Source organism: Callospermophilus lateralis, chromosome 6, assembly GCF_048772815.1.
Source record: "Callospermophilus lateralis isolate mCalLat2 chromosome 6, mCalLat2.hap1, whole genome shotgun sequence".
Classification (NCBI taxonomy): Eukaryota; Metazoa; Chordata; class Mammalia; order Rodentia; family Sciuridae; genus Callospermophilus; species Callospermophilus lateralis.
In genome coordinates, this window is record NC_135310.1 from 106059358 (window position 1) to 106120978 (window position 61621).

The 61621-nt window shown below is 36.0% G+C and overlaps 3 protein-coding genes across 5 annotated transcripts; 1 reads left to right on the top strand and 2 right to left on the bottom strand.

Annotated features, from left to right (window-relative positions):
- Window positions 1-826: 826 nt before the first annotated feature.
- Window positions 827-30303, top strand: LOC143401960 (cytochrome P450 2K1-like). Its single transcript, XM_076859499.2, has 10 exons — window positions 827-1012; window positions 5332-5494; window positions 9523-9672; window positions 10515-10675; window positions 12101-12274; window positions 13122-13263; window positions 13623-13807; window positions 16650-16791; window positions 20642-20823; window positions 29989-30303. The coding sequence occupies exons 1-10, from the start codon at window positions 827-829 to the stop codon at window positions 30301-30303; spliced, it is 1800 nt and encodes a 599-aa protein (XP_076715614.2).
- Window positions 19234-31335, bottom strand: C6H6orf141 (chromosome 6 C6orf141 homolog). 3 transcript variants are annotated; one of them, XR_013091632.2, is made up of 2 exons: window positions 29965-31335; window positions 19234-21513 (listed from the first exon to the last, which is right to left on the bottom strand). XR_013091632.2 is itself a non-coding variant. In XM_076858608.2 (1 exon), the coding sequence occupies exon 1, from the start codon at window positions 30922-30924 to the stop codon at window positions 30307-30309; it is 618 nt and encodes a 205-aa protein (XP_076714723.1). In that variant the 5' UTR covers window positions 30925-31335; the 3' UTR covers window positions 29261-30306. The 3 variants fall into 3 exon arrangements, 1 of the variants encoding a protein (XP_076714723.1); XR_013091631.2 differs by lacking the exon at window positions 19234-21513 and adding an exon at window positions 22972-27617; XM_076858608.2 differs by lacking the exon at window positions 19234-21513 and having other exon boundaries at window positions 29261-31335.
- A 16339-nt stretch (window positions 31336-47674) lies between these two features.
- Glyatl3 (glycine-N-acyltransferase like 3) lies at window positions 47675-58590 on the bottom strand. Its single transcript, XM_076860108.2, has 5 exons — window positions 58513-58590; window positions 54461-54568; window positions 52695-52821; window positions 51268-51394; window positions 47675-48101 (listed from the first exon to the last, which is right to left on the bottom strand). Exons 1-5 carry the CDS (start codon window positions 58588-58590, stop codon window positions 47675-47677), a joined length of 867 nt encoding a protein of 288 aa, XP_076716223.2.
- Between the last annotated feature and the right edge of the window lie 3031 nt (window positions 58591-61621).

The window sequence follows — 61621 nt, forward strand, 5'->3', positions numbered from 1 at the left end:
AGACTTGGGTCCCATTCCCCAAGATATTTCATAAGTATATGCAAATATTCCAAAATCCAAAGAATCTAAAATCTGAAAACACTTCTGCACCCAAACATTTCAGAAAGAGACTCTCAAGCTGAATGTACATACATGAGGATATTATAAATTTACCAATATAAATATATGTGATACAATTGGCAGATAATAAGCTACTCAGTGGTCCTTCGTGAAGACCCATACTGTTCATTGATTCTCAGAAAGGCTTTTGTTGATTTTTGTTAAACAATGGTTGCAATTTAATGATGGTTTGACAAATGGAGTTGTATCTCAATCTCTTTTCCAAGTATAGTTATTGTCACTATCTATGAGATCTATTTATAAACTAACTCTTATGTAGAAAAAAAAAAAAGGAACTTGAAATTCTTGATGGTGAGCTGTTGTTATTTAACCAACCACACACAGAATGGTGCGCCTTAGCAAACTACACAATCAATTGTATTATAAAACCATAGTTTCATATTGAGGATTAAATATGTACTATCCATCAGAAAACTTAAGACTAATCTTGGTTTTACAGGAAAATAAAATCCTTCCAGATTTTAGTTAATAAAGCAGATTGAACTGAAAAGTGAAAAAGGAGAAAGGCGGAAGGAGTTCAAAAAAGGCAACAAAACAGTGCAGGGCTTAATTCAGTTCTATTATAAAATAGATGAAAGACCATAATGTGGAGCAAACATTACCAACATCTTCAAAACTTTCATTTGTTTGGAAGCTGTTGGTTTTTGTCTGGTTGTGATTGTGACAAAATCTCTATTGTTTAAATAATTATTTCAACTAATTGAACATGAGTGGGTTTGATTCTTTTGCTATACTTTCAATTCTTGGCCTGATTCTTATTTTTATTTTAAATATTAAAATATTTATGACTAAAACATCCAAGCAACATTCTCCTCCAGGACCCAAACCCTGGCCAGTTATTGGAAATCTGCACATCCTCAATCTGAAGAGGCCATATCAAACCATGCAAGAGGTAAAAAAAAAAAAATATATATATATATATATATATATATATATATATATATATATTGTTAATTTGATTCTTATTTATAATTTATAAATCAGTCTTGCCCTAGTATGTTTATTAGTATGCATATTAACAATAGTTCCTATATGTATTGGGAGGGAATTTAGGTAGTATTCGAAATTAACAGATCTGCTTTAAATTGAACATATGTTAAAAATTAGCACAAATACTTCTTTTTTGAAAGCAGTATTTTAACACTAGAATATTTTAAACTTGTACTTGCATTTTCACATATAACCTGCTACAAAAGAATTGAATTTGTGGTAATAGTCTTACTCTAGAGTCTTCAATTTAACTCAAAACTTTGTACAAAAATTATAATCAAGATTGTTGTGTCCCCCAAAATTTAGTTCTGGATATGCCATTAATTTGCTGTGTGAATTAGCCAGTGTCTTTGTTTTCTCATCTGTAAATTTATAGGGCTAGACAAAGTACTAGACCAATTTCTCTAATTTTCCACTATGATTCTATAGCTATTGATTATGGAGCTACATAGGTAATACAAAGACTCAGAGTTGGCATTTAGTTATAAATTTTAAGTTCCAAAGAGCATGTAACTGCTGTATTCTATAACTTTTCAGTATAAAATCTTAAGGGGAATTTACTAAAAGAAAAATCATTATTTTATCTCAGTGGGTATAATAAAAATACCTATATTTGTGTTGCATTTTGTTTATTAAAGCACTGTAAGAATTACACTTAATCCTCACAATCATCCTAGAGGAAAAGAGGGGTGAAGTTTTCATCTTCATTTTACAGATATGTGTGGTTCTTTCTCCAACATCCAAAGGTCACAAAACAGGTTCATTCTTCAGAAAAACATGGCCTTCCTTCAATAAATCCTTCATCTAAGTCCCTGTGCTCCAACCTCATTTGTTGATTCCCACATCATTCCTGTCCTTCACTTACATATTCACCAGCCTAATTTATGATTTAGTCTTTCATTTTTACCTTTCTACATTATTCTGAATTAATTCCATCTGTAAAATATCCTTTCTTCCCTTTTCCCAACTTCTATAATTTTTTTTTTCGTAAAATGTCCCTCTCAGAATTGTTTTCTTTGCCTCACTCCTGCTACATCACCTTACATACGAAGGTTCCTAACAGACTGTCATCACCACATCAAATTCCCATTTCAATTTTCACTCCCTAGAATACTAATCTTAATTATATTAATTTCCTACATCACTGAACCCTTCTGCAATTTCTTTCGTAATTCTAATGGATTTTTTCTTTTTTCTTTTTTTTTTTTTAAGTTTTCTTTAAAATTTTCTGATACTGGGGATTCAACTTAGGGGCACTTAACCATTAATCTACACTCCAAGTTCTTTTTATTTTTTATGATTTTTTTCTTTTTTGATTTTACTTTAATGTTTTACTTTGGTTTTATTTTTTACTTTACCTAAGTTGCTGAGACTAGCATGGAACTTGCAATCTTCCTGCCTCAGCCTCCTGAATCACTAAGATTAGAAGTTGGCACTGTGGTGCCAACTTCTCTAATTGTCTTTTCATTGCTTGACCATTTTTCTGTATTTTATTGAAAAATTTTATTTAAAAAATTCTTCCCAATTACCACAGTGAACTGGGGACCATAATTACAGTTCAGACGGTGTCATAAAAAACAGCACACATTCCATCAAGATCACATCAAACCCTTTCATTCAAAAGTATCCAATGCACAAGTGTCAAATATAAACACTGTCTTTTTGTTATTTATTGGAAGGGGAGAAAATATTCATTTATTTTGGCAGTACTTTTACAGTTTCAGGAAATGGCTTTGATGTCACAAGTTACAGGAATAGGAAGCATAACAAACTTGGAGGGCATTTCTTTTTTTTCTTTCTCCCCCCCCCTCCCCACCCCCCACCCCCCCCGTTACTGGGGATTGAATTCAGTAGTGCTTTAACACTGAGCCATATCCCCACAGTCATTTTTATATTTTTATTTTGAGATAGGGTCTCAGTAAGTTGCTTAAGGCCTCTGTAAGTTGCTGAAGTTGGTTTTGATCTTGAATCCTCCTGACTCCTCAGCCTCCCCCCCGCCCCCACTCCTTAGCCTCCTTCAGGCATGTGCCACTTGCCCAGCTGAAGGGCATTTCTTTGAGAGGCACGGGATTCTGTGGTTGAAAAAAATTCTTCTTGTGCTGGCCACTGAGTCTTCCTGGGTGTTTAAAGATAAAATGGAATTTCCTACACAGACATTGTTAAGCACTCTTGTAGAGCAGAGTGTTTCCTGTATCTCCAACCCTCCACTCATGCTGAAGCAGAATCTCTCACTTTTCTGGAGCTTCTTGTGGTCATATGACCTTCTATTAGGCCACCCTTTGGCCAAAATGCACTTGCACTTGGCGCCAAGTTCCCTCTTACACTGCTTCTCTAGAGTTCAGGTGACAGCACAAAACATGACTTGTCCAAAAACAACAGATATTAAGAACATGAGCATTTATTTATGTTCATGAAAATAGCAAACACTTTGTAGGATATCTCACTCAATGGGGCATTATTTTGGCTTAATAAGGCCCTCTGGGGAGTTAGTGCAGGTTCATACACTTGAGAGACTTTTTCAAAGGATTGGTTAAAGTAAGTTGATTTGACAAGTAGGAATTGTCTCATGCCAATTAAAAAACTCATCGTCCAACAATTCAATGGTTCATAAAGCAATTAAATATCACCATTCTGTTCATACACGCACTCAAAAGAACTGCGGCAAAATGATTGACCAGATTAGTTTTGTGACTATGTTCTAAAAGGACAATGAAATTTCAAACTTGAAGTGTCATATTCAAGTATTTAAAAATGTCAAAAATCGTCTGATTACCCTTGATTTTAAGATCATAAGAATCATAGTCATGTAGCCTGGGCTTCTGGAGTCAGTGAAGTTAACTCCTAGGGCACAAAAAATTCTACAAGAATTAATTTGTTGTTTCTCAAAGTACAGCTATTTGTTTATTATTTAAAAAAAAAAATACATGGAGACCTTGTGTACTGTGTCATCCCAAAGTATAAGTGAGAGTGATATCGGCTGACCCTTCTGTCTGACACTGGTGGGAAATGGTTTTACACATTTTTCTGTCAATTCAAAGAGGAGACAGAAGGAATCTAATGTTTTTTCTAAGGGCAATTTTTATGAGGAAAGGATCATTTAAAGTTGTCTCATTCTCTGCCAATGTTAGTTGGGTTAATACCACAGGTTCCATAGCCAAGAAACTACAACAATGTGTGCCCCCAGCTCCACAGCTGAGCAGCACAATTTACTCTGTGATTTCTTACAGTTACAATTCCTTGCCTATACAATGGAGGTGATAAAATCTACTTTGCTGTTTTATAAAGTGCTGGGGTCCAGCCCCGGCGGTGGGGGGGGGGCGTGGGGGGAAGTGGGGATTCCAGGGGTCCTTAAGGAGGAGTGGTGTCAACAAAAGAAGAAGAGTTGAGATCACAGGGATAATATTTCTTGTTTTTAGGCTCGAGGAATAAGATTATTGTTTGTATCCTGAGAGATATTGAAACACACCTCATGGCATATCTCAATTATATCCTTAGTCTCATTCTGGGAATTTTCCTGCAATCTCAGGCAATATGTACTTTTATTACTGATTGACGTATGCCCTGTTATTCATGTCATGAGTATCATAAACAAAACACTTAACATTTCCAGTGGTTCCGGCTTCCAGATGGATTGGCCCTGCCACAGCATCCCCTACTCTGTGACCCTGTCAGACAGTGGGTATAGGAAGGCCTTCACCAATGAAGCACACTGAAGAACACTGAAGAAAATAATGGTGCTTGGAATACAGTCAGGAGGCAATAAATGTTGGCTCTTAGTACTTCCGATTATCAAAGAAAATGGATTTTTTTTTTCTGTAGTAAGCAATGTCACAGAGTAATAACATGGTTTACTAAGATCATAGCACCCCATAGGAATAGGGTGTAAATATAGTTTTCGGGTGTCAAGTGTGGTAGTAAGCAAATTTTTATCTCCTGAGAGTCCTGGCTGAGTATATTCTGATATCAAACAAAACTATAATGTCAGAGCATCGTTAGTACAAAATTTCAAACAAGGTAGAGTGTGTATACAATCAAATGATGATTATAAAAATGACCCTAAATTGTGTAATAACTGCAGTAAAACAATCCAAAATTCTGACTTTATCTGATCACAAAACTGGTTGGTTTTTTGAACTTAACCAGTTTCCCAAAGGTCAAGATCCAGTTCACTTTTTACCATAGAACAATGTTTTAATCACTTTTCTTTTTCTCACACCAAAGCTTTCCCAGAAGTATGGCTCCATTTACAGCATCCAAATGGGGCCCAAGAAGGTGGTGGTCCTCTCTAGCTATGAGACAGTGAAAGAGGCCCTCGTTGGTTATGGTAATCAATTTGGGGAACGATCTCAAGTGCCTATATTTGAAAGAATTTTTAATGGAAAAGGTAATGAACTCTAAATTTAAGATATATTCCTGTGGTTAAAATTATTAAATCAGTTGTCCTCTATTTTCTTACATAATTCCTTCCATTGTTTGATTTTGCTTCATCAATATATATTACACAAATAGGATTCTAATTCAAAAAATAGTAATTTGTGGGCTTCATTCTTATTTTACATGATAACTACTTCTGTTAAATAATTACCTACTAAATGGAAAGTCTGATGTTAGATGTCAGGAAAATAAAACAAAAAGGAGGCAGAGGCCATCAATATAAAGAGATCAAAAATGGTCTAATGCAGAAATAGATCCTGAAACAACATACTTAGTGTTATAAATATACAAAGCCCTGTTTTTACCTGGACAAAATTGTTGCATCTTTCTTGTGTCTTTGCTAAATGCCCTGATGCAACATAGATACTCTGCTTTTGTGGCTTTCCACTAATTAATAGCTATTATTACTATTATTACTATTTGGGTACTAGAGATTGAACCCAGGGGTACTTTACCACTGGGCTACATACCCAGTCCTTTTTATATTTTTTGAGATAGGGCCTTGTTTAGTTGACAGAGCTGGCCTCGAACTTGCAATTCTCCTGCCTCAGCCTCCTGAGTTGCTGGGACTACAGGTGTGGTCCACCGTGCCTGGCTACTAATTAATAACTCTTTAAAAATGGAAATAATTTCACTTTGACATTATTTATAGTAAACTCATATTGTCTCCTAATAAATACCACTGGGTTATTTTATTGCTTCAAAAACATTTCTAAAAAGTGTTTTCTGTAATATTGTCCACAAAACAGTAGTTTTGCAAGGTGTAAGTGGATGTTCCCTGAGGTAAATCAGTCACTCACGTGTCCGTTAGCATATTAAAACCTCAGGAAACATCAAAATCCTATTTAACTGTATTCAATTTTCCACACATAGCAGTCTTGGAGCATTTCTTTCCCTTCTAATCCCCACTAACACTTCATGAAATCAGCATTGAGGAGGTATTTTCCATTCAAGATCCCGTGTCTGGAATTTCCAGGAGTCATCTCAGTCATCATCATCATCATTTTTTTTTTTTTTTTTGAGAAAATTGGTACAATTTCTTACTTCTTGCCGCTAATCTTTTTCCACAAGAGCTCAAATTTGCTGATGAATGTAATGATCACACATGAAATTGTCTTGAACCCAGGGGTGATTAACCAGTGAGCACATTCCCAGCCCATTTTAATGATTTATTAGAGATAGAGTCACACTGAATTGCTTAGGGACTCCTGAAATTGCTGAGGCTGGCATTGAACTTGCTATCCTCCTGCCTCAGCCTCCCAAACTGGTGGAATTATACTATAGGCATGTGCCACCATGCTCGCTCGACTTAACTTTTATCTCTCGCAATCTAACAAGTGAGCCAAGAATTCATTTTAAGAATTTTTTTTTTGAGGGATTGGAGATTATAGCCAGGGACACACTGCCACAGAGCTACATCCCCAGCCCCATTTTAATTTTTTTTAATTTTGAGGCAAGGTCTTGCTAAATAGCCTAGCCTGGGCTCAAACTTGCAATTCTCCTGCCTCAGGTTCCTGAGTTGCTGGAAGTACAAGCATGTGACATCATGCCCAGCCAAAAATCAGTTTGTTTTTTTAAGTGTCTTAACTGGTCATAGAAAATCAAAAGATAATGACTATATTTCCCCTTCCTGTGTCTCGAAATCTAAAATCATTCAAATGAGTATAAGCATGTTATAGACCAATTTTGCATAACCAAAAGATAATTTTATGTTTGATACCCATTAAACCATTTGAGGATATTTATTACATCAACTTGTTGTATAATTTAAATATATTTAGGGCTAGAGTGTCCTATACTTAAAATTTATATTTATATATTTAATAGCACTTCAATCTTTCATGGTCCTAAACTAATGTGCTAAGGGGCTGAGAAACATAACTTTGTGGTAGAGTGCTTGCATAGCATGTGATAGGCCCTGGTTTTGATCCCAAATACAGCAACATAACAATAATAATGATAATGATATTCTTTACAATTACACGAATATTTTATTCTCTGAAATATACTGACTTCTGTGAGTCCTTAAGGGTCAAATACTGTATTCTGAAATGTGAAATGTAAAATTTCAAATATAAAATGGGATAGTCTGAAGAGCCACATATTTTATGAATGAGTTTTATGTAATACAGGAACCACAGGCAGAATATCATTGTATTAATCTGAGGATTTAGTGAGAAGAGAATCTAATCCTTCACTAGTATCCTTCCAAAGGAAGACCTAACCTGAAAGGAGGAGGCAACAGTAACTCTGAACATATCTATTCTTTATTTTAGATTTCATGTTAAGACTAGCAAGGCTGATACTCCCCATCTTCAATGTCTAGGCTGCCTTAGTATATTCTAGGTTTGTATTTATGATTATCAGTCAAACATAGAAATTCCCTCCAGTCTGTTTTGCCTTTATATAATATGGAAAATGCAAATGGAGGAAGGTTTTGGTGTAAAGAATTGAAACAGAAAGAAAAATACCACTATCACCAAAAGGCACCACTGGAAAGATGTGGGCAACCTTAGAAATCATCTTTTTCCTGATTTTTCTATGAAGTATGAGCATATGCTCTAAATCCTTTAGAAAACTTTTCTTGACTGATCATTATTATTTTGTGTAGTTATATAGAAATTTGCTTACCCAATCAATAAATTTATTGAGAACTTATGTGTTACAATATGTGCCTCTAGAATTACTAAGTATAACACTTAATTACTTGATTACAGTCATTGGTGATTATTTATTTCTAAATTTTTACTTGGGTGTTGTATGTACTAGACTCCCTGGCAAAGAAAAAAAGGGAAAAAACTTTATTTACTATTATTCATCAACTCCTTAACCACATCCAGCATGATATAAGTATAAACTAGTTACTCAATTTATCTGAGTAATTGCCTATTTAATTTGTTGAGGAGATATAATTTAAAATAAAACAAAATGTTTTCCCAATCTAGAAATCCCTTTCATGAAGCTGAGGAAAAGAAAACACTTTATTATTGAATAAGCATTAAACCAGAATAATGTGTATTACAATCTGGTAAAAAAACTACAAAAATAGAAAGGAACTTCAGCCTTTTACATAGTCCAGCAGAAGGAACTTCATTACATACCCATTCTCAGAATAAACAATAACTAGTCCTCAAGCAAGCGAACTTAACAGCACTATTTGTTGCACATAGTTTATCCTTGATTCACCTGGTAATTCAAATGGCCATCTGTGTTAATTGAGTTTCAAAGGAAAAAAATAATTCCCCAAATATTTATGACAGTTCTGCAATGTGGAGCAAGTGCCCCCTGAAATTAGACTTCTATCTTCACACAGAAACTAAGTGATAGGACACAATTTCCCCTGAGGTTTACATTTCAAAGAGATGACTCCTGGGTTCTTAAGAAAGACATTCCTGGGTCTCAAGGCTGACAAAAGGCCTATCTAGCTTTCAAAAAGACTTTATGGACAGAGAAAGTAGTTAAAAAGTTTTATACAGTAAATGCTCTAAGAAAAAAGAGGAAATTAGACATTTTTTCTCCCCCCACCCTGCCCTCTCCTCTTTTCTATTCTCCTCTCTTTACATGCTAGGGGCTTAACTCAAGACCTAGCTTATCTTAGGCAAGCATTCTACTACTGAGCTATATCCTATGTCCGTTTTTCCATTACTTTTGATAGGGAGAATTAAGACTTTTAATTTGAATTTTTATTTGTCTTCAAGATTTCAAATTTAAGCCAGATATGGTAGCATATGCCTGTAATCCCAGCAGCTACGGAGGCTGAGGCAGGAGGATCAGAAGCTCAAAGACAGCCTCAGCAACTTAGAGAGGTCCCAACCAACTCAGTGAGACACTGTCTATAAATAAAATATAAAACAAAAAGGGCTGAGAATGTGGATCAGTGGTTGAAATGCCCCTGGGTTCAACCCTGGTGCCCTACCCACGAAAAAAAAATTAAATTAAGAAACTTTAATCTGAAGACATTTTTTTTTTCATTATAAGGAATTGCCTTCTCTCATGGTGAAACCTGGAAAATCATGAGAAGATTCAGCTTGACCACCTTACGGAATTTTGGAATGGGCAAGCAGATCATAGAAGATATAATTATAGAGGAATGCCAGCATCTCATACATAACTTAGAGGCTCACAGAGGTGTGTAGAACAAATGAAATCTCTTTATTTTTCATGAGAAATAAGTCAACAAAAGTTACCTTTTAATTTCTTATTTTTGACACAATTTCAGACTCTTAGAAAAATTTAAAGAATATACAAATCATTCCCAGTACCTCCTACTCTTCTTGAAGATTGTCAACACTGTACATTTGCTTGTGCCCTCTCGCTCTGTATGCACGTGTATGCACATTATATATTTAAATTTATTTATACATAAAATATAAAATTATATTTTTTCTTGACTGAGAGTTTTTGCAGATATGCTGTCCCTTCATTTTTAAATTTTCAACCATAACACTGTCTTAACCAAAGTAAACATCAAAAATCGTGAAATTTACATAATGTGATAGTATCATCTAATCTTCAGACTTCAGGATGATTTTGTCGTTATCCCATAATGTTCTTCATAGCTAAGGAAAATCCTCCCTTGAGCCACACCCCCAGCCCTAGATGTTCTATTTTTTAACTTGAATGCAGCCTTAGGTTGCACGATTTTTTTCCCTAGATAGAATGCATTAACACATACACCCACAGCACACACCCACAGAGACAGACAAATATTTAAACACACCTGGCATATTTTTCTTTCTTCAATTGAGCCAAATTCAAATTTTCTTTTACATATAGTTTTCTAGGTAGCCACTGTTTAGACAAATTCTGGGCATTTGTTAAAGCTCATTCAAGTCTTATCTCTCCTTGATAGTTATGGTCACCAATAATCTCTATGAATTTTTTTCCTTCACGGACTGTCTCAATCAGAGGAACTTGCCTAACACTGGTTTTGTGAATATTCCTAATCTGATTAATGAATTGTCTTGTAGGAAATCCATTTGAGATCACAACAGTAATGAATGCTTCTGTTGCTAACATCATTGTGTCAGTGCTGTTTGGAAAACGGTTTGAATACCAAGACCCCCAGTTCCTGAGACTCTTAACCTTGATTGGTGAAAATGTGAAACTTGTTGGAAGTCCTAGAATTGTGGTAACTGTATCTTTCCCATTCACTTTTAGTTCCTCTGAGAAATTTCTTGATTGACCATGAAAAACATTCAATTAGAGAACTGTCATTTCAAAAGTAGATACTTTCTGAAATGTTCTGAGTACAGTGATATGACAAATTTGTTTGTTTATACATATTCTCCTATGACCAAATGCTGCATGAAATACCTTGATGCAGGAATTGTGAATTCGGCCAGTATTACATGCTTTCTTATAATTTTAGCCACTTTTATTTTACCTAGAGCAGTACTTATATGTGGAAAATGAAATACGCATTGAGTAAATAAGCAGTCAGTAATGCTCAATTAGAAGAATAAAATTTAACAAAAGAGGACTACCACACACACACACACACACACACACACACACACAAAAGGCAGAATATAATCTTTTTTTTTTAAACAATACCTTTTAGTTTATTTATTTATTTTTATGTGGTGCTGAGGATGGAACCCAGGGCCTTACATGTGCTAGACGAGTGCTCTACCACTGAGCCACAATCCCAGCCCCTGGAATATAATCTTAATACTTATTCTAATCCATACAAATTCACAATAGTGCCACAATCTAATTTCTTATCATTGTGAGTGACAAAGCCTCTGTATTCTAGGATCCAGGAGGAAAGAGGCTTGTCCAAAAGTTCTCATTTTGAATGACACCACTGACAATCCTGTTATTTCACTCTAAAATTTAGGTTGTATTATTATATACTCAGATTTACTCCAAATACAGATTTTTAGAACAAGCAACTGTTCTAATTTTAGATGGGACCTTTTGTCTCTTATATAAGGAAAGTTTTTTTGGGTAACTCATAAACCCCTTTGAGAATATGACAAAGTATATAGACCTTATATCCACCAAAATTAACATACTGACAAACATAAAACTTAGCAAACAGTGAAGTCCTTTCTGAATTTTTAAAGAGTTAGTGGATAACAGATTAAATGGTGCTACTCTGTAAGACCTACAGACATTAAATCTGCTATAAACTTAAAAATTATTGTGATCCCACAGTAAAGATTTACTGCCTTATGTAAAGCTAAAAGAGTTTGATTGTTTTCCTGGAATTACATGGGAATTTTTGAGAAAAACACTTGGGTTTATAGCTCTGACCAAAAAGCCAATAGTGTTTTTATGTCCCACTCTACCTCTAACTAGACCTACTCCCATAGGAATGATATACAAAATACTCTGGGCACATAGACTTGTAAGCTATATTGATATTCATTATAAATTCCTTAGTTCTGATGAATGTGGAAATCTAATTTTCTAGTTCAGTCTGTCACTGTTGGTTGAGACAAAATTCAAGGTGTTATTTCTATAATGCTTTCAAAAATAATGTTGCCATTTGCATTACCACAGCCAATTCATAGGTATAATTAATTTACTTTTTAAAAAATTCTTCTAGCTTTTTAATATGTTTCCTGTTTTGGGATTTCTCCTAAGAAGTCATAAGACAGTACTCAAGAATAGAGATGAATTATTTTCTTTTATAAGGAAGACCTTCCTCAATCATCGTCATAAATTTGACAAAAATGATCCAAGAAGTTTCATTGATGCTTTTTTGGTCAGACAGCAAGAGGTAATGGTGTTTTCTTCAGAGGCTTCCTTACCTTTTTATTTATTATTTAGTTTAATTAATAGCTTCTGGAGGAGAAACACTCCATTCAAAGAAGAAAGATAAAAGTTTAAGTAAATAATAGTAAACTTATATTCTCAGAATAATGCCATTTATTACATTGTATATATTTTTTTCTTTCTGAAACTTTTATATCATTCTCTGAAAAAAAGAAAGACATAGATTTCTCACATGTTAGTTTTTAGAATTGTTATTCTCCCCACACCCCACACACACACACCACCCCTGGATCTTGAGAAATGTGTTTTAATTGCCAAACCCAAGAATTTTTTATGTGATGGGGGGACGGGTAATTACTGGAGATTTAACCCAGTGGTGCTCTATCATTGAGTTACATCCCCAGTCCTTTATTATTGAAACAGGGTCACCCTAAGTTGCTGAGTGTTTTACTAATTTGCTGAAGCTGGCCTCAAACTTGCAATCCTCCTGCCTCAGCCTCCTGAGATGCTGAGATTATGGGTGTGAGCCATCACACTAAGAAAGATAATTTTATTTAAAAATTTCTTAAAAGAAGCAGCTCTGGAAATAGTCCAATAACTCAATAAAAAACTAATCTGCAATTTTCCTACAATGGCAAACACTCTTTCTCATTTTTAGAATTATTTACCATTATCAACATTTGTGATATATATACTTTGTCTCCTAAAATTCTCTACATTTGTATAAAGAAAATTCCTCTAAATTGAGGGAAGAAAGCAATGCATTTTTTTATGAATTCATAGTAGATAATTTGTTATGATCACCCATTACAAAATTATTTCATTGCTAATGATTCCTTTTACACTTTTAGGAGAAAGATACATCTGCTGATTATTTCAGTGATGAAAATTTGGTGGCACTTGTGAGTAATCTGTTTGCAGCAGGTACAGAGACCACAGTCTCCACACTGCGGTGGGGAATTCTGCTCATGATGCGATACCCTGAGGTTCAGAGTAAGTTTTCAAGACTAAGCATCACCTGAAAAAGAGAAAGCAAAATTGTCTTGGACAGGACAATGCGGAATTCTATAATTTGTCCCCTTGAGGCTAATTTGTATTTTCAGATTCCTTTCAGTATGAGGAAGTTGGTTTTGCTTATTAAGCATCCTAAGATGATCTAAAGACCCTATGATATAAACTTTTCAGAGGATCCCCAGTAATAGAGACTGAGGAGGTGGGGAGAAATGCAGGAAAAAGAGCCAAGACTGGGAAAACACTTGGGTTTGACTTTCACAAGTAAAGAAAATGAGGAAGAGTGTTTCAACACCCAGGCCCAGCCCAGACATTAATCACTGTAATTTCATTTTATCCAGAAAAGGTCTGTGATGAGATCACCAAAGTTGTGGGACTGGCCCAGCCCCGCATTGCACACCGTACTCAAATGCCATACACAGATGCTGTCATTCATGAAGTACAGCGATTTGCTAACATTCTGCCCACAAGCTTACCCCATGCGACAACCACAAATGTTACATTTAAAAATTACTATATCCCGAAGGTAAGGGCTCAAGAAAGGAAGGTGAAGGGAGAGAGGTGTCAGATGGTTGCAACCACAAATGAGCTGAGATAAACTGGCAAAGACAATCCTAGCTTGCCTTTCCTGCCTCCCTCACTCCTTAATGTCTTTTCTTCCACTTTCCCTCTGGCTCTGCCTCCTTCCTTTGTCATCATTAAACAAAATGGGTCTATGCATGTATGTGTAATAATATAGATGACAATCATTCTATGAAACTTCATAAGATATTTTAGGTTATAATTGAGAAAATTGGGGCTCAGAGAAGTTAAGCCGTTTCAGGAATGACAGGTTTGTCTGCAAGGCAGCCAAAATTCCAAGTAAGCCGTAACCTTCAGAGCCCTGTGCTTCTGCCATGCAGGCCTCTCTCCAGCAGCACCTCCATGCTTCACTTCTGTACTCACACAGAACCATGCATATATGCCCTCTGCTTCCCAATGTGAAAACATCTAGATGTAACCCTCTAATTTCCATGGTAAGCTGGGGAAATATGTATGTGCACGTAGCACTAGCTCTTTTCCTTGATATCTAGTCTGTTCACTGCTTCTGGGCCCATTTCTACATGAATCCACAGAGTCACTGGGTATGTGAACCCTGACCACATTATTATCATTTCCTATCCTTCAATCACCTGTGAACCAGGAGACATGTTCATCTGTGGAGCTTCACTTCTTGGTACACATTAAACACAAGGTAGGACTGAATTAACCAGATGAGCAATGAAATAGAAAACCAAATACAATATTGTGTCAGTCATCTCCATTTATCTCACTAAAATCACTGAGACAACAAATTAACTTATAAGATAAATGGTTTATCTTTTGGCAGTTCAAGTCCAAGATCAGTCAGTCCCATTGGTTTGGACCTCTGGTGCTAAAAGGAGTGCTTATTGGAGCAAGCAGTTACACCTCAAGCCAGAAATAGAGAAAGACCAGGGTCCCCCAAATCTCCTTTGAGGGAATGTCCCCAGAGACCTAACAACCTCTCTCTAGGCTCCACTTCCTAGATGTTCCACCACTTCACCATAGCACCACCTTGGGGACTGAGCACTGAAGATGGACATTTGGGAGATACTACCCACATTCAAACCACAGCAAATGTTAAAAAAAAAAAAAAAAAAAAAAAGTTAACATGACCCAAAATATGAACAAAAAAACAGTGAGTGACCCTGTTGATTCATGTAGAGATGGACCCAGAATCAGTGAACAGATTCAGTATCAAGGAAAAGAACTAGGGCTATGTGCATATATATATATATATATTTCCTTAGCTTACTAGTGGAAGTCAGGGATACATCTAGATGTCTGCATATCGGGAAATAGAGACCATGTTTATGTTTCAGTTAATAGAGATGGGAACTTATTAATTTATTTGCTGCAAACCCAAGGTAGATGGCTAGAAATAAAATATTGTATTAAATAATATATTTAAGCCAGGCGCCTTGGCACATGCCTGTAGTCCCAGTGACTTTGGAGGCTGAGACAGGAGAATCGTGAGTTCAAAGCCAGTCTCAGAAACTGCGAGGCACTAAGCAACTCACTGAGACCCTGTCTCTAAATATAATACAAAATAGGGCTGAGGATGTGGCTCAGTGGTTGAGTACCCCTGAGTTCAATTCCCAGTATAAAATATATATATATATATATATATATATGTGTGTGTGTGTGTGTGTGTGTGTGTGTGTGTATATATAATTTTAAAAGGTTTTGAAGTTATATAGAGATATCACTGATAAAATATCGTATTTAAAAGGGTTTTGCAGTTATACAAGTCCCAATCATCTTTTTGGTGAAATGGAAATAACGTAGTCATTATAGGAAGAGAAAGTCAATGCCCAGGTATATCTAATCATACATGAATGCATGAATGGATGAATGGATGAATGAATGGATGGATGAATAAGATGAGGAGGAAAAATTATAAAACAAAAGTATTTGAAAGAAATTGTTAGCTGTTTGTGATTCAAATATACAGATATCACATGATAAAACAGCTAATTAGAAGAAGATAAGTAGATATTACACAGCAGAAGATGGTAAATAGGTATTACAAAGCCTTTGATATAGTTGGCAAGATGAAGTAGTGATTAGTGTCCATAACTTGGGGAAGGCTTGGGGGCAGGGTCGGGAGAGGAGCTGAATCCAGGGTCTTATGTAACAGGCAAACATTGTACCACTGAGCTATATCCCCAGTCCAGGTTTTTTTTTTTTTTTCATTATTTCACTTTATTTATTTTAGTTCTCAGATTATCCTTTCCTGTGTCACAATTAAAATTGCTTCCTTTTTTCGTAGAAAGTTGTTTTACAGCATGTGGCAAGCTATGGAAGCCAGGAAGCTCAATTTTGAGAAGCTGTTTTGATGGGCTTGTTTGATTTAGCATCCACTCTCTTAGTTCCTGAGGATAAGAGAGCAAACCTTTACTGAGACTCCAAACCTTCCAGGAACTCAGTCAGGTTCCTTGATATGCATCCTTTCATCCAAGGTTCACAATCCCAAATGAGGACTGTTTAATTCCCATCACACAGCATGTTATATAACATGTTATATAACATGCTGTGATCAAATAGCAACTATATGCTAAATAAGAGTTTGTTTCCAGTTCTCTTCCAAAGCTTTCATTTTTAGGGAGGTAGTGAATAAAATTTTGGTGAGTACATAAACATTTCATATGGGCCCTGCCTGATGCTTCTCCACTTCTCCCTCTTCCATTTCCTTCCAAAGCACACTGCATCTGAGAAATTGCCAGCTGAGATCCTGATACACCTTTTGAGAGTCACTTTTCAGGAAGGAATTTAATCTCTTTCAATTAAAGCATTTTTATTTCTAGGGCACAGAGGTCATCACTTTGCTGACTTCAGTACTTCAGGATCCAACACAATGGGAAAAGCCACATACTTTTAATCCTGAGCATTTCCTCAACTCCAAGGGAAAGTTTGTCAAGAGAGAAGCATTCATGCCCTTTTCAGTGGGTAAGGCATCTTATTTAAGAATGGTAGTCTGAAAAGTTGGGAGAGAATTTGCCCTCCTTGTTTTAGGACTATGCTGAGGTTTCATGCTTTTCTATGTGGTAGTACATTCCAAAAACATGGAAGAGTGGAAACAACAGAGATTCTGTCTTTCCCTGACTTTAAATTAGCTGCAGGGTATTTAAGCATCAGAATGGCATATTCTTAGGGAACCCTAGCAGACTCCTTGTGACTGGGACCAGGTATAACTTCCAGAGTTTGAGGAAAGAATTAAACAGGGAAACAAGGAGCAACCCACTTCATCCCACCAGAAAAGCCTTGCATTAACAGGTAAATACCAGCATTTCTCTTTGGATTCCTTTGGGGTATGGGAGGGAGGAGATTTCCACTAGTGTAAATGTGTAATTTCCACTAGTGTAAATTCAAGGAACTCAGTGGAGTTACCTCCATAACTGTCTGGATTCCCAAAAGCCTGAAATTAATTCTTCTATGTTCCTAGCAGAGTTTTGGCAACACTGCATCCTGAGTCCTTAGTGAATCCTGGTCTTTCTACTCATATAAATCATGTCTTAGGTTCACCCCAGACACCATTCAGTAAGCCTCAAGCAGCAGCCACCTCAGTATTAGGCTTTCTTCACCCACTGGAAAGTAAGTGGTGTGGAGATATGAAGCACAATCCATTCTCCTGATTTTTACACACACACACACACACACACACACACACACACACACACACACAATGATATAGGAGAAAATGTTGCATGTAATGATGACAAATCAAAGGCAATAGCACATCTGAACCAAGAGTTAAAGGAAAGAAAAACATTTTACATATAGTTTGCAGTGTTATAAGCTCAATTTCTCTGAACACTTCCTTGTTTCTCTTTGTTTCTCTTTTCTTGAAATACATAAAACCATACCATCTTTTCACCTAGAGTTATGGAGAGTTATGGAAAAATGAATGATGGTCTCTGGAGGTACTTTTAACTACACCTAATTCTAAATCTGATGTTACACAGAAAATAGAAAAGAAATTATTGTATCACATATAAAAGTTATTTTCAGACTGTCTTATCAGCTCTTGAACTTACTGCTGTTGAAATTTAGAAAGAAGGAATTATATTCTCCTCCACACCCCTCTTACACTGTGAAGAATGACTGACTTACTCCTTCTCTTGAGCTACCATCAACACTGAATCTGGGCCTTCTCTAGCTTCTCATGTACCTGAGGCTGGAGGCTGCTTTAGACTGTAAGACAAGAAGCTAGCACTGAAGTTTTTTGTAATATGGCCTATTCTAAAAGGATTTTTCCCAATTTACTTAAAGAATTAGCATTTATTTACTGCTTTAACCAAAAAAAAATTCCAAAAGTAGCAATACTATTTATTTATTTTATTGTTACTATTGATTAAACACAGAGGCGCTTTACTACTGAGTTATGTCCCCAGTCCTTTTTATTTTTGAAGACAGGATCTCACTAAATTGCTGAGACTGACCTGATCCTTCTGCAGCAGCCTTTCAAGTCTTTGAGGTATTATAGGCGTGCACCACTGTATCTGACACAATATTATTTTTTATCATAAACAAATGGAAATATTCTTAAAATATGATCATCATCAAACTGTCACCATATGAAAAAATAATATCATAAAACCACTTTTGTGCCTCAGTTCAGATGGTAAGATCTCCCCAAATCCCAAATTCCTCTACTTATGTTGAAGTCACTCTCTTCTCCCATTCATTTCTTACTAATTATTATGTACCTTAATAAGTTGTAAATCTTTTTCTCTGGAAGGTTTATTTGATCAGAATATGTTTAATTGCCCTCCAAGATGGCTCCCAATTTTGTATATAGCACTTTTCTTAAAATACATAAAACCATACCATCTTTTCACCTATTTGTCTATATAAGCTATCATAATACATGCTTTATTATGTTGGATAGCTAAGCTCTTATTAGGGAATTCAATAATGCTTAAACATGAGGTAAATCATTGACACCCTAAATTGTTTTTAATCTTTCATTCAGTTAGCACCACTCATTCATGCATTCATTAGGAGCAGGTGGGAAGACCTAACCCAAAAATCTAGATTAGATGTTCTTTCCACAGGTTCCCCCATGTTTTATGATGCTGTTTTATCAATGCCTATTCACTTTCTGTATTTACCCACTACACAGAAAATCCCTTGAGAACAATAGCAGTGTCAGAGCCAAGCGCAATAATTATATCTTATGATATGTTTGTGAGTTGGATGGTTAACTTTTACTTAATAGATGCAGAGAGGTAATATTCATGGTCTTTCACCCCTGAAAAATCTTGGCTTGTTACCAGGCAAAGTTTGTCTGTAAAGCCTAAATCCCAGAGATCCCATATAAACCAAAGCACTAATATGGGATATTTTCCTTTTGTGGTAAAATATCTACATTTTAATATTTTCCTGGAGCTTTGAAATCCTCTGTGATTCATAGGACTTGTGATTTATATTCAATTAAAAAAGGAAAAAAAATATATAACTGAACAACGCTACAAAATTTTACGAGCCATAAAGTAAGCAGCAGGTGTAGGCTTTAGAGACCTTGGGAGTAGAAGTGAGGAGGTCTACTTGGACCTTTTGAAGGATTGTAAACAGAAACTTTTAATAATGCTACATTTTAGTCAAATATACAGCTCTTGTTGTATAGGACAACCATAAAACTCATTAAACTTACACTGAACAAGATATACCATCCTCAACACATGTTATGAAATATATATCATCATTAAAATCCCACTTATTCTCATAAAAACCTAACAAGAAAAATTCGTTTCCCAATTTTATTTCAGTTTTTAGACATTTTTTCCAAATAATTCAGGCTTCAGAATAATAGCAACCAAGTCTCTCTTCTTGAAATCATCAGCAGATTTCAAGATCATCACAATCAAGTCCCTACTCATACCTTTGGCATCAGAATCAAAATAAACTACCTCATACTCTGTTCTCTAGCCCAAGTCAAATTTCTTCCTGTCTTCAAAGGCATCAGATTCCCTTTCGTATCTTCCTTCATCTTTGTCTGGCTAACTTTGCTAAAGTTCTCCTTCAAAGCATGAGCCCTCCTTGGTCCTCCAAGCCTCATTAGGTACCATTACAATGTGTTCCATGACACTATGACATTTGTGTTTGTCAGGTTTTCATGGCTGTGACCAAAATACCCAACAAGAAAAACTTGGTGGAGGAAAGGTTTCTTCTGGCTCAGAGTTTAAGAGGTTCAGTCCATGGTCAGCCTACTCCATGGCTCTGGGCCCAAGATAAGGCAGAACATTATCGCAGAAGGGCAGGGCTGAGAAGTGCTTCTTGGCTCATGGTGGCCAGGAAGCAGAGAGAGAAGGGAGTAAGGGACCACAGGGAAGATGATCCCTTCCAAGGCATGCACCCAGTGACCTACCTTCTTGAGCTACATGCCATCTTCCTACAGCCCAGTTAGTCCATTACCACCCCGTCAGTCCATTCAAACTAGCATGAACTGATTATGATTAGGTTATGGCTCTCTCAAGCCAATCATTTCAACTCCAAACATTCCTGCATTAACACAGGAGTTGGGGGGGTGGGGACACCTCATATCCAAACCCTTACAAAAATTTGCAGATCAAAATGTTAATGTTTAATAGCATTTTTTCTCTAAAGGAGCTTATAAGGTAAATCTGGCATTTGTACTTAATCTTGTGTCTCCAGGGTTTAAATTAGGAGACAGGGCTGATGAGGCTCAGAAGAGGTTAAATGACAGTTCTACACAGTTCTGTTCTTGTCTCTGTCCAGATTGTTTTTCAGGTGTTTTTTTCTGTCTTGTAACCCTCCAACATGTCCATCTCTCCAGGTAACCGGAAGTGTGTTGGTGAGTCGCTGGCCAGGATGGAGCTATTCCTTTTTTTCACTAGCCTCATGCAGAAGTTCACTTTCCAGCCTCCCCATGGAGTTTCCCATCTGGACCTGGACCTCACTCCAGATATTGGCTTCACCACAAGACCAATGCCTCATAAGATATGTGCTCTGCTCAGGGTCTAAGCTCTTTCAGCTTCAGTTAGTGTTATCTTGTTATATTCAGTTAGTGTTATCTTGTGGTCATTAGCATGGACATCCCTTCCCTGCATTTTACCAGCCATGTTATTCTGCCAAACACTTAAGAATTACTTAAACCATCTGCCACACCCTCAGATAGGTTTCTCTTGTCAGATCAGATTAAGTTTCCTGTGCTAATTGCCGTAGAGGAAACCTTCCTAATGCCATTGTTCAAGATAATAAATGAACAGAACACTTGACAAAAAACAACCTCCACTTAGTGCTCTTGGGTTTTTTCCTTTAAAGGTGAAACTGACCTGATCCTCCAAGGCATAAGTGACTCTAGTTATTGCCTATCAAAAGTCAGAATTGGTGTTTGTGTGAAGGGGAATGTATAAAAATTTGACCCGGAAGACCCATAACTTTATCAAAACTGCTATGAAGAAAATTCAGTTCCACTGAGGATCACACTAAACATAAGGCTTGGTTTCATTCTGTGAATAAACAACAACAACAAAAAAAAAATAACAGAAGTTAGTAATGGATAATTGTATGAGTACAGACAGCTTGCTGCTCCTGGCATTATTGGAATGTGAAGAGGCTCCGGGCATTCATGTTCACTGTTCAAGTCCCAATGAATCATGGGCAGGAGGCCATGACTGCAGGAGAAGGAGAAGATTGTGGGTTCCCCTGAAACACAAGATATTTTTAACTTTTATAAAGTCTAGTATACTTACCCATCATCAACACAAGTACGCATTCCCTGCTTCTATCTGATTTCTGTCAAATTAAAAATCATCCTGGGAAGCAGGGCACAGTGCATACCTGCTAGGTATCTTAGGAAGCTGAGGCTGGAGAACAGAAAGTTTGAGGCCAGTCTGGGCAATATAGTGAAACCCGCTCTCAAAATAAAAAGGGCTGAGGATGTAGCTCAGTGTCAAAGCTCCCCTGGGTTCAATTTCCAATACCGATAATTTTTTTTTAATAAAAAAAATCATACTGGGAAAGATTTTAACAATCAAAGATGACATTTTTAAAGGATATCATAATAGGCTAAAACTTAGTTGGAGCTAAACTCTACTGAAGAGTTGAAAGACGATTTAGCAGTAGGGTTAGCAATGGAAAAATACTAGAAGTTAAGAGGGAGTTTGATCAATGGGATGTGTTCAGCACACAGAACTATTCCTGATTTTACAAATATTTCTATGATCAGACCATCTTACATCTCAAAGGGAAAGAATTAATGAAAAATTTCTCAAAGACTCCAAGAACAGGGCCTAGTCAGCAGGAAAACTGCCTACAGTTGAGTAAGGCTGAGAGGAATGTTAGACTGTATAAGTCATCCCTAATCCATCATTTTCCACAAAACATTTTTGAGTAAGTCAAATGGGTAATACTTAGGTGCCCTGACTTTCCAATGAACTAAATGAAATGTTTTTATAATAAAGAAATTATACCTATTAACCTTAATTTTTTACCTGAATACACTTGCATTTTTTCAGTTGTACTTATAATTTGTGTTCAAAATTATTTCAGTTAGCCAGGTGTGGTGGTGCACACCTGTAATCATGCACACCTGTAATCCCAGAGACAGGAAGCCGAGGCTAGAGGATGGAAAGTACAAAACCAACCTACACAATTTAGTAAGATCCTGTCTCAAGATAAAAAAATAAATACATAAATAACAGTTGGGGATAAAACTTCATGGTAGAGGGCCCTGAGTTTAATCCCTAGTAGCAAAAAAAATAAATAAATAAATTAATTAATTAATTAACTTAAAAATTATATAAAATCTGAATCCAAAGTTAAAATTAATTAATGAACTTCTTTCTCTTCCATAGGGAATAGTAGAAACAGCTTTGATTAGAGACCAGAAAATCTAAGTTTTAGTTACAGCCCTGTCAGCCTTCCATTTTTATGACTTCATGATTAAATATTGGCAGAGGCACACATGGTGTGTCTGTTACCAGAAGCAGATGAGAAAATAATGTTTAGTCACAATCATAAAGAAAAACAAATAACTTTGAACCTTTGGTGAGAATCTGATATAACATCATTTAATGTACATAATTGTGAAATAGTGACTAAGTAAACTTTAATAAAACTGAAATGTTTGTAAAAGAAGCAACTAAATTTTACTACTCACGTAATGTTTTATTTACTTAATTAACACTTTTATTTTAAAATAATTAACAATAAAAAAGAATAAATTTTATGTTAAAGATATATCAAATCAGTAATTTACTGGCGAACTCAATTGGCACTTATAAAACAAAATATTATATTTAATTGTTTCTGTATTATAAATTTTGCGTTCCATAGTTACATAGACTGTCATACAATAGCTCTGTTGTTGTTTATTTTGAATCTACTCTTGAAATGCAGAAATAGAGAAAGGTTGGAGACATATAGTGAATTCAAAGCCCACTTGAAAGATTGTAAACTCTTAGGAATTTACTCTTAAACACAGATAGCTGAGTCTGTGTGTGTATAATTATGTTGCAGAGAGATGGACAGTAAGACAGAGGTACCCTTTTTTCCTCTACAATATAACACCCAAAGAGGAGAATTATGACCAATTTTATTACAAGATTATCTCATTATAAATTTGTATATTTTTTCAGTCTGTTGGGATGGTAAGACTATATCCTGAATCCTTATAAGGTCCAGGATCTGGGTCAACACTGAGGCTGGCTGGGAAGTCCATGGATATGCTCTGGGCTTCTGAGACAAGGATACAGGTTGTAGGAGAATCCTTAAAGAAGTTGACAGCACTCAGAAGCCCTTCCTGGGAAGTTCTCTGATACCCCCTATATTGCTTACTCCTTTCCCAAGTAAGTTGAATTCAGGGTTTTAAATCATACCTACTTTTATAGTAATCTCAAAACAAGTTCAAAGTCATAAAGCAGAACATATACCTGAGGATTGTCCAATGGGCATACAAAGCAACTTTAACATTCAGAGTTTTGAGCCAGAGGGAAGTTATGCTGTTTTAAGATTAGGTTTACTGCCCTATAACTTCAGTGGCCACTGGATAATGCCCCATGCCTAGGTAGACTCTATGCAGGCCTTACATCAGGTCCAGTAAGGTGGCACTAATCCTTTGGACAGTATTTTGGGTGCTAACAGACAGGATATCAAGGTATACTTCACTTCCATAAAGAAATGACTTGCAATGCGATGATCTGAATGTTTCTAAGCAATTATGTGTAATGTGGTCATGTCAAAGAAGAATTCTGTGACTAAATCTCCCAGAATTCTGTAACTGAATCTTCTGGTTTCTAATGATAACTTCAAGATTGTTCTAAAATTAATGCAAATGAAAGTGTAGCTGTTTAGTAGACAGTGTGCTATGCGTTTGCAAGGCCCTGGGTTCCAAACCTAGTGCATGTGAATGTACATTCAGACATGCACAAACACACACATACATACACACAAAGTTAGAGAAAGGCTGAATCTATAAATGGACAATGGCCAGAGCAGATATGTTAACATTTGAAAAAAGAAAGAAAAGAGACCTAATAAAAATTCTGGCTTAAGTTTGATATTCTTGTGTTATAAATCTTCCGCTCTTTGTCATTAGAGACTAAAGTTTGGTTTAGAGGAAAATGAAGGAAACAATAACAACACTAATATTATAAATAATAATAATGGTTAATTTTGAGTATTTATTTTATGCCAGGTACTGTTCAAAGTATTTTTCATTTAACTTAATCCTAGAAAACAAACCCTATGAGGTTGACACTATTTACTGCAAAATGCCAACCTACAACTTTTTTGGCAACTAGCCTAAGAAGCCAAATGACAGCCTTTGCAGGAATCAGTCCAAAAGAGCAAAACCTGGTCAATGACTGTCAGCATTCCTGTGGTTTTGCACCCTTCCAACTCAAGACTTGCCTGAGAAAAAACTCTAAATCAATCATAAAAGGAGCTGAGATTGAACCCAATATCATTACCATCTGCCCTTCTAGATATTTGGCCTCCAGCTTCCTCATGCCAATAGGATTCCATCAGTCCACACTCAAAATGCTTCTTTTTTTTCACTATTGTAGAAGAAAAAATTTCACAGGACAGAGATAAGCAAAGGGAGACTTTACTCAAGACTATGCTGTTAGGGAAGAGAAACCGAACTCAATTCCTTTGAAATAAATGATAGGAGAGTTTTTAAGCGGTGGGTTAAATTAATGAGAAAGTAGGAGGTTGGCTAATGTGGTTAGGCCATCTGTATTTGCTAATTGACACTTGTAAACTCTTTCTCTTCCACAAACACTGGGGATTTGCAGCCCTAACTTCTTTAATTATTACATTTCCAAGGATGGCTCCTAAACCCAAGACAAAGACAGTCCTGAGTTGTAAAACTGGCAGGCAGCTAGGGACCCGCAGAGAACATTAATATTGGCTAATTTGGGCTGGAGATATGGCTCAAGTAGTAGTGTGCTCGCCTGGCATGCGTGAGGCACTGGGTTCAATCCTCAGCACACACAAAAATAAAATAAAGATACTGTGTCCACCTAAAGCTTAAAAAAAAAAAAAATGGCAAGTTTTCTAAAGCTCTAAGAAAAGAAAGGTTAGGGCCTACAGCTGCAAGGCCTATAGCTGCAAGAAGCCTATCTGAAGTTTCATCAAGCTAAGGAAATAAGAGGTTCTTCCACTGACCCTGGCCTTTGCTTCCTAGCTAACTATAGGCATAGGTGGTAAGCCAGTTATACCATACCAAGTTCAGAACACACAGCTTCTGTTCTATTTTTATGAAGTCTGTACTCTCCTCAATCAGAGTTTAATTTAAATTCAATTCCTTGCTTTGAATATAACCAAGTCTCATGTTTGTTGGCAATTGTTGACTGCATAATACCTAATAACTGATCATAACTCTCTCAAAGTAATCTGGACTGTGTTTGCTTATCTTCATCTAGAAAAGTAAATTAACAAAGATTTGCCCTCCCTAATTAAAGAGCGAAGTCCTGTCTGTGGTTTTGGAGATGTCAGGGTGTTCAAGAGTCACAGTCCTTTGTTTTCTTACCTGTTAGTTGATTCAAATTCAGTCTCCACCTTTACCCCACCCCCTCACAATGCATCAAGAGTAGCTCACAGGTCTTGACTCAGCCTGCAGACCTGTTGCAATTGAGCTGTCTTTAAGACTTCCTGCCCTTCCTCCCCTAGGGGGTTTTGGAGAACATATTATTTTACATTCTTAGATAATGAAGGAACTACGTTTCTGAAATAGTTCAAAACCCAGTAATCAATCAACGGTTCATTAGGAACACTTTAGAATAAGAAGGCTCTTTAAAAAGACATAACATGCTTTTTAGAAATCCTTTTGCCAATTTAAAAAGTCCCTATCAACTATATTTGACTTTTACTACGAACTTTAAATGTTTCCACAATTCTACAAACTATTATTGTCATGGCACTGCTAATTATTAGTAGGAAATAGAGAAATAATAAAGTTTTCTTAGTTTTGATAAGTAACAAAGTTAAGACTCAGAACTAAGGATGAAGGATATGTCAAATCTTGTCAAATTTTAACTTGAATCATCAGAGATCTTTTCAAAATACTAAATCTGATTCAGTGGATCTGGAGTAGGCCTGAGATTTTTCATATATAAAATTTCTTTGAGATGCTCACTGTTGTTGGTTCACAAACCATACCTTGTATATGTTAGTTCATGTGAAGACCATACCCAGAAAAATAAAACTATTTAGTTTATGCTAGAATAGCATACATATGTATACAAATAAAAATAGATTGAAATAAAACCATAATGAAAACATACCAAATATTACAAAAGTTTTAGAATCAAGGGAAAATTTTGGTTTTCTTTTCTTTTTTGTTTTTTTTTTTCAGTCCTAAAATTAAATCCAGAGGTACTCTACCTCAGAGCTACATCCCCAGTCCTTTTTATTTATTTTCAGATAGGGCCTTGCTAAGTGGGGGAGTCTGGCCTCGAATTTACGGTCATTCTGCTATAGCCTCCAAGTGGTGGGATTATAGACTTTCTCCACTGCTCCCTGTTTTTGTTTTGTTTTCTTTCTTTCTTTCCTTATTTATTTACTGATTGGCAACAGGGATTGATTGAACTCAGGGGTGCTTAACCACTGAGCCACATCCCCAGCCCTTTTTGTTTTTATATTTTATTTAGAGACAGGATCTTACTGAATTGCTTAGGATCTCTAAGTTGCTGAGGTTGGCTTTGAACTCTCAATCATCCTGCCCAGACTCCTAAACCAATGGGATTACAGGCATGTGCCATTGTGCCAGGCCTTTTTTATTCTGTTTTTCTTTTTCTTCATTAAATAGTATTCATCAAATTTTTGGCATGAGTAAACTTTTAATAGAAAGCTCTTTCTTCCTTCTTGTTTTTTTGAAGTAGGGTCACCTCAAGTTTAAGCACCAAGCACTGGTGATGTCCTCCAACAAGAATAAAAGCTGCAGTCCAGTGCAATGACTATCCAAAGTGACAAAGGTTGTGGAAAAGGGTTTTGAGAGAGGTGGACATTTGCCTGATCCATGGTGATCATGTGACTGTAACATTTGTCTTATAGTCCCTCAAGTGGCCGAGTGGCTTCTAGAAGTTTTTGATGCAATTCATCCACCTAATACAATTTTAAGTGAGGAGATTTTTCTTTGAGGTGGAGGTAAGATCAAAGAGCCAAGACCCCAGCCATTTTGAGAGATTTCTTAGCATTGAGGATAAGTTTCACTTTGGATGCACTCTCAGGACACTTGTGAATGGGAAAAGTTTCCTCAGTTTCCCTGCACACATGACAATAGCCTTCTGCCAGGATCAGGAAATCTGTAAAACAAATTCAACAGAACTTCAACTTACTACTATTTTGTTGGCAATGAGACATCTGTCTTAAAGGAATTCTATGAACAGTTTGCAGGCAGTCAACAGGGAGGTTGGATAATTGTTTTAAAAATATTGTTTCACTTAATGGAGATAAAATTAATTCAAAAATACTTGGATTAAAGTATTAATTAAACTTTAAAAAAATACATTTTTGACAGAATTTTTTTTTTAAGAACCATTTGTGTCTATTCTGCCTTTTATAGATGACAGGACATCAGATTTTAAATTCCAGAGAGAAAACAAGGTAACCCAACAAGCCCTGAAGAAAATATTCAAAGCTCCTATCTGCCAAGATCTGTTTTTCAACCTTTTCAAAGACTTTGCCAAGCAGTCTGCACCCTAGTCCTTTCAGCCTTTGCATGAGTCCTTACACAAGCTGCAGACATGCTTCTAAGGAATTTAAGGAATGTACTTATTGATCTGTTAAGTTTTGGTAGAAATAAATTCAGGAATGAGAAGAAAATCTTAGTAAAAACCACAGGTTTGGCTTTCACTAGATTTTTTTGTGTTTTATGAGTTCTGCTCTTTGTCATTAAATAAAAAACTAAAGCCTGGTTAGAGTGAAAAGTGAGCTAAATAACAACCACACTAGCAATAATCACTAGCTTTTAAGCATCTGTTGTATGCTAGGCAGTATTAAGTATTTTCATTTAACTTAATCCTAGAAAAAAAGTTTGACACTACTTATTATCTCCATTTAACAAACAAGCCGAGAGGCACAGGAAGATTAGGCATCTTGCCCAAGGTTACACAGTTAGTAACAGGAAGCCAGTTCTAAGCCCAACCCAACTCTTGAACTCCAGAGTTTACCTCCTGAGAGAAGTCAACCAAATGAAGCTAATGTTTTGGGTAATTTTAAAAGTTTTTGTTTTTATTTTTGGTTTAAATCCAATGCTCGATCACCTGGCACATGGGATAACTCAACAAATTCAGGTATAATATTTACCTGCCAAAGTTAGTCTTACATAGGAGGCAGGTAGGGTTGCTAGAGGAAAAGAATTCATTTTAAGAGGCCAATATTCCCTTTCCTGCCTACCAGGCAGTTTTGAACATGTGCTTAGGTGCTGAATTCCTTTCTTAACTGGGGTTTCAAAGGCCTGAAAAGGGTAGAGGTGATTAGGCTTCAAAGAAATCAGGTGATTCTAGTTCTTTTCATAATCATAAGTTAGAAAACTCATAATGTCCACAGTCATCTTTTGACCTCTAGAAATAGGTCTCTGTAAAGGTCATCCCAATCTTTTGGGAGGGAGATAATCACATTCTTTGTCTGTTTGGTAAGCACATGCAATTACTTGTTGATTGACCTACACAGGCAACAGTGTGACTTCTAAGCCAAAGTTGGCTCATCTGTAAAACAGTGACCTTGCCTGCATGGAGGCAAGAGGTGCATCAGATGATCTTTTGAGGGCATTTCAAACTCTAAATGAAAATTGAGGGCAAATGGGAAGGCCTGGAGCCTGATGTTCCTGCACTGCTCAACCATTTACCCTTCAAAAGCCAGAAACCCACACTTTTGTTAATTGTCCCTTGCAACCAACACTCCTTCAATAGCAACAAGGTCAAGCAGAGTTCCAAACAGGGCCACATTCTAAAGAGTTAGCAAAGATGGATTTTAATAACAAAAGCGAATACATAAAATAAGGAAAACTATTTGTTTCAATAGCACCAGGAAAGAAGTATTATGGATCTATTCTTGACTACAAATCTTATTAATAATGAGCTATGGACAAGAATAAGTTATACAATCATCTTATGGCACATTATATATAGTATTTCTATCTACTTTTAGATTGAATGATTTATATACTGTATTTTTAACATTAAAATCATTTTTAAAAATCCAAATTAAAGGTATTTGACTGGACTAAATTATATATTGTTTGGGGGAAAGCCCTATTTAAATGGCATTTACCTTCAAAGCTCAATTTTCGATTCCCCGCTTCTTTACCTAGCTCCTCTCTTTTTCTTCTTAGCACTGAAATATGGAGGGGTGGGGGATGAAGACTTGTACATCAGAAGAGAGTAACAAGAAAAATTTTGCCATATTTGATGCTTCATTTTATGTTTACTTTTAAAAATTTTAATGTTCTTTTTCGGCTTTTAAAACAAGTCTTCCCCCCACCCCCACCCAACCACCTATGAACTTCCCCGGGAGCAGACCTCAGCTTCACTTCAGCTTTTAGGCCTTAAAGGGGAGGCGAAGGTGGCACAAAAAAAGAGCTATTGCAAAACGCGAATTAAAACGATTTTCTTATTTCGAAGCTCCCGCATTCTGCCAATTTGAAAATACCTTCTATCGATTTCAATGACTTAGGTCCCTACAACCTCACGGTACTTCAGCCACAGAGGTCCTGCGGTTTACAGATCTTCAAGCTACTTTAGGCGCTTCCATGCAGCGCAGCTCCCGCCCAGCCTCTTACAAGTTTCTTTCCATCGGTTAATTGCAAGTTGGGCCCCCGGAACAGCATTTTCTTTCAAGGATTATCGCTCATCCACGATGCCGGAACATTCCTCAGGCTCCTCTGCGCAGTGTAATCTCCTCTGGAATCAGGTCCTCGCTGGCGGTGAAAACATCCTCTATCCCCTGCGTGGACGCCGGGTGCCTCTGGGGTTCGGCAGGGGTCCCTAAGTCTCACTCTCTGTTGGTGCGAAAAGTGACCGCGGTCATGCAGTGCTCCTCGGTCCTCGTGGTCATGCGACCCTTCGTCCATGCAGTCCGCAGCACTTCTTGCGTCGCCTGATAATCCACGACCCGCACAAGCACAGATTTGGGTGGCGCTGCAGGGTCTCGCGGCTGGACTCCAGAAGGAGTGATAATTAGCCTGCCAGAAATTCTCTTTTGTCCTTGAAAGAGAGAAGAGCAGTCGGGTTCCTGGTTGTGGTTCTCTCCGCTCGCCTGGGGAAGATCCTCCTCGCCGGCCACCTCTCCGCCTGCAGGGTTCGCTCGAGTCCCCAACCACCTTTCTGGGTGCAGAAGAAAGAGCACTTTCTCTCGCACCCAGGACTCACAATCCAAATTCTCTCTGGCTGGAGGTCGGAGGGCTGGACCTGCAGACCTGTAGTCCTGGGAGCCGCCCAGGCTTCCGCTGGCCACCGCTGGTGCGGGATCCCGGGCGCCGGGAGCCAGGGGAGTCTCGCGCCCCACCTCGCACAGAAAGGACCCGGGGTCCCGCTGGGTGCGGGGGCAGTCCGTAAAAGGCACAAACCCCTGGGATTCCGGGGTCCCCATCCTGGCAGGAGGATCATTCATACGTTGGTTCTTTCACCAGTTCGTGCAGGAAACTCCTACTGCTCTCGGAAAAGCGCGGGACTGGCAGGCCCTGGGTGTGGCCTCCGAGGCCAGTCTGCGACTCCCGCAGTGGGAGAGCTGGATCGGCTAAGGCCAGTTTGTCTCTGAACCCCGCCTCCTCTCCTTGAGGATTTCTAGCCAGATAGACTGACTTCAGGTCCCGATGACTTTTCCTTTCTACCCTGTCCTTAGCCTTGCTCCTTTTGTCACGTCTTTGTTTCTAACCCCTATGACTTCTCAGCTCTACCCTATTTCCCCACCCACCCTTCCTTTTTCTACAGTGCTAAAGTGCAAAGGACGCCTTTCCAAGGCGCCTGGAACAAATGCTCAAAACAAAGTGCTTTCTTTCCAGGGATGCTCTTCCACGGGAAGAAACAGAACCAGGAAGTTTGTTTACTTATCAGAGTTAATTAAAGTCTCCCCCCACCCCCGCAAAAAAAAAAAAAAAAAAAAAAAAATCATGCCCACTTCAGATCAAACCCCACTGTGTTTCCAAAGTAGATCAAAGGGTGAGACTGAAATGTTGAAACTTTTAGTTTGTTCTTCCTTTAAAATGCCAGCGTCTGTGGGACAGTGGTCAATCCAGTCTTCATTATGATTATAATCAATGCTTATCTCAGGAAGGGGCCTAGTGCATTGCCATAAAACAAACTAAACAACAAAAGTAAAACAGAAACTGCTAAATGAACTTCTTTAGGGTTTAAAATTGTATGATTTTATTTGTATTGCTTGCCTTTTTGTTGTTGTTGTTATTGTACTAGAGATTGAACCTAGGGGCGCTTAACCACTGAGCAGTATCGCATCCCCATCCTTTTTTATTTTGAGACAGGGCCTCACTTAGTTGCTGAGGCTGGTCTTGAACTTGCAATCTTCTTGCCTCAGGCTCCCTCGTGACATGTGCCACCATTTATGATTTCCTGTTCATTATGGGTAACAGGTATTTGTTTTATTAACAAACGTTCACCATTTCACTGATTGAGAAAAATGACTACAATAATGGAAATTTCTGCATGTATTTGAAAGACTAGTACTATGGTGAGATATTAGAAAGGAAGAACCTTCTGATGTCTTTCTGCCAAATTATATAAAAATTATTGGAGGAAGAGTGAGAAAAACTGAATTGGATCTGACTGATTAGATGCCTGCCCTTGGGCTGGCTTGTGCTATGTCACAATTTACTAAATTCTTCAGGGGTTTTAGACAAGAATTGCTCTAAGCATTCTCTATATTTAAACTCATTTATACATTACTGAATAGTAAAGTAGTACAATTTTTTTGGTATTCTTGAGAATTTTGGAAGAGAGAGATTAAGTATTTATCCAAGGTTAAACACTCATGAGTGAAGCCAGGAATCTAATGTGTTTGCTTCTTAATGACCTCTAAATTGTCTTCCTATTTTGAGACTATGACTTCAGATTCTTTTCTATTGACTCACTTCACCAGTTATTGAGTATGAACTAAATGTCAGCCACTCTTCTAGATGATAGGGACATAAGGAGGAACAGGTCAAATTGCTTAACTTCTTTTTTAATTCTAAAATGTATATATTTTAATTCTAAAATGTATATATATGTATAAACACAGAAGTCAGAGATAATAAATCAACTTGAATGTACATGAAAATCACTAGCAGATGAATGCCCTACCCTACTCTCAGAGATGCTGTTCTCATAGGATATGGGTAGGGTTTAGAATACTGATTTTAGCAACACCACCAATAATTTCAATGCTAGTGGTCCATGGATACTATACAAAACAATGAAGAAGAGTAAATATACCCTCTCTTATAGTTAACAGAAGTTGAATAGTGCCCCTTTACTCCTGATCTTTCTGGTTTACACCTACTTTAATCCTCTTATTCCCTAAATAAAAAATAATGATGTCGCTGTTGATTCTTGATGTCAAGAATTCTTGATGTCAAGAATTGAGTTGACCGCAATTCTTGACAACATTGAATCTAGCACTGGCTCTTGCTTCCTGAAGTCTACTCTAGAACCATTAGCACAAGTCCAAATCCAAAAAGGAGGCCCTTTTACCTCTCCACTTAGTAAAATATCTCATAATTATTCAGGGATATATTCTTGCCTTGTGAAGTAATAAAAATAAGCTAACTTATGTTTCTTTAGGTGTGTTCCTGCTCATTTTGTTTACTAGGATGTAAAACTTGTCGATCCAGAAGGCAAATAATGCCATGCCTCCAATTGAAATAGGAATAGGTTGGGACAAGGCGGGTAGAAAATGAGGAGGGTAAACTGAGGAGATAAACTGGGTATACCGGGATAGAATGGACTTAGAATGTTTGGCTAAAATAGCTTGAGGTGTCTTTGGCATTAGAAAATGCAGTGATAAATCAAGTGAATAAACATATTATCAAATGAAACAATATATTCATAGGGCTTCACTTTTAAAACTTACGCAATGTACCATGCAGGCAGGGTTGTACATACCTGTAACCCTAACTAGGGTTGAGAAGGCAAAGCTAATGAACATGAAACAGTCAAACTTTCCAATTTGCCAATAAGATTAGGCTATGTCAGTATTTTTCAGACTTCACTGTGCACTGAATCATCTAGGGGAATGTTTAATGAAATAACTGTATCTGGCCTGCTCTGAAAGATTTTGGCTTAATTGGTCTGGACTGTGACTTGGAGCACTGGCATTTTAAAATACTTCCCAGATTAGTTCTAATAGGCCACAAAGTTTGAGAACACTGAAGTGGGTTATCTTTAAGCTATGAAACTAAGTTAAGGACAAATAAGAAGAAAATATATTGAAATGTGGCACTATATCCAGAAAATATATAATTCCATGTTCATTAAAAACAAAAATGTATATAAAACAACAAATAGTGATAAATCTATGTATGCAGTACAATACCACTCAGAAATAAAATAGATTGATTGTTCTGAACAAAGAGCTTGTATTGTATGAGTTTATTTCCATAAAAGTATAGAAAATGCTAGCTAATCCAAAGGCACAGAAAGCAGATCAATTGTTGGCTGAGTATACAGTGGAATAAGGAAATGGGCAGGAGAGGGCAGACTACAAAGGTTCCTGAGAAAGCATTAATGGTTGCTGAACATGTTCATTATCTTTGTGAGGATGATGGGCAAAACCTACCAGACTGCACAAATTAAGGATGTGGAGGTAAAAGTAACTGAATTTTTTTATTATTGTTTATTTCTTGGTATTATTTTGATGGACAGTCATTGTTTGGATGCCTGGGAAAATAAAGTCGTATATAATTAATTTTTTAAAGGAATTAAATGTACATTGTAGACTACAATTTAAGGAAAAAGCAATCATCTGACAATAAAATTGTATTATCTATTACAAACAGAATTTGGTTCTGGGAGGGATAGATGGGATATTCTAGATGATGTGATTTTTTTTCTCTTTTTCAGTGCTGGGGTTTAAACCCAGGGCCTTGTGCATGCTTGGCAAGTGTTCTACCACTGAGTTATTCCTAGATAAGGCAATATTTTGAGCCATGGTACAATGGTAGGTATAGAAGTATATGAAAAGAACAGTTGTGTACTTTTCTCATAAATCAAGAGATGTCTGTAATTTTACCCATTCCCATAGTTTCAACTGCAACCTGTTCACTGATGATTCTCAAATTTATATTTACATTTGTATTCTAGATGCTGCTGCTTACTCCTTATTTCTAGTATTACAGAAGATAATATTATTGCCTTATATATATTTACTTCCTTATCTTGAAGAAGGATCATACTTCTTGCTTTTTCACCTTAGAATTTGCAAGGCACTTTCCTGCCCATGTTGACTTTAGCCATACTTGTTGCAGCTTATAAGATGTAAGGAAATGTGACATTGGATGGCTCTGAGAAGATGTTTGAGGTGTGACTGCAAGGTTGGCTCTGGGTTGCCCCAGATCAGCTGCTATCTGGGTCATGATTCGAGATGGAGGCCAACACATGGAAGAGGACTGAGTAGAATCCAGTAGAGCTGAATTAGCTGATACATATTCTCAACAAGAAATAAGTTTATTCAGTTATTGCTATCATAAACCAGTGAGATTTGGGGGGTTGTGTCTTACCATAATCTAATCGAATGAAAAATGTTTCTATTAAATTGTCAACTTCTGAATGTTCTGCAGTCACTCTGAACCTGAAATATCTAAAATTGAATTAATCATGTATTCTCTTAAATCTGATTTTTCTGCCACAGAACTGCCCATTCAGTCTTGGGAAGATCTGGTTGATTCTGCATAAGCAAAAATGACTTGAAATTTATGTATAGACACACCTCTACCAATCCATCTTCAGATGACTGAATGTTTTATGATAACCTTCTCCAAAGCAGGGGGGAATGTTCCAGTTTCACCAGATTCTATAAACTCATTTCATTTTTGGAATTGGCTTATCGATTTCAGCTCAATTTTTATATATAACCTTTATTATTTTTCTTTTTTAAAACATAATTTTGTTGTGGATCAGTGGTAGAACACCTGCTTAGTATGTGTGAGGCACTGGGTTTGATTCTCCACATTGCGTTAAAATAAATGAATAAAGTAAAGGTCCATCAAAAAATTATTTATATTTAAAGCCCTTATATTAGTCAATGATTAATGTTCAGCATGATTTGAACCATTTGCCATTACACAAAGAGAAATACTTACTTGTGTTTAAAAAAAAAAACTAGTGAAGGAAAGTCTATAAAAAATACCTGCTTTTTTCTTTCTGTGTTTCTTATTTCAAAGACTAGCATGACTGGCAATTCTAATGTCTTCTCCTCAGTGGCTACCTCTTTCCCATATATCTAACATTTAATAGAGTGTTGTAAATCAACTTTAATTTTTTTCCCCTTTTGACCCTTCCTCTCTAATTTCCACAGCTATAAAAACAAAGGTTGACTCTTAGGCATGACATAAAAGATCTTCATAATTCTACCCGAACTAATCACTGCATATGGCTGAATGAATCCATAAAAGGAGGACCAGACAGCCTAAATGAATACACAATGTAGGTTGGAGAGCAATATGAGGTTATTCTCTATCAATAAAATCTAATCTGATTATGAATAAACCTCAAAAACTGCAAGCCTTTGAAAAGAAAGTTTAACTTTATTTCCTTTATAACTAAGGTTCACATGACCTGAAAAGACCAGACTATGTAAAGACTCAGTACTGGACTGAGTCAGGAGCCTTGGTTGGCCTATATCACTCTGGGAAAGTTTCCAATGTCTCTCAGTGCGTGTTCTTGACTGTCAGGTATAAATAATACCTTCCCTGCTTCCTTCCCACAATCATTATGAAATTCAAATGAAACAATTCTTTTGGTAACCCTTTCTAAACTATAAAGCCTGTAAAATATTTGTAATTTAACTTTTTAAAGCTCATTTGTTGTAGAACTAAGGACCCAATACACTTATTATTATTATTATTTTAGCTCTTGCAGGAAATATGCAGAAGTCAATGACTTAAGCTCAAAAATGAGAACCACCTTTATAATTTTAGGATAGAAGAGCAAATATTGGTTAATAAATTGAGGGAAAGAGAGAAAGAATGGGAGAATGGCTAATCTGTGAGTGTCAAGTAGTTTATTCACCTAGGGGTCTGTGCCAAGATAATTTTTAAAAGAGGTATCTTTGGTTTAAATTTTGAGAAACCAATGTGCGTGCTCTTGGGAAAAGACAGAAGAGGCTTAAATTTACTGAGATTAACTTGCTAAACAGAATTTAAATGGTATGTTGAAGCACTTTCTCTCCAGAGAGAAGGTGGTAACTTTTCTTTAAGATGATAATGGCAAGACATTTTGAAATTCCAGGTTAGACAAAGTATAATAGCTGTCCTAGCTGACTGACAGAGTTGACTCATATAGCCCTCTGAGCAATAAGTAGCTGCTTGAAAGAAACTTTAAAATTGTAATTCAGTGTCAGCTGTCTGCCTTTTCCAAGGTAATAAAGTGTATCATCATAAACTCTCCAGTCAGAGATCAAGGTTTAAGATCAGGTGCTCTGACAGAGTATGAATAAGCAACTTACTAAACAGGATATTACATCACCAGTAGTCAAATCAACACTTAATGATAATAAAGAGCCTATGTGTTTTAGCCCATATTCATCTAGAACACAAATAAGTTTATCTCTTTGACAGCAGTACATGGTGTTATTAGAAAATTTAACATTTGACTCAATAAAAGTTAATATGTATTAAATTTCTAAATAAAACAATTAGTAAATTAGATGTAACAATCTTTAACTCCAATCAAGGTAGTTTTTTCCTATTACATCCCATTAAATGATCCATATACCTGCAATCAAGTTAGGGTTTTAAATAAGTGAAATTTTTATAAGTCTGCTGTCTGTAACTTTATTCAAATGGTTCCTTTATTTAAGTGGTTCCACCATTGTGTGTGTGTGTGTGTGTGTGTGTGTGTGTGTAGAGCAAGAGAAAGAAAAAGAAGATATTAAAAGTGGCATAAATAATAACTAATGGAGCTAGGTAAAGGGTATACAACTGCAATTACTCCAATTGTGGGAGTCTTTAATAATATTTTATATCCATAGAGATTCTAATTCTTAACTATTTAGCTCCATATGAAGATTTATGAACATGCTCTCAACAAAGGAAAGGATGGGTGGAAAAGACTGTCTGCTGTTTAGCAAGTTTGCAAACAAGTTATCTGGAATGTCCATCAATTCAAAGAAACTGTTAGTAGTAATCCCTCATCTCTTACACATTATTTATAATTCACCCCTCAAGGGCAAACCTTGAGTGATTATTAGCAAACCCTGCTCACCCAGTCTACTTCCTCTTTTTTCTCAACCCTTGTGATAAGGACAATCTTATGCTATTTTCTTATTCTCTCAATTTTATATTTCTGACAACTACCCTTTCCTCTGATCATGCTTTCCATCTTTTTTATTCTTTCTTTGTACTTCCTTGATCTTACTCCTTTATTTACTACTTATATTTATCTTACTACTACTTTTTCCCTTCTAAGTCTTGCTTCCTCTCTTTCCACTTCTGCATTCTTTCTCTGTTAGATTTCCATCATCTATTGCTGACACTCTTATCTCTTATGTTGGGTTTAAAGGTTTTTGAACAAGGGAAGGCATTGTAAATTCCATTTTTTAAAAAATAATTATTATCATGGGGTTCCTAGTGAAAAAGACAAGAAATGCATAGTTTAGGAAAATAACATTTTACATGTAATATTTATATTTTGCATTAAATTCATGATGACTTATGTTTTAGTCACTTATACACAGCTTAAAATGCCTGCTAAATTGCAATATCAATAGTTTTATTTGGACTGAAACAATGAAAATAATTAAAGTAATAGTGCAATAAACAGCTGTATACCCTTTACCCTGATCCATTAGTTATTAATTATGTCACTTTTAATATCTTTTTTTCTCTTGCTCTACATACACACACACACACACACACACACACACACACACAAACACAATGGTGGATACATCTTTCACTAGGAACCATTTAAATAAGGTTATAGAGAGAAGGCTTTACTTATAATACTTCAGTATGCCTTTGAAATATTAGCTCATGTAACCACTTTCCCCCATTACATCTAAGAAAATTAACTTTCATTCATTGATATCATTTAACATAGAGTCTAGATTAAATTTTCCCAACAGTCCTCAAAATGTTACTTTTAGATTTTGTTCCCCTGAAGGCTTATAACTTACAGTTGATTAAGACAGTTATAATCTAAAGTAAAACACTAATTTTTTTTTTTCAGGATGTAAAGGTAAAATTTTTAAGCTGATTCTAAGTCGCAGAGCCCGAGTTAAAGTGTAAAAGATTGAACATTGTGAAGTTTCTAAACTGCAAGGCTTGGGTTAAAAAGTAAAAGACCAAGTATTGTTAAATTCCTCTGCTACCCCCGGAACCTGTAATCTCTGTAGCTGTTAGGACAATACCCGAACTGCCCAGTAAATATTCTCACTGACTCCTCTGGTTGTCTAATAACCTGGGGTTCTGTGAAGCTGGCACGTAGGCATTCCAGGACCTAAAACCAATCAGTTTGAATGTGCACCCTGCTTAGAAGTGACCAATCACCCCTGTCCAATCTGTTCCCGCCAATGAATGTACTAATCAGGTCTCAGAGTTGTTGTTCAATTTTCCCGCACCTCATGATGATTTGTTCTGATGTATGCAAAGCCCGCCCCCCCCGCCCCCCCCCCCCCCCCCCGCCCTCTCCAAAAAGTGTACTTAAGCTCTGCCTGACCTCTGCTCTGGGCTCTGGGCTGCTCTATCTTCCTGAGTGAGCCTGGAGCCTCAGCATGCTGAATCAATAAAACCCCTTCTGCCAATTGCATGGAGCCGGTCTCTTGTGGTCTCTCCCTCCGACGCTTCGCCGGACCCTTACAAGGACATTAACTTTTGAAGAATTCAGGCCAATTGTCTGATAAAAAGCTCCACATTTGGGATTTTTCTGATTATTTCCTATTGTCAGGTTTCAGTTAAACACTTTTGATAAGAATCCCACGTGGGTGGTGTGTTGCACTTCTGGTTGTGTCACTTCGGAAGGCACATGGTATGAAGTTGCTCCAATGTTACTCTTGCTAAGCGACCACTTAGATGGAATGGTGGCCCCTGGACAGCTACACTTTAGAGGTGATTTTACTTCTTATAATCAATAAATAATCTGTAAGTTGAGAATCTGACACTGTGTTACTATCCTGTTGAAGCAAAAATTAAAAACAGGCAGTGTAGATAGGTAATCAGGTTGGATCCAGAAAATGGAGGCTGCCCTGGGAGAATGTTAATGTCTCCAGAGCACCTTGATGTTACCTGCCTATACTACCCCTCCCCAAAGATTGCAGACAGGAATCTGCTAATTAATGCCCCCTGGGCTGCCGCTCCCTTCTTGCCCCATCACTCCTTTAGGCTCTTCCCTCTGTCCCTCTGCTTCTCACCTTTTGGCCATCTCACCTGCATGCAGGGCCTAGAAACTAGGCAGGAAGGAGGGAGATAATGGGGAAGAGAGCAGGAAAACAAAGAAAATCTAAAATATACAAAAGAGGCAGGATGTTCTCACTTCTTGGGATACCAGGATACAAGCTATGGCCCCCAGCTTCTCTCTCTGGGGAGAAGTCTGTGTTACTATGTTTTTAAATAAAACCTGCTTTATATGCTTGCCTCTGACCTTCTCTAATGTTCAAACTTCAACATTTGAGGAAGCAGACTCGTCACTGATAACAGGCGGTATCACCATTTCCCAACATCCATTCATTTGTTGGCTTTAACATTCATTGATAATTTTTGCCTGAATCAATGATTAAATTGGGTGTTTCAAAACAACAATTTTCTAATTATGTCATCCTTTCTAAATTCCTTAATACTCTTCTCTAAAGAAGAGCTTTTGCTTGTCACCCCACTTGTGTTTTCAAATCACTGAGAACTTAAAGATGTATTTAAAAATCAGTTGTGCCAGATGTAATGACATAAGCTTACAAAATCCCAGCAACTCTGGAAGCTGAGGTAGGAGGATCTCAAGTTCAAAGCCAGCCTCTGCAATTTAGGGCAGCCCTAGGCAACTTAGTGAGATACTGTACCAAACATTTTTTTAAAAAGAGTTGGGGACGGGGGTAGGGACGTGACTCAGTAGTTAAGTGCCCCTAGATTCAATCCTCAGTACAAAATAATACATTAAAAAAAAAAGTAAGTAAAAGTATTTATTTTTAGATCTTGGACCAGTGTGCTGGTTATTATGTTAGAAGGAATGAGTAGCTATCCACTTGCCTCATTGCAATTTATCTAGAATTCCATTTTTATCCCAATGATTTGACATGACACTTTATTTTCAACTTTCCTAGCTACTTGCTCATAGCTCTGCATAATCATTAACTACATTATTTAAATTATAGAAAGTTTATAATATTTTAGCCTTTGTGGAATTAACCTTCCTCTTCCCTGCTTTTTCATAATTTGTATTGCTATTTGTAAATGTTTATTTTCCATGTGAGGCCTAGAAGAACCTTATCCACCTTTAGAAAGAAAAAAAAAATCTTTCATTTTTTACCAAAATTAACATCTTTGTTATGTCAAGTTTCCTACTCAAGAAGAGGTCTTTCTATGAACAGTGGGAAATTTTAAAAGAACATCATTTATCTACTTTTATCTGTAAAACTGAAGAGTAAGGCAAAATAGACTGCTTCAATTTAAGATCTTTAATGTGTTGTAATAAATTTGTAGAATTAATCATGGTAATAATTAAATCATCACTATTATAAATAGCTTACATCTCTTATTTATAAATCATGCTCAGAAAACTACTTAGTATAATTATATAGAATTCAATTCATATCACAATCTAAAATAAATTTTCTATACATTAAAAACAAAATTTCAAATTGCTAAATTCCACTAAATTTAACATATAATAGTGTAAACAAAAAAATCAAACCACTATATTCTAAGAATAGGATTTAAGCCACTGAGTCTTGCATAGAATATAATTTTACAATAATCACTTAAACAGAAAAATCAGTATGAACTGACATGAAAAAAATACTAAAATTATATTGTTAAGTCAAAAAGCAAAGATGTATTTGCAAAGCAATATATATATACACTATATATACATATATATATATATATATATATATATATATATATATATATATATATAGCATGTTCTCATTTCATAAATAATAGGATATACTCATGTGTTCTACATTACATAATATGCACATATACATATGTATATATACAACATGGGTATATACATTATATATGCTACACATATATTCACACACACATAAGAACACATGCATACAGAATTCTAGATGGAAATCCAAACTGTTAGTAGTTATTATTGGTAAGTGGCAAGATAAGAGATTCACTGTTATATATATACATAGTTATATACTGTAAAATATCTATTTTTGTAAGGAAACATTCCATATTTTTAAAAATACATATAATTTTCAATACTGGGACAGAACCTGGGGCAGAGTATCACAGAGCTATTTTTCAGACAGAATCTCACTAATTTGCCAAGGCTGACCTTGAACTTGCAATCCTCCTGCCTCAGCCTCCCAAGTCACTAGGATTATGGGCATATACTACTATATGCAGCTACAATTTTAAAATAAAAAAAGGTAAAAGGATAAGTCAAAAATTGATACAGTAAAAAGTTAAAAGAACTTAAAATATTTAAAAGTTAAAAACATAACTAATACTCTTATGTGAAAAATCTGAAATATTTACAAAAAAATAGACATTTCTCAAAAGGCAAACAGTACCTTATAAATAAATGGGCAAGTTAATACAGCAAGAACCCAATAACATACAAGAAGAATTTTTAATATTTGCAAAAGAACAATAAAAATGATGACAATATTTATAAAATGTCAAAAGTACAAAAATTTTAATAAACACAGGTTAGTCCAATCAAGTTAGTAAAGTGTTTCAGTTTATTGCTTAGGATGTAAAACAAAACTACTCATTCATGGCCCAATGAGGTCAAGTACTATAAGTTGGCACAATCGTTAGAGATAAGAGTTCCACATTATATATCAAGATTTTAAAAAGTCCATATATGTTGATGTGGCAAGTAAACTTACAAGAATCTTCTGAAAGCAAATAGTTGAAAATGCAGCTAAAATTCTAAGGAAATGAAACAACTCAAGTGCTCCCTCTGTTGGGAAATAATCTGAAACTAAAATCTGACATCTGGTGTTTGCTGTGATAATAGCATGATATTGACTAAAGGTCTGATAGTCCTGTGGCAAGCAATGCATTTTAACTGTGTTTAAAACCTAAAGCTATTTGGAAATAGGTCTGTGAGTGAAAGAAAAAGTTTCATGCAAACTCCTAAGAGGAATTGCTAGACATTTGCTGTTCTTTTCATAATTTTTCTTCTAATTACAAGAGAAGGAATAAGGGGAGGTGAAATAAAAGTTCCCTCAAGGAAAAAACATGTCACCCAAGAAATGCACACAATTGAAAAAGGGCAGGGACATTAACAATACCAGCACTGCCAAAGTGGGTAAGGAAAAGAGGAGAGGTGAGCAGTGGTTGTTTTCTCTTTCTTACCATAGTCTGTGGTCGTAGCACAAGGCCAAGATAGAGAAAGCAACGGTCTCTCAGCACTTGGGTTTTATAATTGGAACTAAGTTTGAGAATCTTGGGCAGTTAGATACTTGGGAAAAGTGAACTGGGGTGTCAATTCTAGGTACGATAATGAAGAAAAAAGCTCGTCTATTTTATAACTCTAGGCTATTTTCATTTTCCCCACATTGAATTTTAATGCAGCCATCACAGGCAGGAAGGAAAAAATAATCCTTGTACTTTAAGTGTGCTCTTCCATCACACCTTTTTAGAGATAAAGAATACCAAAACTTTAGGTGTGTTAGAGACAACTTATAGAAATTTAATATATAACTATTTCATGTTCTTTCTCACAATTGAAATCACAAACTTGATTAAAAACACAAAGAGAATCAAATGATATATTATTTGATGAGACTCTATTATAGTGGATGCATTAATTTCCACCCCAAATCACACTATCTTGCTCCCAAAATTTGGGAAGATTAAATTCTCAGTTGTTCCTTTTATTTTGCCTCATTAGTATTGGTTAAAATTCTTCATGAGTTTATATATCACAATAATGAGAGTGAATACTCATTATTGCTAAAATACCTAGCAGTTTACAAAAGCTAGTGGACATCCATCCTGGACAGACACAAGACAAGTACATATCTCAGGACAGCTGAGTGTGTTACCTTTACTGACTCCTTTTATTATCATTCCTGGCCATGGCTGCATCATAAAATACTTGGTGCTGTTTACCAAGGGGTCATCCCCAGTAAAAGCCATTAAACTGCTTTCAGAATTATCTGCTTATCATTCCCTCTTTACTGTCACAGTTAAATCTCAAATAGATTATGCATATTTTTCTGCAACTGCTTTGCCTTGTTTTGAATCTCATATTAACTTTTATATCTTTTCCATGTTAGCAATCATAGCTTTCTAGGATTCCATGGAATTTCATTGAAATTATACTATATATATTTAATCAGTGAACTAATTCACACATTTTAATTTTGCCTTTATGATGATGTAATGGATAAACTTTTGTATAAATCTTTGTACACTTTCTATCATAACAGGAAAACAAATTTTTAAAGGTGGTATTGTTAGATCAAAGGAATGTAATCTTCTATTATTTCTATTATAATTTTTATTTCTTTATTTTTATGTGGTGCCGAGGATCGAATCTAGTGCCTCATGCATGGTAGGCAAGCACTCTACTACTGAGCCACAAACTCAGCCCCCAGGCTTGTTTTATATTCATGAATATATCTCATTACACTATAACATGCATACAGACGATTGTGTCATCATGTAATATATTGAAGAGCTTTCACAAGGTGAACACACCTGTATAACCCATCCAGGAAAATAATAAAAATATTAACAAAAATCCAGAAGCCACATTCATATCTTCTTCTACTTACTATCCTTCTCACGAATAACTAATTCTTGACTTCTAAAGCCAAAGGTTAGTTTTACCTGGTTTGAGATTTTATATAAAGAGAATCACATAATTTGTAATATTTGCTGTCTTCTTTTTAGTATATATATTTAAAATATTTGATAGTGCAATGGAGATCTCTCATTCCTCATGTGTTGGACTCTCAGAATAATTTCACACCATTGACCATCTCTCTGTGTTGACATTTTTCTTCTGTCTCTTTCAACGCAGTCATTTCCTGGCATTCCTCCTATCTTCTGACTGATTCTTTTATTACAGAGTCTTTTCCTTCACTTGTCTTAAATATTTGATTTATTCAAGGTCCAGTTTTGGACAATCTCAGTCAGACTTCTAGCCATTGTTACCATCTACACCCAATGTCTCCTAAATATATATTTGTGTCCCAGAAAACTTCTCTGAGCTTAAGACTCAAATATTCATCTTTTTTAATTTTTTTTTTTTAGTTGTATATGGTCTCAGTGCCTTTATTTGTTTTCATGTGGTGCTAGAATTGAATCCAGTGCCTCACACTTGTGAGGCAAGTGCTCTACCACTGAGCTACAACTCCGGCCCACGAAATATTCATTTTGATCTCATCTGTTGCATGTTTCAAAACTCTAAATTCCCAAACTCAGCAAACATTTTCCTGTTCCCAAATGTCCCAGACCTGGCACTGTTCCAGTGTTTCTGATCTCAGTGGAAAAATATCACAAGCTATAGGTTTCACAACATAGAAGTCCAGGAGTCAACTTGACATTTACATCTTACTATGCCCTACAGCCACTAAAATTACTATGTCCTGGAAACTTGTTCTCCTGAATAGCTTGGGTAACTGTGAACTTTCATATTTTTATTGAGAACATTCAAATGTAAGCTACTATTTGCTTAGATGATAGCCTCCCAATTAATTTCCAAACAAATTATACTCTGGTTAAAACTCTTCATGGGTTTATATATCACATTGAATAATTTCCTTGAATCAGCAAATAAAGCCCAGTTTTGACCTGGTCACTTCCTACTTCTTGAGTCTCCTTTCCCTCTACCCCATTGTTCTTCTCTCCTTACTCTAAATATTTCTTCATACATTCCTTAAAAGGATTTGTAATAGGCTTGAAAGTTGAGAGAGTCTACCCAATGTGGCTATCTGGAAGAGAAAAAAAAGAAAATAAGATAATACATGCAATTTGATAGAAAAAAAGTTTTTTTTGTTGTTGTTTGTTTTTTCAAATATGTGTTCCATTTGGGGGATGAAGATGGAGGTGGAGAATTCAGAAAACAATGAGATAAAGGATAATCACCTTCAAAGAGTTTCAAGCTGTTTAAGGGGCCAATTAACATAATGACTAATAGTACAGTGTACTTGCATGGTTTAGAGTCTGACAAACTCAGGTCATGGTTATGACTCAGCCATTTAAAGCCTGCATAACTTTTGGTGAATCACAATATCGTTAAGCCAAAACTCTCACAATAAGAGACTGCCTCATCGGTCACATGGATTAAGCTATGTATATCTAGTATTTGGTAAAGTTAACAGAGTTAAATGTTAAATAAGTGGTAGGCAAATTATCATTAAAAAAATGTCTATAATAGTATTGCCATATATTAGGCAGAAGTAACTCATGCTTAATCAATGCTTAAGATAATAAGCATCCCTGGGGCAAAAATTAGACCATGTTCTCCCAAGAGTTTTATGGACTCCTGTTATTTGGTGCTCTTCTCTTTGACACCAAGGACAAGTTTCTAGGTAACCACTGACTCAGGATGAACTAAACATGTATGCACTCTCAAGGAGTCTTGTTGTTTATTAAAATTTACTCAGTGTAAATCAGTTTATTTTCCTTTCTCAGAATAACCACCAAAAATTTGGACTTACCCTTACCTTTGTGGTCAGGATTTGGTGACTCCTGTGAGAATAAGAAAACAAGCTTATATGGCCTATAGGGCCAAGTCAACTTTAGCCAGTCTAGACAAATCCAACTGTTGTGTTTACACCTGTTTTTATTGTAAATGCAGGACACAGCTTATGAGGTTTATCTGTTCCTTTACTGTCCTTGAAAAATACACATATATGAGCAACTGAAACCCGAAGAAAAAATAAACAATGTTGGCACAGGAGAATAAATTATTAATTTAATTATTTAAGCATTTATATTTCCTTTAAGAAAGGATATACAATTTAATGAAAAGAATGACTTGAAATCAAAATTACAGAGTTCTGGCTTTGCCTTCAGCACTGATTGTATAGAGTACAATCTTGACAAAATCATTTATTTTCCCTGGACTTCAAATCCTTCCTATGTAATAAGAGGGTTAAATTGTATTATCAAAATTCCTGTGTATGTGTGTGTGTGTGTGTGTGTGTGTGTGTGTGTGTATCTATACTTATATGGCTTTTGTATACACACATATGTACCAATAAGGAATCTTAGTCTTTTAATGAAAAAGCATATTACAAGTAAGGGGGCCAGATAGAGGATGGATAAGTTCTACTCCTACATTGTCATCTGTTTATAGCATTAAAATCCCTACATTTTCATCCATCCAAGGCAACTGAGAAGTGGGAACCTGTTGGAAATGCAAATTCTCAGGCCCAACACTATATTTACTAAATCAGGAACTGTGGAGGAGGGACCAGCCATCTGTGTTGCAACTTGCCCTCCAGGTGATTCTGATAAACACTAAAAGGTGAGAACCACTGCCTTTGAACATTCCCAGAGGAGAACTATTCACTAATATCATAGGCATAAGCAGAAAGCCAACAATTAAAGGGGAAAATGCAGGACACTTAAAAGAAAACTCGGAGCAGAGGTGGTAGAATAGAGGTTAGTGAGACATAGCAATGAGGGTCAAGGAAGTTTCATGATTGCAGGGAACTTGGTATGGTTGTGAAAATACAGAGCAGAGGCCCAAACAACTAGCCACATGCTCCTCTGTTAAATCATTATTTTTTCTCATGCAATCATTTTTGCCTATATGCTAAGACCTGCTGGCTTTAGAAACTTCTTCCCTATAATGAATCCTACAGAAGAAAAAACTTCCTCTTTTCTTAGTCACAGCTATACTCCTGACAGCTACAGTTATATACAGTAGAAACCTGAGGCAAGATGAGCCAAGACTTCTCAGATGATCCTGCACATCTTCTCCAGCCTCTTATCACCAGGTTTAGTTCTCCTCTACTGGCAGCTTAGAGAGTGTGTTTGGGAAAGCAAGAAAATTTCTGGAGTGTCACTGGGCTAAAGGTGAGCTTGGTCAGAGAAAGGTTGGGGGGTAAGAATAAGCCTATGAAAACGACAAGGCAAGAACTCAGCATGGACACTCTTGAGGAGACTTATAGATGCCACGTTGTCATCCAGAACATTCCCCTGAGAAGGGAATCCCCGGCTTTGCAGCTTCCTGGCCAGTGTGATGGCCACCAGCCGGCTATAACCTTTCCTTCGATGATCGGGCAGGGTGTAGCCATGGCACATGGTGGCAAACTGGTCTGTGATAGACCAGGATACCGGGTTTCCCTTGTCATCACGGACACACACACTGGGGAAGCAGGAGATGAGTTTGGCAATGTACCGGAGACACTGCTCATTGCCGCCCCTTGACCAAGTGCGGTTGAGGAGATCAGCATCTGCAACACTCAGATAGGTGAGTCGCGGGGAAGACCCCGTTCTAAAAGAAATCAAGATGAAAAAAACGCATGAGCTCAGGATTCTGTGACAATAAATAACCAGTTTTCCCATACTGATTTAATTGAATTGGCCAAAAAATAAAACCAAGTTTCTTAATATGCCAGGCATATGTACATACTCTGGAAATGTTAGCTCTTCTAGGCCTCATCTTAAGCTGTTTTTCTCCAGATTAAATATTCTCATTTTTTTCCCAGCGTTTCTCTTTTTTTTATGGACTGCTACTGTGCACTACATTGATTCCAATGATATATAAGTTTCTAGGGGTTTACTAGAATACTACATAAAACCTCTGCTAATAAGATAAAGTGAGTGGTAAGATTTTTTAAGAACTGAGACAAATCACACAGTTGAAAGCCTATGAGGCTGATTGTGTCTTGGAATTTGATTTCATTTTTGAATTTATCCACATCATCAAGACCATACTCAGTGAACATTAAGAGACTGATAATATAGTTCTTGCTACGATTTTTGAAAGTACAATTTCATGGTATTTGTCTTAGTAGCTGTATAGTGTTAGCTCACATTTGAGACATGCTGTCAGCTATGGCACTAGACCATTCATTAAGTGTGGGGAAAACCAATTTTATAGGATTTCAAATCAATTTTAAAAGTGAACTTCAAAGCAAGAACAAAGAATTCTCAGACAAAAATGTTGCTGCACACAAAAACATTGCCAAGGCCCCTACCCTGGCAAGTAACAGTTATGTTAGAGTTCTGACCTGCTGTCTATAGGGCAGGGCATTCAAAATGGAGTCCACAAGTTTGGGTAATGATTTATATATTAAAGACAAAAAGTCATTACTAGAAAAAAACACAGGGGATAAGCTCATGACATTTGAATGAGCAAGAATTTTTGAATAAGACTTCAAAAGCACAGGAAAGAAACAAATACACAAATGGGATTATACCAAATTAAAAATCTTTTGCATAGCAAGGGAATAAATGAAAAGAATAAAGAGACAATCTTCAGAATGGATGAAACTATACATCTGTTAGTTTGTATATAGAATATAAGTCAAAAAACTCAAGAGAAAAATACCGAAATAACTCAATTTAAACATAGAAAATAAACTTAAATAGACATTTCTCAAAATAAGACATGCAAATGGCAAACAGGTGTGTGGAAAAAAACGCTTACCAATATGAAAAACTCAAAAGATAACAAGTGCTGGTGAGCAGGTAGAAAAAGGCAACCCTTAGCATTGGGGGGAATGTAAATTAGTCAGCCATTATGGAAAACAGTGTGGAAGTTCCTCAAAAAGAAAAATAGAACTGTCATCTGACTCAGTAATCCCACTCCTGGGTATATATCCAAAGGAAATAAAGTAAGTATGTAATAGAGAAATCTACGCTAAGAAACGGAACCAACCTAAGTGTCCTGATAAATGGATAAAGAAAATGTGGCATCTATACACAACAAAATACTAGTCAGCCACAAAAATGAATTAAGTCATGTCATTTGCAACAACATAGATGGAACTTGAAGAAATAATATTAAGTAAAATATGCTAGATACAGAAAGACAAATATGCCAGGTACTGCATGATTTCACTTACCTAAAGAATCTAAAGAAATTGATCTTAAAAAAGAACAACAGTGGTTACTAGAGGTTAGGGAATGTAGGGGAGAGTACCATTTTTTTTAAAATGAATTCTTATGATTTAGAGATACATATTAAATTATTTAAGGATATAAATTATTTAAGGATATAAAGATAATATTTATTTCATTCCCTTAAAAATAATCCAGATGGTGCAAAGATATGTAGGGATATATATTAAATAAGACTATCTATATATTGGCGGCCAGTTCTTTACACTATTGTCTCAAATTTTGTTGTAGATTTGAAATTTTAATAGTTTAAAAAACAGTAAAAAGAAAGTCCATTTGCTTTCCTGTGACTTAAAGTGTCTGTTCTTCCCCAGGTTTAGTCTTGTCACACTCAATAATTATTTCCATATGTATCATAGAAGAAAAGGAAATTAACAATCATCAATATAGGTACTTTTCAAGCACCATGTTTCATTTGTTTACAAAAATAATGTGAAGATGATATTATGTCCTAATTCTTGAGGAAAAGAAATTAAGACTCAGAAAGGTTAAAATGAAGGAACGGCATTTAGTAAATGACAAAGCAAGAACCTCAAAGTAGGAGAAAATAAGAACAAATGCAGATACAACTAACAAATGCGTTCAAATATTGCTTTATGGAGCTGGATTTCTTTGGATTATTTCCTGGTTCTAAAATTTACTTCTATATATTACTTCAAATCTATTAAAAATAGAATACTTCTCCTCCTCCTACTACTACTTTATAGGCCTGTGGAAAGGATTAAGGGGAGATATATTTTAAAACTTTAATGCTATATACTTAAAATCTCAACAAAGATCATTATATACCCCTTTCCTAAAACAACAAAAACAATCACATCCATTTTAGATTCAGACAAGAGAGATTATTTAGAATTATGTTGGGGAGGAGAACACCAAGGATTGAGTTTTCTATGTGCACTATGAAAATGCAGGTATTCTGCGGGCACAGTGGCACATATCTGTAATCCCAGTGTTTTAGGAGGCTGAGGCAGGAGGACTACAAATTTAAAGCTAGTCTTGCAATTTAGGAAGGCCCTAAGCAACTTAGTGAGACTGTGTCTAAATAAAAGATGAAAAAAGACTGGGGATGTAGCTCAGTGTTAAAGTGTCCCTGGGTTCAATCCCTGGTACTGAAAAAAGGCAGGGGGAGGGGGTGCAAGTCTTTTGAGTTCATTTACAACTATGGACAGAGACCCTTATTTATTTTCCAAGAAATTATGAGCACTGAAGCATGAGGGAGAGGGAAAGAGTAACACACACACACACACACACACACACACACATACACACACATCAATCAAAGGTGTTCATACAATAATCTAATACATAGATGGTAAAGATATAAAAATGTATGGATGTAGGTTTGTTCATATGTGTGTATAAACACACACACACACACACACACACACACTCACACACACACACTTTTAGTATAATAGTCCCAAACCAAAATGTTTAAATATTCCTAAATGATACCAAGAGCTCTAGTTTTTACTTTCTGGTCTTTCACAGCAGTTAAGTCCTACCCCAAATGCAGAACTTGGGTTACATACAGGAAACTGGTGTCTGGCAGAGATGAAACAGGAGAAAAATGAACGGCCTTGAAGGAAGTCAGCTTTATATCCAATTGCTTTGAATTGGCAACAGCTTTGGAAGCATCATATAACTCACTCTGTAGCCCTTTGGGAAAACAAAAAAAGGTGAGCATTTTATTTGTAAAAGCAAATTGCTCCAGTGTTTGTATACCGAACATAATCAATACCACCAGTTTGCTACCTTGTATTATCCTAAGGTTACTACACACACACACACACACACACACACACACACACACACACATACACACACACTTATTATGGCTATTCTCTATCTCATTTTTTTATTATTTTTTGGAGAATTTTTGAATTCTCATCACATTGCCACATAGCATAATCTTTCATGGAAAGTTCTGTTGGAAAAATCCCATGAGAATTTGGAATTTTGTTGTATAAATTTTTATTTGTTTTTGATTACTTGGACAGATCTAAACTCCTTGAAATAAGGTACAATGTCTTGTAACTATTAAACTAGAATTGTAAGAGTTTAGATTTGTTTGATAAGTGACTTTTAAAGTTTCTCTTCCAGCCTGTTGCCAAATTCTCCATTATGGTATTTAAGGTATAAACTGAGTGTTGGTGAGAATTATCCTGAACTTTCTCAGATCCCATTTATTTATTATAGCTATACTTTAGTATTTATAAACCTTTATTCTGTACTTTTTAGATATAAAGCACTGTGCTTAGGCACTGCTTCACAGTGGTAGAGAAAATTGTATGGTCTTTTCTTGTTCTTATATAGCTTATAGTATGAGTCCTCTCTCCACCTCTCCAACTCCCCAGTACTCCATTCTTTCCATTCTGAATCCTGATTAATTATATTCTCTGGAAATTGACTTTCCTTCATCCTTCATTTCCTAATGACTTGTCCCCTCTCCTCTTGTGAGCCACTTCTCAGTGTGGGCTTGAAACTTCTTGAAAAATACATAAGTGGGAAGACATATCCAACACAGTGTGGTTTCTGAGTCTTGGCTCCACACTCAAGAGACTTCAGCCTTAGAAAAGATAAGAAGGCTTCAAGTTGATGCTATTAAAATTACAAATGCTATGGTATCATTCCATATTTTAAAACTCAAATTACATCTAAATAATTTGAAGGGTTTTCTATGAGGAAAAAATAGGCAGGACCAATCAAAGGTGTTCTTACAACAATCTAATACAGAAATGGTAATGATATAAAATGTTTTGATATAGGTTTGTTCCTATGTGCGTATGTCTGTGTCATATATATATATATATATATATATATATATATATATATATATAATACACACACACACTCACACACACACACACACAAAATACCTATCTATATATCTCTGATATATATGATAAAAGGGGGGAAGGAAATGACTGCATAACATATGTCTTGCGTTTGACCTCACCTTGTATTTGAAAAACTTGGTTCCAGTTAATAACACCATGTTCTTCCAATAGCTGTTGGTAAGCCCTGACATCCTTGTAGAACACAGCATAGGCATTAGTATAATGGTCAAGGTTATCTGTCTCAGCCTAGGAAAAAAAGACATAATCATGAAAACATGAACATATCATCTGGATAACCTAAATCCTAGAGAGCTTTGGTATCAGTAGCTGGGCATGTCTATCTAATTTTTTGTTAAAAAAATTAATCACCTAAAAACACTAAAATTAGAATGAGGCTAATGTGCTACAGTGTAAAGAGAAATACTTTTCTTGATTCTTGATTTCTTTTTCTTGATTCTTTTTGGGGGGGATTAGAGAGGTGTCAAGACTTTTATTTCACATTTTTTCTCAGATTTTATTTATTTTTGAAAGTAAATAGGGGTCAGGTATAGTGATATACACCTATAATACCAGCTGATGGAAGCTTTAGGGAGGCTAAGGCAAGAGGATTACCTAAGGCCTTGAGTTTGAGTTTAGGTTGCACAACATAGGAACAGTATCACAACTGTGTGTGGTGTGTGTGTGTGTATTATCTGAGTCTTGACTTCTTGCTCAGGGAGTTCAGCCTTAGAAAAAGTAAGAAGTCTCAAATTAATGCTATTAAGGTTATAGATGCTATGGCTGGCATCCCAAATTATAAAAGTGAATTACATCTAAGTAATTCCAAGGTTTTTCTGAGAAAAAAATTATATATTGTATATGTAATATATATTTATTTTATATAAAATATTATATTATATTATTACATAATATATTATTGCATAATATATAATACATAATTATATGATATACATAATATAGTGTATACATATATTTAATATATTTTTATATATGAAATATATAATATATAGCTATATATTATATATATATAAAGGGCAAAACTCAGTGAATACATCTCTAAGAATCAAAGCTTCATGAATCTTCCTAATTTGGAGGACAGCATGGATTTAATCACTTTAGCTTCACTGGGTCTCAGAGGCAGAATGGGCCGAGTGTTGTCTTTTTTAGTCTTCTTCTGTATTTATCCACATGACCAAAGTCATCAGTCATAAGGAATCATCCATACAGAAGAAGCTAGTATATATGTGGTCATGTGTGCTTTATGCTTCTAGAGATGAAGAAGCACTGAAGGAAACACTTTTGGACTAGAGGTCTTCCATAGGCCTGACACCCTGAAGCCAATCACATTAAAAAGTAATGGTGAAAAAGAAATGGGCTGTGGTTGTGGTTCAGTGGTAGAGCACTTGACTAGCACATGTGAGGCACTGGGTTCAATTCTCAGCACTGCATAATAAATAAACTAATAAATAAAAATAAGGTATTGTTGTGTCCATCTACAACTAAAAATTTTTTAAAAAAAGGAATGGTGAACCTAGAACAGTAGTGAACACCTATAATCCCAGCACCTTGTGAATCTGAGGCAGAAGGATCTCAAGTTTCAAGCCAACCTCAGTAATGGCAAGGCACTAAGTAACTCAGTGAGACCCTGTCTCTAAGTAAAATACAAATAGGGCTGGGGATGTGGCTCAGTGAACAAGTGCCCCTGAGTTCAATCCCCAGTATCCCTTATCCCCCACCCCCCCCAAAAAAAAAACTAATGGTGAACTATGTAGTATATCAAGATAATATATATGACTAGTAAGGTCGTGCTAGTCCCTTTACCTAATCTATTTTTTCCAATTGATATCAGTTATTGTTTTCATTTATTTGCCTTTCAAAATTTTACCTCCCTCTGTCTTCGGGTGATAACAGCTTTGAAGTCTGGCCATGAATCTAGTACCACTTCCTTTTGAAAGGGATTCCCACGATTTATGTTCATCACCGCTCCATAAACCTGAGCCAGAGAACCAAGAAGGACAAACCAATCACAATACCATCTGTTTCAATTGCATGTTACACTCTTTTGTTCCAGTATATTATCATGGCCATTAGAGGGGAAATTAAAACTATATTCACAGACAAATACATTATATACATATATAAACTTCTTTACTGTTATCAGGGCACATGAAAACTGGTAAAAAGTCTACTAAAGCCTATGAAAAATCTCCCTAAGCCTAGCTTTTACACTGCAACAGTGAAAGAGTCTTAAGTTGATAGACTTTCTAGGTGAGACTTGACACAGATTGCTGAATAAACCAGAATCTTATGGCCTATACATATTTTAAAAGTCCCACAGATATTCTTAATGTTTAGCTGATTTTGAACATACTATTCTATCCTAAAATAACTTGTAAAATGCAACTACTCATTTAAGCCTGAATAACAGGCAAAACAAACCCAAATAAAAAATAAAAATTTGCATTTATTTCAGATTTGATGGAGCAAGGCTTTGTAAACATTCCTTGAGAGTCATATCTGGGTCTCATTCAGTATTTTATCGTTGGAACCTGAAGTTGCTGATGGAATGTTTGGTGACTGAACAGTACTGGAGCAATATTAGAATGTGCCTTTCACATCTTCTTTTTCTCCGCTAAGAAAAATATCTGTCCCCAAAACATATATATGTATGCTTATAAAGGTGGGAAAAAGATATAGTGGTAGGTAACAAGGACTGCTGAGTTATTGGAAGAGGTTCTTAGCACTTTCATAAAAAAAATAAAAATGAGAAACTAAATATCCATTAATGATGAAATGAAGAAATACATTTTGACATATTTATGCTATAGATTACAAAACAGTAATAAAAGTGAATAGACCATAGCTACATGGAATCTCTATGAATCTCACACAAAAAAGTTGTGCAAAAAAGCTGAGTATTTAAAAAAAAATAACAAAAACCACTTTTTGTGTGATTTAATTTATTTACATCCCCAAACAGTGAAAACTAAATCATGGCTTTGGAAGGTGTCCAATTTTAGGGAGCAGGGAGAGGTGGTGGTCAAAATGGAGCAGTGGGAGTTGAGAAGTAGCCTCTGAAGTAAATGTTCTTTCTCTACCAGAGTGGATGTTACATAGGTATTTGCTTCACGAATATTCACTGAGTTGCATAATTACATTGTGTGCAATTTGTAGAATGTATTGGACTTCAATGAAACATATTTAAATTAGTGAAAAATATTTAAATTGTAAGGGGTTTGGAACCTACATTTTACTTCCATTATCATGACCTGAACCCAAACCACACACCTAATTCACTCACCTTTTCTCAGTCTAGAACATTATACAACTTTCTTCTGTTTTACCTAATCTGGAATCTCCCTTGAATATGCTCACAGAGTGTGTCTTTCCGTATTGAGTGTGGTTTATATGAATGTGTAACTTGGATCATTCGGAGTGCAAACCAAAGACCCAAAGTAACCTGGAAGGGTAATTCTTATTCAGTTAATCATTAAATTCTGCAAATACCTGTCTTATATGTACACAATGATGTTTACTAAAATGTGTCATGTAAGGAGTCTATATATCCTTATTGAAGAATGTAACCTAATTATGATTGGAATGTTCAAAAGGCTAAAATGGAAAAACTCTTTTAGCATTCAAATTCTGAAAGAAAAAAACTTGTTTGTATATGATTTGGAAATAACTGAAAGATTTGGCATTGGTAAAAAACAAACAAGCTCTTCTAATAGCTGGTGATTTAAAGGGTGAGTGTTGAGTGTGGGGTTGCCTAGAAGGAAGTAAAGTTGTTGGGCAATCAGCAGTTAGAGCTTAGAAGGAAATTTAATCAAACACTAAGCTGAGGTCATAATACACATAGCCATAATCTCCGTAGAATTGAGGAAGGGTGAACAAATAAACTACATTTACTTCAACTTTTTAATTCTCAAACATCTTTTAGGACTCCATGAAGGTCACTGAAGCCTTTTTAATTATCTCTGGAAGAAGAACTAGCCAGATATATTATTAGAGCAAAAAAGCCTACTAGCTTATTGCATTAATTAACTTCAGTGTCAGTATTAAAAATAGGAAAATATAGATCTGATTGAAAGAGGAAAATCTTTTAATATTCAGATTCTAAAAGTAAAATTTAAAAAATAAAACTTCTTTGTGTAAGATTTGGAACCAATTGAAAGATTAGGCATTGGTAAAAAACATCCTTCCAGTAGCTGCGTATTCAAAGGATGAGTGATGCTGAATGCTTTTTATAGTACTTTTTCTGATTTGGCAGCCATGTAATCTCTAATTATTATTGGATATTTCCTACCACATGCATTTTAAGAACTATCAATAAGGCAAGATGACCAGATTTAATTAACACAGTACCATGCACCATAGTAATCAGATAAAATTCTGGAAAGAAAAATTTTTAGATTTTAATGAACATAAGAATTATCCAGGGTATTAAAATTTCAGGACTCTGGTCTCCATCTTCAAAAATTCAGATTTATTATTTGTTTCCTGAGTGATTTTCATTTCATTCTCATTTGAAAACAGGTTGTACAACTGTCTTTTTGCTCAAGAAACTCAGCCATTCAAAATTTTATTATAAATGCTTATCGCAGTTCTAGTTACACTTATTGTAATTTTTTTTTAAGTACTGGGGATTGAACCCAGGGATACTTTACCACTGAGTGCCATCCCCAGTTCTTGTATTAGACAGAGTTTAAGATACTGAGTCTGGCCACAAATTTGCATTTCTCCTGCCTTACCTTTCCAGTTTCGGGGGTTACAGGTGTGTGCCACTGTGCCTAGCCACTTATCATAATCTTTTGATTAATGACATCTTCCAAAGTGGTACTGAGTTATCTGTTGGCCCTCCTGGATTTTAGACCACAGGTTTGATGGCCAAGAGAATTGCTGAAAAAATTATCAATGCCTAAATTTCAGTTCTATTGTTTACTAGGTTTATGTTCTTTATTTCAGTGCCAAGCATGCTACACCCTTTTGCCTTTTAAAACATTTTATTAAGTTAATTTTGGGAGAGTAACAGGGATTGAACTCCAGGACACTCAACTACTGAACCATATCCCCAGCCCTATTTTGTATTTTTATTTAGAGAAAGGTCTCACTGAGTTGCTTAGCACCTTACCATTGCTGAGGCTGGCTTTGAACTCACTATCCTCTGTCTCAGCCTCCCGAGCCACCATTTAAAACATTTTAAAACTCAAACTTACTTTAGAAATAATGTATCCCAGAAATATTAAATATCCCTATAAGTCCTCTAGAGTGATTGTCAAAAATCCTCTGGGCCTTATCCACAATCCATTGTATCACTATTTGGCAGGAGACATCTGGGAAACTATGTTTATAAAGCGTGCCCAGAGATCTTGACATCAGGGGGAAAAATGGTGTGTGTGTGGTGGGGAGCTACCCCCGACCAGCATGGGCAGCTGTACTTAAGATCACTTGTGTGAATTTGCAGGGACACCAAATAAAACACAGACACAATTTACCTTTATACAAGCTTCAGGTTGGCTTCCTGGTTCTGGGACTCAGGCTCCCCAAAAAGGAGAGCAAGATTAAAGTCACAAGAGGCTGACGAAAGAGGGGACACGGTTGGAAGTGAGCTTTTATTGGGGGACTCTTGTTCTTATAAAGTTCTGTCCAAAAAAAGGCATAAGTGACAGGACTACAAGGGACAGGTGAGTATAACTCAATCCTGGGGCACATGCCCACAAAGAAGACCCCTTACTATTCGAGCTAGACCCTGCCCAAGCTACAGCTAATGTAGTGGTTGGTCAGAATCTAAGGCATCAGGACTGGAAGGTGTGGTCATTCATTGTGACTACCCACAGTCGGGGGACAGCCATGAGGCTTACATTATTTTACAGATTCATGCAATTAAAAGAAAACAACTAATACAATAATAAATTAGTACAATAAAGTTTATAATACCTTGAGTGATTCAGGAAAGTGATTCTTCAATATTTTCTCTAGCATCAGTAATTTGGTAGAACAGTTTAGCACCAACATCTTCTCCAGAACTTTGCAATTCCACACCTAATTTGAAACTTGAAGTTACAATTTAATTTTTGAACCTACTTAGGAATATGCTGGTAGCCGTTTTCCTTGGGTATATTTCTGACTCTGAAGAGGGAAGAAGGAAGAAGGTGGGCAAGCGCTGGGATGAGTAAACGAGAGAACACATGGAGATTGCTTCTGACCTAATCCCAGACAGATGAGGCTAACTGTAAACTGGGCTACATCTCTCTATTATATACATTCAATGTACTCTGAGCTCTTCCTTCAGTGCACTGAATTACAATTGTAATTTTATGTTTAATTGTGTTTTCTTTGACATAGGTCTGCCTAAAGTAGCCTGTCAATTTCATGAATTCAGGGTCCCTGTTTGTGTTCCACTGTATCTAGAGCTCGTGCCACAGGGCCTTGCAGAGCAGGGACCTTCTAAAAATAGTTACTGAGTGGATAATATGAAACTAAGGGTAAGATTTCTGGGGTTAAGTAGAGAAACTTCTTAACAGTGTGGGGCAAAGGCTAGAGAAAGACTTGAGTGGTTTTAAAGAACAAGTTGGAAAGAATCAGATGTGGGCAGAAGCTGTGGCTCATTTAATCAGATAAAATTCTGGAAAGAAAAGGACCTAAATGTAATGTATATAACTTCATCTTTTCTAATGCAATTACACTTTCCAGATTTGGGAGCTCTACCTCCCCTGATTTGTTCCCAAGAAACCTTTCCCCCAACATTATGAGAGCTTGACTTTATTTAAAAACAAAACAAAACAAAACAACTTTTCTCCCTACAGTCAATGTAAGAGTTTATCCACTTACACTCCTGGCAGTCAGGCACTAGGATGACAAAGATAATTCAGGTAGACACCAGAACCTAATGCTTCTGGGATTTGGGGGAGAGCTAGAATTGTTCCTTCGTGACACATTTGCTGGATAAATTGATTTGATTTCCTTATGTGGCATGCCTCTGCAACTATAGGACACCCAGAATGTTTGGCTATGAGCTACCTAAAATCCCCTGTAAAACTCTTCCATGAGGTTTATATGGGTATGAACTTCTAGGCAGCATTCAAATAGCCCTGTTGCTCTAGAGTTCACTGAGTGGTGCACTTAAGGTGTCTTGTTTTCTATAGGAATCAAAGATGTACAAAGGGCCAGCAAAGCACCAGAAAATCAGGAGACTTTTGAACCCATGTATTTATAGTCTGGGCCAGTATTAGAGTCTTTGAAAAGATCAAGTTTCTAGATTTTTCAAGATGAGCAAAGAAAAGGAGAAATGTACCCCTCCTCTCTTTACCCTGGAATCAACTCAACTTTTCACTCACTTGTGTCATCTCTAAATAAAACTTTTTTTTTTTTTGGTGTATATTTGCACTAAACACATTTATTCTAATTCAAAATCTTTTGATAGAAAATGAAATTAATTCAAAGGTCAGTTGCTCATAAATTTCTTAAAATTACTTTGATGCCTAGAGATCTTTTTATGCCCTAATACTTAGCAAAGTAGTTAATGCAAAGAGTAGGAATAACAAGTATTTGTTGATGATTTACTGACTTATTACCTGACGTGTTTCCCAAAGAATATAAGATCACTTATGGAATAAGTAAAAAATATGAAGAAAAATTAAGTTGAAAGCTCAAAGGGAAAATATAGTTACAAAAAGAATATAGATTCAAGAGTGAGGTTAGTTCACAAAACATAAAATATAGTTCTACATATACAACTGATCTTCCTTATTCATAGATTCCATTATTTGAGAATGTTCCTACTCACTAAAATTTATTTCTAACCCAGTGCTTTTACAGTAATTTTAAGACATGCATAAAGCAGTAAAATTTTTTCTTCCAATACACTTCCCACTAAGGTTGTTCAGGGCATATTCTGCTTTCTTGTTTCTGCTATCAATTACTGTAAACAAGTGTTCTTTTCATGGTCCCTCTAGTACCATTAAAAAAAAAATTAATGCTTTCTGTTGATTTTGCTGTTTAAAATAGTGTATAAGTGCTAATTTGACATTTCTAAGTTCAAAATGGCTGTAATGGGCCTTAAAGACAAAACACATGTAACAGACAAGTTTCACTAACACATCAATTATAATGTTCTCAACCATGAGTTCAATGACAATGAATCAACAATAATGAATCAACAGTAAATATGAAATGATGTATCTTTGAACAAAAGTACATGTAAAATAAGGGTTTGTATTACCTACTTAATGAAACCAGAGGCTTAGAGGAACGTAACTTATTATTAGGTTGTTGTTTCAATATTGGCTAGGTCTGTGTTCGACAAGACTATCATGAAACAAAAGGACTTTCATACACAATCAGGAATCAACTGTACTTGCAGGAAGTGAGAGCCCACATTTGATTCTGAGCTATTTTATTAGATATCACGCAGAGAAGTGATCATGATTAATTATATGATTCAGATGCTCATAAAAATATCATAAGCTCTATTTCTTAGCATTTGCTTGTTTTTTCACTTATGCCATCTCTAAAGTCCAGTTCTCCAATTTTTTAATAATCAAAACCCTCCTTGATCAGGCATTAATCTACCCCTCTAGACTAAGCTCTTGCAACTCACAAACAAATTACTCAGGGTGACAAATTAAAACGAGAGACATTTCTCCCATGGGTTCACATAGAAGACACTACAGTCAACACAACATTTGAAAATATGCCTTCAGTAAACAGTGACACATTTTATGGGATTATGTCACTAAATACAAAGGATCTTTTTTTTTTTAATGACACAAACAGAATGCAGAAATCTTCACAGGTGGAGAAAACACTTTTACACATTTTTGAATTATATTAAAAAGCCATAATGACAATTACGAACTCTGAAACCGACAAGATCACCATGTCATACCCTCCCGCTCAACACAGGTTCCCCATAATCAGTATGTTTTCTAGAATTGAAAGGTAAATGTTTGTAACTCCTTTAACCTAATGGTTACCAAAAACAGACTCATGAATTGAAAGTCTTTGTCAAGAAAAATGGTCATATGCATATCAGTTTTAGGAACTG

What these genes read in the sequence shown, in the direction of transcription:
- Glyatl3 (XM_076860108.2), bottom strand. Translation starts at nt 58,590, where the DNA reads ATGTTGGTGCTAAACTGTTCTACCAAATTACTGATGCTAGAGAAAATA. An exon ending in ACTTTCCTGAATCACTCAAG is followed by an intron (nt 54,569 to 58,512) that starts GTATTATAAACT and finishes TCTCTGGCTCAG; the next exon opens with GTTTATGGAGCGGTGATGAA. An exon ending in TCACCCGAAGACAGAGGGAG is followed by an intron (nt 52,822 to 54,460) that starts GTAAAATTTTGA and finishes TTTTTTTCCTAG; the next exon opens with GCTGAGACAGATAACCTTGA.
- LOC143401960 (XM_076859499.2), top strand. Translation starts at nt 827, where the DNA reads ATGAGTGGGTTTGATTCTTTTGCTATACTTTCAATTCTTGGCCTGATT. An exon ending in TAACTTAGAGGCTCACAGAG is followed by an intron (nt 9,673 to 10,514) that starts GTGTGTAGAACA and finishes ATTGTCTTGTAG; the next exon opens with GAAATCCATTTGAGATCACA. An exon ending in AGATATGTGCTCTGCTCAGG is followed by an intron (nt 20,824 to 29,988) that starts GTCTAAGCTCTT and finishes TCAATGACTTAG; the next exon opens with GTCCCTACAACCTCACGGTA.
- C6H6orf141 (XM_076858608.2), bottom strand. Translation starts at nt 30,924, where the DNA reads ATGAATGATCCTCCTGCCAGGATGGGGACCCCGGAATCCCAGGGGTTT.